Here is a 71,795-nt window from a genome sequence, read left to right on the forward strand (position 1 = left end):
ATATTTATCCATATCCCAGAAATAAATCTGATGTAACCTGTGTGAGAAATAGTATTGGCCATTTGGTTTTGAATGGGCCTAATGTACCTTACTTGAGGCCCACTAATATCATCAGTAATAGTGCTACTCAGAGTTCTGGGTCTGCACTTTTCATGTGGTAGGTGCTAGCTCTATGTGGCTACTGAGCACTTGAAATGTGGCTAACATCACTGAGCAGTTGAATTTTTATTTAATTAAATTTAAATTTAAATAGCCTATGTGGCCAGTAGCTACTGTATTTGACAGAGCATATCTAAGTGGTTTAGTTTTCATTCTCCCAAGATTCTGTATGACTCACAGATTGAAGTACATTGAAATTATCTTCATACATTTGGTTATGTGGGTCTTAGACATTATAAAATACAGCAGGCCCAAGAAAATTTAATCTGCCTCCAGTGCAGGAGACCCAGGTTTGATCCCTAGATCCCCAGGAGAAGGGAATGGCTATCCACCCACTCCAGTAATCTTGCCTGGAAAATTCCATGGACAGAGGAGTCTGGTGGGCTATAGTCCATGGGTTGCAAAGAGTCATACCCACTTTCACTTTCTTTAACATTATTAATCTAAACATAATTTATCACCTCAAGGTCATTAGTTTTCAAAAACACTCATCTTTGGAGCTATTTCTTATCTATATTACATTGAGACTCTTGATGTCATTTCTGTTTATCTGGTAAACATAAGCAAGCACTTACATCTTCACTTAGCCACAAGAAAGTATTTATTGAATATCCCATTATAAAATACCCTGTTGGTCCTACATAATTATAAAAATACAAAACAGAAGATAAAAACCTTAGAATTCCCACCACCTTTGAATTCTTTACCTATTATTCCTCCCCATAGTGTGTGTAAAGTGATACTTGCCCCCAGTTTCAGTTTTTGTTTCCTTTTACCCTTGGACCCCACTCTCCTCATTATCTCTATCTAAATGAAAATATACATAAAATTTTCACAATTGTTGAATGAAGAATTTTCTAAGCATGACTCAAAGACTTAAGAAAAAAACACAAAGAAGAAATAAAACTTTTCTATGGCAACCACAAACTCACAAGCATGCAAACATGTGTCCATAATCAAATTTAAAGACACCTAAAAAATCTGAGTACATCATGAGAAATGATGGGCTGGAGGAAGTACAAGCTGGAATAAAGATTGCTAGGAGAAAAATAACCTCAGATATGCAGATGATACCACCCTTATGGCAGAAAGTGAAGAGGAACTAAAAAGCCTCTTGATGAAAGTGAAAGAGAAGAGTGAAAAAGTTGGCTTAAAGCTCAACATTCAGAAAATGAAGATCATGGCATCTGGTCCCATCACTTCATGGGAATTAGATGGGGAAACAGTGTCAGACTTTATTTTTTGGGGCTCCAAAACCACTGCAGATGGTGACTGCAGCCATGAAATTAAAAGACGCTTACTCCTTGGAAGGAAAGTTATGACCAACCTAGATAGCATATTGAAAAGCAGAGACATTACTTTGCCAACAAAGGTCCGTCTAGTCAAGGCTATGGTTTTTCCAGTGGTCATGTATGGATGTGAGAGTTGGACTGTGAATAAAGCTTAGCACTGAAGAATTGATGCTTTGGAACTGTGGTGTTGGTGAAGACTCTTGAGAGTCCCTTGGACTGCAAGGAGATCTAACCAGTCCATTCTAAAGGAGATCAGTCTTGAGTGTTCATTGGAAGGACTGATGCTGAAGCTGAAACTCCAATACTTTGGCCACCTCATGCGAAGAGTAGACTCATCTGAAAAGACCCTGATGCTGGGAGGGATTGGGGGCAGGAGGAGAAGGGGACGACAGAGGATGAGATGGCTGGATGGCATCATGGACTTGATCAACATGAGTCTGAGTGAACTTCAGGAGTTGGTGATGGACAGGGAGGCCTGGTGTGCTGTGATTCATGTTGTCGCAAAGAGTGGGACACGACTGAGCAACTGAACTGAAGACATCTGATAGACAAAATATTAGCATGTGTTTATATTTTTCACTTAAAGACCACCAGGAACACACCTAGTTGAACACATTGTGTTTACTACTTGATACAGCAAGGGAGAATGTATACTGTGGGGAACCACAGTGCATCTTAGAGTGAGGGGATAAGAAAGAATGTATTATTGTGGGATATGGGCTTTGGTTGGAGAAAAGAGGGGTTTACTTCAAACTGAGTATTGCCAGGAAGCATAGTCAATTACATGATTGGGTGTCCAATCAATCACATCTATAAGGAGGGCAGACTAGAGCAAGGATAAAGGAGCATTTGCAACCATCAGTCCTGTTACCCAGGATAGGGAGATGTTCAGTACTTTCTGAACTGCACAGCGCCCTGTTTCTCTGTGCTTAAATGAAATTATGTATAGTCTTGTCTTATTTTGTTTCATTTTATTATGATTTCAGTGTATCCTTATTTGATGTTTCTATTTTATAAATGATTTATTCCAAAGAGAACAGCATGACCTAGCTGTGAGCACTGGGCCAGCTTCAAGTAACTCAGGTCTAGCTGTGAGTGTCACACCTGTTCCCTGGGGTCAGGAGGCTGATTTTTCTTCCTTAAATTCAATATTTTAAAATTGCTACATTGAGATTGGAAAATAAAGACGGTAGAAAACAATTTGGCGGAGAAGGCAATGGCACCCACTCCAGTACTCTTGCCTGGAAAATCCCATGGATGGAGGAGCCTGGCGGGCTGCCGTCTATAGGGTCGCACAGAGTCAGACACGACTGAAGTGACTTAGCAGCAGCAGAAAACAATTTGAAAAAGAAGAAATGTAAATACCAAATAAATTATTAATAAATGGGAAAAATGGGAATGTGAAAGGGAAAATGGAAAGAAAAATTAAAATCTGTCAGCTCGGCAAAGATGAAAGGAAAATAAAAACTAGACTTTTCATAGGTCATCTTGGGAAAGTCAAGGTGTAGGGTAGGGAAAACAGATTAGGATTGGCTGGTATGAACAAGTATCACCAGGCTTTGGGTTATAGTAGTGGTCTTTGGTTGTCTGGTACCTGGCCCTGGGATCATTAAGGCAGAGGAATATTGCCTCTTAGGGTACAAAGGCCAGATGGGGGAGGGGGGCGGGGGGGAGGGTGGTTGAGGGGTAAGGGAGGGTGGGCGCGGTGGAGGTCTGGGTTGGTTAGTTTGCATATCAGAGGCTTGCTTCTGTCTGGGCTGTAGTCTGGGAAAGCTGTCTCTCCTTAGTGAGAAAGATTTTGTCATTGGTTTTTAATTATTAATTTTTATCTTTGATTGCACTGGGTCTTTGTCTCTGCGCATGGCGTTTCTCTGCTTGCAGAGAGCAGGGGCGGGGGCAGGGGGGTGGCTCCTTTCTAGCTGCAGCGCACAGGCTTCTCACTGCCATGGCCTCCCTTGTTGCAGAGCACAGAGTCTGGGCCCAGGGGCTTCAGTAGTTACAGCACATGGGATCAGCTGCTCTGAGGTACTTGGAATCCTCCCCAACCAGGGTTGAATCTATGTCCCTGGGTTGAACCTGAATACAAGGGGATTCTTATCCACTGTACCACCAGAGAAGTCCTTCAGCAAAACATTTTTTTTAATCTTCAGAAATATTTAATGACATGGGCAGATGATCAGATATGACATTAAAAGTGTACACTATGAGAGTACATATAATGCAATTTCAGTTTTGTAAAATAAGAAATATGCAAATTTTTACATCAGAAAAGGTTAGTAATATACCAAAATGTTAATAGAGAAAATGTTCTGTTGACAAAAAGACTATGGGATTAAAAAAAAAACACCTCTTCATTTTTATAGTGAATTTATATTCAGTTTATAATCAGAAAAAAATTGCTTTTTTTCCTTTTCTTTCTTTTAATTAGAGGCTAATTACTTTACAATATTGTGATAGTTTTTGCCATACATTGACATGAATCAGCCATGGGTGTACATGTGTTCCCCATCCAGACCCTCCCTCCCACCTCCCTCCCCATCCCATCTCTCAGGGTCATCCCAGTGCACCAGCCCTGAGCACCCTGCCTCATGCATCAAACCTGGACTGGTGATCTATTTCACATATGATAATATACATGTTTCAATGCTATTCTCTCAAATTATCCCACCCTTGCCTTCTCCCACAGAGTCCAAAATTCTGTTCTTTACATCTGTGGCTCTTTTGCCTTCTAGCGAAACATTTTTAAACAACTGAGCTATCAGAGCAAATTTCCCCACATTTTGAACCCAGGAGTTTAAGTATGGGAAGTTCTTTGGCAACTAGCATGTGCTCCCATGTCTTGAGAATGCTGAACTACACGAGTCTTGATGAGACCATGTCTTATTACAGAAGCTGAAGACACACTTTCCTTTTTTGTTGCTGGGCACAGGCAGGCATCCTATTCTGGTGTGCTTATGGCAGATTTTGATTTAGGGGTTAGTTACATGAAGAACTAGGGCCTGTTCTGTCCACTAATTTCCTGAGCCCATTCCTTCCTCAACTCTTCATTCTCACCTCTGTATCCAGGAAAACTTCACCTATCAGTTGAGTCTAGGAATCCACCAAGATAGCTACTGCCAAACACGCCTCTGGCTCCATAAGTAAGTGTTCTTACATCTTCCTCTTCTGTTCCCCCCCAAACTATATCCACTCTCCAATAGCTTGGACTCATGCATGATGTCTTCTGTTTATATCCCGACAATTCAACAATCCTCTCAAGCCCTGCTGACTCCACCTCCTCCCTATCTCACTGCAGCTCCCACCTCTCTGGGGGTCACGTGGACGTGCCTCCAGAATTTGCATGCAGACAGGCACACCCCTCCCTCTTTGCATTCCACATGCTCGTGATGTTTAATTAATTTCCCTTTTTTAAAAGTTAATATTCCTTTTTCTAAAATTAGGCAATTTGTTTTCTACTACTTATATGTAAGATTACTAATTTAACATTAAGCTACATATCTATTTCTACCATCTCAAAACACAGCCGACATTAGACATGACTTCAGAAGCAAGTGACTTCCAAAAACTCATATACACCTGAACCTTATATGGTTTTCCCTCTCACCTTCCCACTGCAAAAATGATCAGAACATGGCAGATAAATAAAGGAATTCTTACACTAGATATCTCAAATCTCATAGTGTATCAAAGGTTAAACAGATATGAACTGCCAAATATTTACTGTTTCCTCAGCTGCTTAGAAGATTTGGAAAAGACCCTGATGCTGCGAAAGATTGAGGGCAGAAGGAGAAATGGGTGACAGAGGAGGAGATGGTTGGATGGCATCATTGACTCAACAGATATGAGTTTGAGCAAACTCCAGGACATGGTGAAGGACAGGGAGGCCTGGCGTGCCGCAGTCCATGGAGTTGCAAAGTGTTGGACATGACTGAGCAACGGAACAACAACAACTGCTTAGAAGGATGGCAGGAAAAATTATGGGACAGAAAAGGTGCTTCTGAAACCAATATGGATGTTGTCATCAGTTGCTATTTGTTGCAGAAGCCAAGATTCTGTAATACAGTCACTCGTTCTCATACATTTGTCTCAGTGGAGGGTGAAGAACCAAATCAAAGGCAACAGGAGAGATAAATTAGTTAACACATTTTAATAAGTACATTAAAGACATTCCAACCATTCCCCTTAGAGAAAGAAGATCAACTATTACCGTCCCCATTTCAGAGAGAAAGCAGCGAGGACAAGAGAGTCATGACTACCATAAGGCTCCAGACATCTGAGAGCAATCAGAAACCCAGCAGGACCATCCAGCTGAGGCAGAGACCTGGGAACGATGAAAAGGAACAAAGGGGAAATGACAAAACCTGGGGCTGTGCCAGGAGGTCTTCTCTCAGGGTCTCAGCATAAGTCTGGATCTCATGCAGTTAAGCCACAGGAAAGGGAAAATTCTCCCAGTGAAGGCAGATGAGAATTCATAGATGGACTCTTGAGTTCTGGCACTGGTAAAGCTTACCTTCCCACCATCATGATCCAGAGCAACTCCAATCTGCCGGGGACAGTGGGACAGGATCTGGAAGGGCCCCGGGCTGCTGCATATAGACACCCCAGCTGAGGACAGCTGCAGAGTCCAGCCCCCTCCTCGGGGTGAAGCTGAGAAATCCCCTTCTCACCACTGACTGTCTTGCCACCCCCACCAGGCAGAATTTTGGCCATATTCCATTTTCCTGAGACCATTCCTCCTCCAGCTCCCCATTCTCCTCTCTTTATCCAGGAGAATGATACCCATCAGTGATGCCTGTAAATCCACCAAGATCGTTACTGCCAAACACGCCTCTGCTTCCAGCCCTGTGTCTCCTTGCGTCTTCTTCCTCCTCCGCTTCCCACCAGATCCTGTCCACTTTCACTTCCCAGTACACTCTGCCCCATGTGAAGCACTTACTGCCCAGCACCCCGGGCTCCAGATCCAATCGCTGACCACGCTGGCATTTGTTCATCCACAAGCCAGTGAACATCATACTCTTCCCATTTGGAGACACTGCGAGGTGGCCACTGGCTGGCTGGGAATTCAGGATGATCCTCACTGTGGGGACAAGGAGACAAAGGTGTGGCCTCACAAAAGATACAAATGAGATTTGTCCCGTAGGTTCTGGGGCCTTCATGACAATGGTGGGAGACTCCTCAGGGGACCAGGACAAAGACTGCTTTTGACCTTGTGTTCAGACTGTTAGCAACTAGAAAGTTTCTAGCAATCTAGAAAGTATAAACACAGATAATTCAAGGCCTCAGGCAGTGCGATGAGACTGGAGAGGAAAAAAAGATAAGAACTGGGATCACTACAGCTGAGCAAATCTGGGAAATATTTATGGTTCTGAACTCAGGATAAAGAATTTGGATACATTAGTCACATGAAGACCTTCCTCTTTAAAACAAATGGGCTGACCAAATGGTAATTTGCAAACTTCAGCCACTATCCAGCCTCTCCAGATACTCACTTGTCTTATATTCCAGACCCCTCATCAATTTTCCTAGAGTAAAAGAACAAAAGGACAGTGAGCAATTCTTGTTTTTTTTTTTCTTTAGCCATACTGCTTGGCTTTCGGGAAGACCAGGGATTGAACCCAGGTCGACGGCAGTGAAAGCACAGAGTCTACCCACTGGACCACCAGGGAATTCTTGACAGGAAGCAGCTCTGGCACCACAGCTTCTCGGTCAGATTCTCTTATGGTATCTCATATAACTTCAGCAATGAACAGGGGATCATGAAAGTTCAAGTAAAACAGAGGAATTAATTCAGGAGACACCCACAGCTGTCCAGTCTAAACAGGTTCATGTGAATATCCATGGCAACATGTGCTGAACCCTGTTTTTAAACTAAATCCTAAAGTTTTAGTCCTAAACCACACTATTTCTCTCCACTCTCAAAGAAACCTCTTTAGAGTCATTCTCTCACTCTTTAATTTTATTTCAATTGTGGTTAAAACACATAACATTTACTGTCTTTACCATTTTTAAGTGTATAGTTCATTAATGTTAAATATATCTAAATTGTTGTGCAACCAGTTTCCAGAACTTTTGCATTTTTTAAAACTTAAACTCTATACTCGTTAAACAGCAGCTCCTCATTTCCCCCTCCTCTCTAACCTGGCAACCGCTAATCCACTTTCTGTTCCTATGGATTTGACTACCTTAGAGACCTCATATACATGGAATCACATAGTACTTGTGTCTTTGTGACTGGCTCATTTCACTTAGCATTTTGTCCTTGAGGTTCATCCATGTTAAGAGTATGTGTCACAGTTTCCTTCCTTTTTTAGGCTGCTGCTGCTGCTGCTGCCAAGTCACTTCAGTCATGTCCGACTCTGTGCGACCCCATAGATGGCAGCCCACTAGGCTCCTCTGTCTCTGGGATTCTCCAGGCAAGAATACTGGGGTGGGTTGCCATTTTTAGGCTGGATAGTATTCAATTGTCTGCCTATGCCACATTTCATTTCTGCATTCATCCAGTGATGAACATTTGGGTTGCTTCTACTTCTGTCCATTGTGAATAATGTTGCTATGAACATGAGAGTGCACATATCTCTTTGAGGGCCTGCTTTTAATTCTTTGGGAAGTGGGAATGCTAGATCATATGGTAATTATGTGTTTAAAATTTTGTGGAAATGCCATACTGTTTTCCATAGCCTCCCAATCTTCTTTTACCTCATTGTTAGATATGAAATATATTTCTACAAACTCAGAACTATTAACTATGATTCTACATTATGGAACAGTCTTAGACTATCACATGGAAGCCTCCATGGTTTGGACTTAGATTTCCTCCCCAGTGTCCCTGCCTGGTATGAATGACATGCAGGAACTCTGAGAAGGTGCAGCCACGATCAAAACTTAAAAATACATTACAGAGAAAGAAAGGAGGTTTTTCTAGGCTCAGAACTCCCTCCTTTACCATGGAATCCTCTGAGTCCTTCCTCTAAAGAAAGAAGTTTATCTGAAAATTCTTCCGTCCATTTTCTGATTGCAGGATTGATAGGCTTTTCAATCCAGAACTTCTTCTGGGGGTATCTAGAGATAATGAAGTCACAGTAAGCACTCCTGAGAGAAAGGCATGGTTTCCCACCATCAGAGTATACGCATGCGAACAAATACCAATAATGGACCAAAGAGGCAGATAGTAAAAGCTGCTTTTCCAAGTGGCTGGTTTCGACATCAGAGTCAGAGAGAAGAATATAGAGATCTGAAGAAAAGGCCATGATCCAAGGATTCTCTATCCACCAACATGTCATTTATGGTGGTTTAGTTGCTAAGTTGTGTCTGACTATTGAGACCCCATGGACCGCAACCTGCCAGGCTCCTCTGTCCATGGGATTCTCCAGGCAAGAATACTGGAGTGGGTTGCCATTCCCTTTTCCAGGGCATCTTCCCAACCCAGGGATCAACCTGCAGACTTTTTTTTACCACTGAGCCACCGGGGAAACCTAAAATCCTAGAGCTATACCTGACCAGGGACTTAAAAAGATTAAAAGTCTGATGTTTGACCTACCAACTGAGCTATCCGGGCCCTCTTAAGTATCAAAACAAGATAACTTAAATAACAAAATTACTAAGGAAAACCTCATGGAGATATATCAATCCTATTCCAAGAACACAAAGAATGTACCTTATTTTCAAGTGCATAGAACTGTCCAAAAATTTAAAACACACAATACAGAAAGCCTTGATAAAGTCCAAAAAGTAGAAATGGCAACACACTTGTCTGATCACAAAATATAAAAACTATGAAACACAAAGCTATTAGGAAAAAAGAAAACACAGCACCATTGACAGATGTCCTCTTTTATAAATAAATCTTATATTAAATAGCAAATGAAATTTAAAATTTTAAAATATCTAGAAAACAATAAAAAATACTATGGACTAGAAATTATAGCATATGACAAAAACAAGGCTCATGAATATATACATCCAAAATATAAAATATTAAAAATAGAAAAAAGAGAAAGGCAAGTAAAGAAGGCAAAAATAGATATAAACAAAACATATTCATATATAAACAATAAAATGTAAGGATATTATTTGTCAAATATTGCAAATACTTTTAAAATTATAAATGAAAGTGGTGGTTTTCCAGGAGCTATAAATACTAAATTAAATAGTGTCAATTAAATACCAATTAAAAAGTGTCAGATGAATTTATTTTAAAAGAAAACAAAATTTTATGTTGCTTATAAGAGATACATAAAAATAACAGCCCAGATAGGTTGAGAGTTAAAGAATAAAAAGTTTAATAGTATGAAAACACTAATCAAAAGAAAACTAGAATAACTACTGATATCAGACAACATACTCTAGGGCAAGAAGTCTTACACATTCTGTATCACCCTCATTTCTTATATAATCCCTCATCTCCGACAGTCTCTGTCTGGTCTCCCCAGCCAGAATCTGGCAGCCTATCTCCTTTCCCCACCTGGTAACTGGTCCATGGTAAATGCTCAGATTATACCAACAGTCCTGGTGTCTCTGGAATGAACTCTGTATTCTCAAAATACTTGGCTTTTATCTCTGTTCAAAGCTTCTGCATATCATTACAGGTATGGTTTTTGAAAACTGTCAGTGTTTAATGCCTAACACACTGGCTGAGAACCACTGCCAAAGAAAGTGTTATCCCTGTGACTCATATAAGTGTCTTCTTCTTATGAGCCAGCAGAGAGCAGGAAACCATCACTAACAAGCATGGAGGGCAATCTGATGAAGAAACGTGCTCTACAAAATGTGAGGGAGTGCAGCCAGGAGAGGCGGCTGGGAACCAAACAGGAATAAAAAGAACGAAAGGACACTGGGTCTTAGGAACAAATGTGTATTTTAAACTTTTTCAAATACCCTGCCACAATCTCCTCCATTTCAACTCTCCCTATCCTCTTACCATCCTAAGTTCCAAGACAATAATTTTTCTAGGACATTCCATGGAATACCTTTCATATTACACTTTCTAGAAGAACCTCTCTTCTTCCAAATAACCTCTTTCAGCCCTTGCCAAATTTCAATAAGTTACAGTGACAGAAAGAAAAAGGAACACCTGAGTGGTTAAAAATATAAGGCAAGCAGCACTTACCTGCTTGTTCTGTCACTTGGGTCCTAGAAAGGAAGAGAAGACACGCTGTCATGGAAATAAGGTTCCCAGGAGCTGACGCCGTTCCTTATGATGAGCTCGCTGGGAATGGGTACACAATAGGACTGAACAGAGAATTTTCTGGTGGGCTTGGACCTGTGCTATTCTCCACTGTGGTATCAGTTTATGGGGACACGTTTCCCCTTCCTTTCCTCCATTTGAGTCTAGAATATCCTCTCCAGGAAAACTTGCTTGATCTGTTGACTTCTATTGTCTATCAGATTAAGACTGAAATCTCAGAATGCCTTTGAAGGCCTCTACTCAGCTGGCTCCATCTTACCTAGCGCATCTTCCCTTTAACTTCTTCCTCACTTAAGCTGACTCCTCCAGAAAGGGAGTCCCTTTCACTCTATGTACCTTCCTATCTTCCAAACGCTCTTCCTCAGCACCTGCAGGCTTCCCAGGTGGCTCAGTGGTAAAGAATCCTCCTGTCAGTGCAAGAGCCACAGGAGACTCAGGTTCAATCCCTGGGTCAGGAAGATCCCCTGGAGGAGGAAATGGCTAACCCACTCCAGTATTTTTGCCTGGAAAATCCCATGGACAGAGGAGCCTGTGGGCTACAGTCCGTGGGGTCGCAAAGAGTCGGACAGGACTGACAGGCACGCTGCACCTACACCCACCTTTTTAATTATCACACTCATTAAGTTTATCATCACATTCATGTGTTTCATTTTAACCAATGCACCTCCACAAATGGAATGTTCAACTCCTCTTTCCTGCCAACACAAATCTTTACATTTTCCCCAAGGCTACCATTAAGAGCTGCTTCGTCCATGAAACCGTCCCTGACTAGCCTTTTCCAGAATTCCTGTGGCTTCCAGTCTGACCATAAGATTTAACACTCAATTATTTCTTATAATTATAAATGTACATGTATGGATATGAGAGTTGGACCATAAAGAAAGCAGAGCATCGAAGAATTGATGCTTTGAACTGTGATGTTAAAGAAGACTCTTGAGAGTCCCTTGGACTGCAAGGAGATCAAACTAGTTAATCCTAAAGGAAATCAGTCCTGAATATTCATTGGAAGGACTGATGCTGAAGCTGAAGTTCTAATACTCTGGGCACCTGATGTGAAGAACCAACTCATTGGAAAAGACCCTGAAGCTGGGAAAGAATGAGGGCAGGAGAAGGGGACGACAGAGGAGATGATTGGATGGCATGACCAACTCAATGGACGTGAGTTTGAACAAGCTCCAGGAGTTGGTGATGGACAGGGAAGCCTGGTGTGCTGCAGTCCATGGGGTTGCAAAGAGTCACCACGACTAAGAGACTGAACTGAATTGACTGACAGATCTTACTATCTCAGTGTAACATCTGTGCATATCACAGTCTCCCGCCCACTGTGATTTGGGACTTACAACCTATTGGTTTGCTAATTAACCTGTCAAGAACTCAACAAATGAGAACAAAACCTTGTCTCTCCTGACTCCCGGTCCAAATCTCCTGGTAATGGCGCAAGAGGTACAATTTAACTGATCCCTCACCTGCAAAAGTTCAAGTGCTGGCTGCCGAGCCTTCTTCTCTAACTAAAAAATCAGGGTCTCCAGCCGGATGACCTCCTCAGAGCCCTTGGAGACATGGCTGTTCCTCCCTTCAGTGAGCTGTTGCTCCATTTCCTCCAGCCACTCCAACAGGTACTGCTCCCTTTCTCTCAGGAACTGATGGCCCTGCTCAAACACTGATGCTATGCTTTGGTTGTGGCTCTGGAATTTTGCCTACAGTAAAGGCAGAAAGACAAAGAGGATTTCTCCTGAGAGGCTGGAAAACACCAGAATGTTTGTCTGAGGATAAGTTCAGAACTAGAATCCCTTCTATCACATCCACTTTATCCTCATCCCTCGTTATCCCCCCTCCCCTCAAGATATATACACACACACACAAACACACACACAGTTCTCTCTCTCTCTCTCCCACCCAGCACAGGTACACAGAACATTCACTCGAAACTTCTTGTACCAGCAGGGCCTGAATCTCATCTTTTCCTGTAGACTGAAAATTCTGAATCCTGTCCCTGTCTCCCTTCAGAATCTTCAGATGGTTTAGAATTTTACCCTATGGGTGGGGAAAAAAACATGAATAATCTCAAGATGAAGATGAAAATGCCCTCAATAAGAAAAGACACCTGCAAAATGATTTCAGAGTGAAATCAGATATGTAGTATTTTAAGATAACTAGGTTGGAATAGTTTTCATCCTAGTTAATGAAGAAGAAACAAAGTGAGTGCTATGTTAGCTTAGAGTAGCTTCTCAGAAGTGAGATAAAATGCATGTTAAACTTATACTGTACTGTATGTCAATTATATCTCAATAAAACTGGGAGAAAATAAGTGAGATAAAATAAAATTTATTATCATTACAACTACTAAGACTTATAGTGTAGTTTTTATATTTACACTGTTTCTTTCCACCAAAAATATGGATACTTTATATTAAAATTAACTGATAACATAGAAATAAAAAAGAAAAGCAACACAAACTAATGAAAGAAAATATATATCACTCCAAATCACTGAGTGAATGACTAAATTGATTTTAAGATTTTGTTAACCAAAGACAAAAGGGAAATAGTGATTCATGTAATCCTTTATCAGACAGGAGGAAAAATACTAGTATATCAGAAAAAATAATATTTTCCCTGAAATTAAATTCTGAAAGGAAATTCATATAAGATGCAATATTCTCAAAAATATTTTTATAATACAGATGAAGCACACACTTTGAAGCTAAGTATCAAGACAGCTATCAAGAGCACTGGTATTCCATCCACACTGCTGGTTGAGGCTTGATCAGATGTTTCAGAAACTAAAACATCAAGGCAGTGGGACAGACTTGCTATTATGAAAGATATAAAAACAAACCAGTTTATTATTCAGATTAGAAGAATACATGTTGCCAACAACTTACCATGCTCCAGAATTTGAACCTTCCCCTTACAATTGTTAGAATGGCTATTATTTTAAAAAAATGAAAGATAACAAGTATTGGTGAAGATGTGAAGAAAAGGAAACCCTGGTACACTATTAATGAGAATGGAAAGTGGCACAGTCATGGAAAACACAACAGATGCTTCTCAAAAAACTAAAAATAGAACTACCATATGATCCAGCAGTCCTATTTCTAGGTATTTATCAAAAGGAACTGAGATCAGGATCTCGAAGAGACATCTGCACTCCCAGGTTTATTGCAGCATTATCCTCAACAGCCAAGCTGTGGAAACAACCTAATGTCCAAGGGATGAATGGATAAAGACACTGTGGTATACACATACAATGGAATCTTACTCAGCCTTAAAAAAAGAAGAAAATCCTGCCATTTGCAACCACACGGAAGGACCTGGAGGATATTATGCAAAGTGAAATAAGCCAGGCACAAAAGACAAACACCATATCATCTCACTTGTATGAGGAATCCAAAACTCGCAGAAGCAGAGTAGAATGGTGGTGCAGCTGAGTGCAGCTGGTGGTGCAGTAGAACGGCGGTGCAGCTGGAGGGGCGTGTAACGGGGAGGCGATGGTCAAAGGGGAAAAGTTTCAGTGATGCAAGATAAGTAAGTTCTGAAGATCTATTCTATATCACAGTGCTTACAGATAACAATACTGTGTTGTATAGTTAAAATTTGCTAACAGGACAGATCTTACACTAAGTGTTCTCTCTCTCACACACACAGTAAGACAATAATAATAATAAATCGGGTGGGAGGAAACTTTGGGAGGTGATGAATATGTCTCTGGCCTTGATGGTAGTGATATACTTATCCCCAAACTTAAGCTGCATACAGTAAATATATGGACAGCTTTTTATGTGTCAATTATACCTCAGTAAAGTGTTTATTAAAAAAATTTTGGACCTTATCCTGAAGGTACAATAGAACTTTTTTGGCTCTCAGAACAGAGCTGGGGTCCAGCAAGCTTCTTACCTGATAAGGCTGCGCAGCCTTCTCCAGCAGAACCGCAGCCTGGTGCCTGTGCTCCCGGGACTCCCGACACGTGACACACAGTATCCGCTGGTCATCCTTGCAGTAGTAATGCAGCTTCTCCAAATGCTGCCCACACAGCTGCTCCTCTCTCTGCGCGAGTGGTCGGTCCTCCCTGGGTCGTCTCTCCTCATCTGCTTTCATCCTCCAGATGTTCTCCACTATGCTGGCCATCTGCCACACGTGGCAGATATTCTCTTTCTTAAAGGCTGTCTTGCAGAGAGAACAATATAATGGCTGCTGAGCAGATTCACAGACCTTAATGATGCGGTGAGAGCAGGAGACGTGACCACAGTCGATGGTAACGGGCTCTTTCAAGTAGTCAAGACAGAGCACAGCACCTCGTCCTCCAGTTTCCTCAGAGGAGAGGCAGCGGCCTTGACTGCAGCGCTGAAACCCTGCAGAGCGCTCCTTCTCAAAACAAAGAATGACCTTCTAAGAGGATACGAAGGAAAAACAGAAACTGTGAATTTTTTCAACATTAAAATGGAACTCATGAGAAAATAGTTTTTATGGTCAAACTGTTCCCAACCTTTTCCCTCCAAACCCAAAGTTCCTTCCAGATCACTATTCAGAATAGGTGCCAGCCTGCAAAGCTACCCTGATATTAGTTTCAGGCAGTCAGCTTTTCTGTAAACATTCTAGAAGATTATAGTATTGGGAAAGTAAATACCCAATAAAGTCTAAGGAATTTCCCTCACTCTAAGTAGATTCACTGTAGTGAAAATATTTGCTGTAAATGATTCAATAGTAAAAAACAGGAATTACAAAAATTTAGGGCTTAGGTCCAGTGGTGAAGAATTTGCAGTCCTACTGCAGAGGGCATGGGTTTGTTCCATGATTGGGGAACTAAGATCCCACATGCCACACGGTGTGGCCAAAAAAATTATAATTATAAAAACTTTAGGGCTATATTTTAAAACTCATCTGAGAACATGAGACTTAGATTATTAGAAACCATTAGGTTCAACCATAGGTCTTTTATTCATATGCTGCCTTGTAAACCTCATTATGATTTAAACTAATGGTTTTCAAACATTTCTGGAAACATCACAGTTAGAAATGCATTCATATCCCAGTCTAGCAAATTAACACATGCACATGCGTATGCACACACATACTAAAACACGAGTTTTGTTCTATATCATTTACTGACTTTTAAAACTGCAGTCCATTTTTAAAATGCTGGTTATAACCCATAAAATTGATGCCATGATATAAGCTATTGCAATCGATAATTTGAAAATCTCTGATTTAAGCCACACCAACTTTATCACTAACCCTGACCTCTACCCAGAAATGCAGTATCTAGGGAGCCACAGAAGTCTATTGCGTCACCACTTGCAGCTTAAATTCACATCTCCAATTGCATTATTTTCCTCATTGTTCTTATTCCTTGGTAAGAGCTACCAACAACTACCCCATTACCCAAGCTAAAACCTAGGCGTTATTTTAGACACCTCATTCTTTCTCTACCACCTCCCATATCTGGTCACTGAATTAATAGAATATCTGACATAAAAATTTCACTGCATGGCCTTAACAGCAGAATGCAGATGACAGGAAAAAAAAAAAGTCAATGAACTTGAAGAAGGTGCAATAAAAATTTTATATCTTATTAATAGAATTTTTTTCTAAAAAGCAGAAACTCAGTAGCATATGAAATATCAAAAGGTCTAACATTCATGTCATTAGGGTACCAGGAAAAGAAATTGGTAAAGGAAAAAACAGAGAAAAAGTTAACTGAACACTTCTCAAGTATGTATGGCAAAAGACACAGATTTACAGATTCAAGAAGCTCAGCAAATGCCAAAAAGAATAACTTAAAGAAAAACCACCCCAAATACACCATCATCAAACTGCTGTAAAGCAAAGAGGAAGAAAAAATTCTTGAAAGCAATCAGAAAAAAATAACATCACAATGAGGGGAAGGATGAGTCAGATGCTGGCACATTTCTTGTTAGAAACCATAGAGGTCAACAGACAGTGGGAGAAACATCTGGCAAGTGCTGTGAAAAGTCCTGTCAATCCAGGGTTCTACAGCAGTAAAATATCCTTCAGAAATGAAAGCAAAATATAAATATTTTCAGATGAAAGAAAACTGAGAAAATGTTATCACCAGTAAACCTGCCCTAAAAGAACTGCTAATGCAAGTTCTTCAGGCTAATGTGAAATTCCACAGGGACATTCGGAACTTCAGGAATAACAAGAGAACAGAAGAAAGGGCAACAGAAATGGTAAACATTTGGATAAATACAGTAGCTTATTTTACACCTCACAAGTTCTTTAAGATATGTAGGACAGTTGGAAGCAAAAATTGTAACATCATTAGAGAGATTATGTAGATGTAATACATAAGACAATTATAGGGAAAGTGATCTATATGGTTGTAAGGCTTCTTTTAGGTTGTAAGGCTTCTTCAACATTTTATTTGAAGTTGCAAACTTTTAACTCTGCTTAGCTTTTTAACTCTAAGGTCTGTATATTGTAACCCAGAGACCAACACCGAAAAATACTATGAAGAGATATAGTCAAAAGCTAACAGGTAATTAACTTGGAATATTTAAAAGTATTAGAAATAAGTGAAGAGAAGGCAAGAAAAATGAAATAGAAGTGTAAAAAAATAGGGTACAAAAAAAATAATAGAATAGTGGACCCAAGTTCAACAATGTTAATAATTACATTAAATATGAACAGTCTAGACACACCTACTAAACGAGATTGTCAAAATGGTTTATAAGAAAGACAAAACTATGTTCTATCTCCAAATAGAAAGTTAAATGTAGTAATATAGATCTCTAAATATCTATATTATTGTTAGATACTAAATATAATAATATAGATCTTTAAAAGTAAAAGAATTGAAAAAAGTGTACCATCTAGCAAACTCTAATCAAAATAAAGCTGGAGTAGCTATGTTAATATTAAATAAAGTAGACTTCAGAACAGGCTATGTTACAAGGGATAAATAAGACTATTACATAATGATAAAGGGGTTATTTCTTCAAGAAAATATGCTAATCACAAACGTGTGTGCAACAGCACCACCAAAAGAGACAAAATCTGAATTGTTGGTGTTCCAGAAGGAGAAGAGAGGGAGACTGAGGCAGAAAAACTATTTGAAGAAACAAGGTCTGAAATAAACAAATGGGACCTAATTAAACTTAAAAGCTTTTGCACAATGAAGGAAACTATAAGCAAGGTGAAAAGACAGCCTTCTGAATGGGAGAAAATAATAGCAAATAAAGCAACTGACAAATAATTAATCTCAAAAATATACAAGCAGTTCCTGCAGCTCAATTCCAGAAAGATAAATGACCCAATCAAAAAATGGACCAAAGAACTAAATAGACATTTCTCCAAAGAAGACATACAGATGGCTAACAAACACATGAAAAGATGCTCAACATCACTCATTATCAGAGAAATGCAAATCAAAACCACAATGAGGTACCATCTCACGCTGGTCAGAATGGCTGCTATCAAAAAGTCTACAAACAATAAATGCTGGAGAGGGTGCAGAGAAAAGGGAGCCCTCTTACACTGTTGGTGGGAATGCAAACTGGTACAGCCACTATGGAGAACAGTGTGGAGGTTCCTTAAAAAACTGGAAATAGAACTGCCATGTGACCCAGCAATCCCACTGCTGGGCATATACACCGAGGAAACCAGAATTGAAAGAGACTTATGTATCCCAATGTTCATCACAGCACTGTTTACAATAGCCAGGACATGGAAGCAACCTAGATGTCCATTGGCAGATGAATGGGTAAGAAAGCTGTGGTACATATACACAATGGAATATTACTCAGCTAGTAAAAAGAATGCATTTGAATCAGTTCTAATGAGGTGGATGAAACTGGAGCCTATTATACAGAGTGAAGTAAGTCAGAAAGAAAAACACCAATACAGTATATTAACGCATATATATGGAATTTAGAAAGATGGTAACGATGACCCTATATACAAGACAGCAAAAGAGACACAGATGTAAAGAACAGACTTTTGGACTCTGTGGGAGAAGGCGAGGGTGGGATGATTTGAGAGAATAGCACTGAAACATGTATATTATCATATGTGAAATAGATCGCCAGTCTAGGTTCAATGCATGAGACAGGGAGCTCAGGGCCAGTGCGCTGGGATGACCCCGAGGGATGTGATGGGGAGGGAGATGGGAGAAGGGTTCAGGATGGGAAACACATGTACACCCATGGCTGATTCACGTGAATGTATGGCAAAAACCACTATAATATTGTAAAGTAATTAGCCTCCAATTAAAATAAATAAATTATTTTTAAAAAATTAAAAAAATAAAGAAAGAAACAAAGGCTAAAACTTTCCCAACCTGGGAGAAATTTGCGTATTCAAGTTCATAAAGCTATTAGATCACCCTATTACTTCAGTCTGAAATGATCTCCAAGATACATTATAATAAAACTGCCAAAAATGTAAGACAAGGACAGAATCCTAAAATCAGCAAGAAAAAAGAAGACTGTAAACTACAAAGCTGCTCCTATTAGGCTAGCAGTAGATTTCTTAGCAGAAATTCTATAGGCCAGAAAAGAGTTGGATGATATATTCAAGAATTAGATGTCAATTACATATTGAGAAGTCTCTATCTGACAAAGTTGTCCTTTATTAAGAAGAAACAAAGACTTTGGGCTTCCCTGGTAGTGCAGCAGTAAAGAATCTGTCTGCAATGCAGGAGATGTGAGTTTGATCCCTGGGTCAGAAAGATCCTCTGGAGAAGAAAATGGTACTCCATTCCAGTATTCTTGCCCAGAAAATCCCACAGACAGAGGAGCCTGGCAGGCTACAGTCCATGGGCCGCTAAGAGTTGGACATGACTTAGCAACTAAACAACAACAAAAACTTTACCAGATGGTTTGACAGAAAACAACAAAATTCTGTAAAGCAATTATCCTTCAATAAAAAAATAAAAAATAAGTAAAAACATAATTTACAACAAAAAGGAAAAAAAAGACTTTACCAGATGGGATTTCTCTGATGGTCCAGTGGTTAAGAATCCACCTGCCAATGCAGGGAACATGGGTTCAGTCCCTGGTCCAGGAAGATCTCTCATGCTGTGGAGCAACTAAGCCTGTGGGCCATAACTACTGAGCCCACATGCCACAGCAAGAGAAACCACTGCAATGAGAAGCCTGCACACTTCAACCAAGAGGAGCTCCTGCTGACTGCAACTAGAGAACGCCCAAACACAGCAATGAAGACCCAGTGCAGCCCAATAAATAAACAATATAATCACACGAAATGTTTACAAAACACCATTTAAAAAAGAAAGACTTCACCAGACAAACAAAAACTGAGGGAGTTTCTCACCGCTAGACTTTCCTTCCCTTGTAGCTCAGTCAGTAAAGAATTTGCCTGCAGTGCAGGAGACCCGGGTTCGATCCCTGGGTTGGGAAGATCCCCTGGAGAAGGAAATGGCAACCCACTCCAGTATCCTTGCCTGGAAAATCTCATGGACAGAGGAACCTGGTGGATTGCAGTCCATGGGGTTGCAAAGAGTCGGGCACGACTGAGCGACTAACACAACACAGACCTTCCTTACGGGAAATGCTAGAAGGAGTTCTTCAAGTTGAAATGAAAAGATGCTTATCAGTAATATGAAAACATACAAATACATAGAACACATAGGTAAAGAGTGAATAAATAGTCAAATTCAGAAAACTCTCATACTGTAATATGCTAGTGTGTTGGCCACTTAACTATAGCATAAAGGTTAAATGACAAGAACATTAAAAATAACTACACAGTTACTATAATTTCTTAATAAATACACAATACCAAAAGAGGTAAAATGCCGGGGTCCAGCCCCGGTGGATCCAGGGTAATTCGAAGGTGGGGACAGAGTCGGCGTTCTGGAAAAAACTTATTTAATTACAGATATAGAGGGAGATTAGAAACAGATAGTGTAGTAGGAGAATTAATGGAGAAAAGAGGCTGAATAACTGGTTTACGTGGAATACTAATCACCACCTACGTAGACCACAGGCATCTTTCCATTCTCCCGAAGGAGAGGAGGCACTGAGGCCTCCCCAGTCCAATCTCAGAAGCTCAGGCAGAATTAGCAGGCTTGGTGAGTACCCACATTTCAGATGGGAATTCAGCCAGGAAAGGGGGGAGCAAGAAAGAAACGACACGGGGGAATCAGTCTTTCCAGAAACTGATCCGATTTCTTTATTTTTCAGGTTTGTTTATATACCTTTTTGTTATACATAGGGATGAATACAGAGTCATGCGGGGGTCAGCAGACCTGACCCTTGTCACAACAAGGTGCTTCATATAAAATTATACAAAGGTCTTATGAGTTTCATCATCTTCTAGCCATGAGACCTGCTGACATTTTATGGCCCTTTCTGATACCGGTCAGTTAACCAGAAAACTTATTTTTCCAGGGGTGATTTTTTTTTCTTAAATCAGGCACCACCCTCCAAATAAAGTTGCATTCCTATAGAGTGAGGGTGTAGTGAGTTACAATCAAGAAAGGAATTTACTTAACCTAAAGTTTAACATGATTAATCTTAAAGGTTAATACTTATTTCTCCTATATGCTAGTTATATTCATTATAAGGGCAGGAATATGGAGATTTAGCAGCAAATATTGGCTCAACAAATGTAAACCCTTCACCAATGTTCCCCTTAAGATCTTTTTTGTCTTAAGATAGTGATAAAGTTACATTTTTACATAGCATAGTGATTTATAACAAAGTACAGTGATCTATAACAAAAGAGAAAATTCATTAACTCAAAAAGTCTAGTATTGCTAACATCAAAAAACTACCATATTTCCTATTCTATATTCCAAATACATTGATTAATACAGTCCCAGGTGCCTAAGGATATGGAGGCCTGATGGCAATCATTGACTCATCAATGAAAAAAGCCCTACGCTAATACTCCAAACTCTCTGTGCTGTTTATGGTTGAGAGGTTGTCACATGAGCTAGTCTGTCAGCAGAGAGGTTTGACCTGAGACATCCTTGTCACACCCAGGGCAGGGAATTAGCAGTAATTATTGGCACGACAAATGAAAAAACCCTTCACCAATATAATTCCTAATCAACCCACTAATACTATACTAATGATCTTCTAACTTCTCAAAAGAGTCTGTATTTAGAAAGTTTTAAAACATCCCGTGCCTCTCACAGTTGGGAGGCTGTAAACAATCACATGCGGCTGGACGAGCCTGATCAGGCAGGTCAGAGAACCTTCAGAGTTCATAAGGTGAAACACTCTTGTCACACCCAGGAATTTTTATTAACTGGAGCTGCAAGTTAACTCCTTCTCCGGAAGAAATGGTTATGGGGGAGAGCCCCCCGTAAAGTACTCTGGTTTTGGGGGTAGATGCTCAGGAACAGGGGTTTCCTGAGGCTTGATCACGCCTTTGCGTATGCCAAGCTTCCTTCCTCATGACCTTTGCCATGGGCGGAGTTCCTCACGCTGGGTCCCAACAGTAAAATTTGACATTAAAAGTGTAAATAGGTGAGAAGTAAAAGAGTAGAGTTTTTGCATGTTAGTGAAATTAAGTTGCTCTCAGTATAAAATAGACTGATAACATCTACAAGAGGTTTTATGTAAGCCTTGAGGTAACCATAAAGCACAAAAACTTACAGTAGATTCACAAAAGATAAAGAGAAGAAAATCAGAGCATACCACCACAGAAAATACCAATTCACAAAGGGAGGCAGCAAGGAAAAAAGGAACTGCAAAACATCCAGAAAGCAATCAATAAGATGGTATCAGTAAGTCCTTACATATCAATAATTACCCTAAAGGTAAACATATAGAATTCTTCAGTCAAAATGTACTGGATGGATTAAAAAAATTCAACTATAAGCTGCCTGCAAGATACTCACTTTCAGCTGTAAGTTCACTCATAGGCTTAAAGTAAAGGGGTGGAGAAAAAATAGTCCATGCAAGTAGAGAACAAAAGACAGTGAAGGCAGCTTTACTTGTATCGGAGAAAACAGACTTTAAGCTGAAAACAATAATAGATAAAGAAGGTCATTATATAATAATAAAGGGGTCAATTCATCAAGTGAGTGAAAATTGCTCAGTTGTGTCTCTTTGCAATCCCATGGATTACATAGTCCATGGAATTCTCCAGGCCCAGAATACTGGAGTGGGTAGCCTTTCCCTTCTCCAGAGGATTGTCCCAACCCAGGTCTCCCATATTGCAGGCAGATTCTTTACCAGCTGAGCCACAAGGGAAGCCCAAGAATACTGGAGTGGGTGGCCCATCCCTTCTCCAGAGGATCTTCCCAACGTAGGAATAGAACCAGGGTCTCCTGCATTGCAGGCAGATTCTTTACCAACTGAGCTATCAGGGAAGCCCAATTCATCAAGAGAATACAGCAATTATAAATGTATAAGCACCCAACATCAAAGCACCTAAATGTGTTAAGCTAACAGGTCTGAAGGGAGAAATAGACAACAATAAAATAGTGGCAAGGGACTTCAATATTCAAGCAATGAACAGATCATCCATCTAGACAGAAAATCAGAAACATTGGACTTCAACCATACTTTAGTCTAAATGGACGTAACAGACATGCAGTAGCGGCAGAATATACTTTTTTTTGGTTGCCATGCTGTATAATACATCCCAAGAACTTACATATAACTGGAAGTTTGCACCTTTTGACTACCTTCATGCATTTTGCCCACCCTACTCTCACCTCTGAGAACCACCAATCTGTTCTCAGTATCTATGAGCTTGGTTTATTAGATTTCTCAAACAAGCAAAAATAGAACTACCAATAGATCCAGCAATCCAACTTCTGGGTACATATTCAAAGGAAATAAAAACAGGATATCAAAGAGCTATCTGCACTCCCATGTTTTTGCAGTATTATTCCCAATAGGCAAGATATGGAAACAACCTAAGTGTCCCTCTATGAATGAATGGATAGAGAAGGTGTGATATATATATATTAATGGGTGTATGTGCTCAGTTGCTCAGTCATGTCTGACTCTTGATGACCCATGGACTGTAGCCCACCAGGCTCCTCTGTCCATAGAATTTCCTAGGCAAGAATACTGGAGTGGGTTTTTCATTTCCTCCTTTAGGGGATCTTCCCAGCCCAGGGATCAAACCCACTTCTGTGTCTCCTGCATGGGCAGGCAGATTCTTTACCACTGAGCCACCTGAGAAGCCCTCCATATATTAATATAAAATTTTGTTGTTGTTTAGTAGCTAAGTCATGTCTGACACTATTGTGACCCCCATGGACTATAGCCCACCAGGCTCCTCTGTCCATGGGATTTTCCCAGGCAAGAATACTGCAGTGGGTTGCTACTCCCTTCTCCAGGGAATCTGCTTACAGGTGAGTTCTTTACCACTGAGTCACCAGGGAAGCCCTAATAAACAGTATAATATATCTAATAGGATATTATTCAGCCATGAGAAAGAAGGAAATCCTGCCATTTGTGACAACTTGGATGGACCTTGAGGGCACTACGTTAAGTGAAATAATTCAGACAGAGAATGGCAAATACTATATCACTTATGTGGAATCTAAAAAACACAACTCACAGAAATAGAGTATAGAATTGAGGTTACTAGGGGCTAGGAGAGTGGGGAGATCAGAAAGATGTTGGTCAGAGGGTACAAACTTCCAGTTAGAAGATGAACAAGTTCTGGGAGCCTAATGCACTGCATTGTGATCACAGGTAACAGTACTGTACTAAGAGAGTAGATCTTAAATCTCACCACAAAAAATAAACAGTAATTATGTGACGCAGTGGTGGTGCTAGCTAACAATGATGGTAATCATATTGTAATATGTTTCAAATCAGCACGCTGTACACTTTAAACTTGTGCAACTCTTTGTTTGTGCAACTCAATCATGTGCAACTCTTTGTGAACCCATGGACTGTAGCCTGCCAGGCTCCTCTGTCTATAGAATTTTCCAGGCAATGATACTAGAGTGGGTTGCCTTTTCCTACTCCAGGGGATCTTCCCAACCCAGGGATCTAACCTGTGTCTCTTGCATTGGCAGGCAGATTCTTTACCACTGTGCTGCCAGGGAAACCACTTTAAATTTATGTATCAATTATAGCTCAATAAAGTCTGGGAGTGGGGCGGGGGGGAGGGCGGAGAAGAAAATGCCAAAGATCCTACAAAAACGAAGCAGAATAAATGAGTTTTACAAAGTCACTATTTTAAAAATTGTTTGTTAATATACACAAATAAATGGACTAGTGAAGATTGACAATTTTTTAAAAGTGCATTAACAACAATACCATAAAACATGAAATAAATACAAATCTTACAAAATATGTGTAAGATCTTTATGCCATAAGCTAATAAATTACAAAAAACATGAAAGAAATCTAGGTAAATGGTGAAATACACATATTAATAGGATAGATAGGCTCAGTATTCTTAAGATGCCATGTTAAACCGTGGAAAAGCCAAGGGGGCACCACTGTAAAGCTGTTCTTAGGGCATCAGTTGGCCTTAAGCCAGCCATGAAGCTCTCCTCCAGCACCACCATCATTCCCATACTGGGGGATAATAATAATAACCCGTACATCCCAGAGGACTGCAGAAAGGATTCAATGAGGTCAGGTAAATAAATAAAAATCACTCTGGAGCGCAAAATACCCTACAGAATGCTGGTTCTCTCTCCTCTGCAGTGCCCCCAACCAGCACAGCACCTGGCCCACCCCGCGCTCACTTGGGCCGCCTGCCACTAGGCAATCACGGACAAGACCTCAGTAACTGGGCTCTGCTGGAGCCTCTGCGACCACTGCCAGGCCCTTCCAGGAAACCCCAGCCTTGCCAGCGCCTCCGGGACCCCAGCCCCTCAGTCTCGCCTCTCGGACCGTCCGGAAAGGCCTCCACTGGGCAGACCACAAGGTGTAAGGGTTCCTCAGGGACCCCAGTGTTTGCGGACTTGCCTCTCACACCCAGGTCAGCTGGGGAAAAGGAAAACCCAGAGACACCAGGGGGATTCACTGGCTACGAATGCTTTTAAAATAAGTTGTTTGTACCGTGCTGTGATCTTCAACAGTCCTGTGAGGCAGGGCTCAAAGACACTGGTAGGCCTATTTTGCGAATTAGTCAGAAGAACAAAAGTAATGCAGCGGAGACCAACTGGCCAAGATGGCAGCCCTCACGTCTACCAAGTCCCAGTGGGCTACCTCGGGTGAGCCCTGTGGTCGCCTGGCAACGCGGGACCCCCTTGCTCCCAGGCAGGCCTCCGGTTTCCTGGACCTAAAAGTGAAGATCTTTCCCTTTGTACTGCGGAGGTAGGTGCGGGGGGCGCCCGAGGCGGGGTTCATCCATCCAGAGGCAGGTGCTTCTTGCGTTTTCACCATTCATTTACCTTTGCCCCTTTGAAAATCCCAGCATTTTGAAGAGCTCATGGACCACTGGAGTCCCACCAATCTGGACAGCCATACCCATATCCCAGAATTCGATATTTTTCCCTGAAGTCTTAGTGCCTTCATATGATGCCAGGCACCCCATTATTTTTTACCTCAGACTAAGCATGCATGTTGGTGATGGACAGGGAGGCCTGGCGTGCTGCAATTCATGGGGTCACAAAGAGTTGAACACGACTGAGTGACTGAACTGAACTGAACTGAAGCATGCATGTTGGCAAAGTGCAGTGTCCCCTATAACCAACTAATCCTGTCTTGTCACATATAACCTCCCTAATCGAATTCAGATTTGTGAGGACAAATATGAATCCCAAAACCAAATAGGGGCACAAAAGATAAAAAAGATCAGAGTAGTCATGAAGAAACATTTTTGCATGAAACTTACATCTCTACTACTTTTAGACCAGACAGCCTAATCAAGTTCTGTGAAGCCAGCATTATCCTGCCACCAAAGCCAGATAAAGACTTGACTGCTTATATTCCTCTGCATTTTCTTGGATTAGAGAAGTGGCCCACTCTTCCCTGTTATGGGCTGTCCTCCTGGTGGTGGGTTGAATGGTAGCCACCACCCCCCCCCGCCCCCCAAAAAAGACATGCCTACATTTGAATCCCCAGAACCCGTGAAGTTTAACTCATTTGGAAAAAACATCTTAAGATGAGACCATCCTGGACTACTAGGGTGGACCCTAAATCCAATCCAAATGTCCTTGTAAGAGAAACACAGAGAAAAGGAAGAGGCAATGTGAAGACAGAGGCAGAGCTTCAGGTGACTCAGTCACTATTCAAGAAACACCTAGAATCAATAGAAGCTGGAATATACAAGGAACAAACTCCCTCCTAGAGCTTCTGGTTAAGGCTGGGTGGGCCTCATGTGAAGATAAAACCCGGGGTTCTGTGTCTTCCTTAGGAGCCATTTAAATACAGCCCAAAGAGACATTCCACAATCCAGAAAGGATAAACTGTTAGCCCTACAGACTCCAACTGAAAAAAAAAAAAGTGCCCTCACCCTCCTCCCAGTATCTGATTAACCTGTTTAGATATTGGGGTAGCACATTTCTACCAAATTCTCAGATAAATAACAAAGTTTGAAGGGGACTCTGGTATTAATAACAAGAAGTTGCAAAAGCAACAGTAAAGGAGTGCTGAAACTTCCCTGGCAGTCCAGTGGCTAAGACTCTGCACTCCCAGTGCAGAGGGCCCAGGTTTGATCCCTGGTCTGGGAACTATAGACCCCTTATGCTGTTACTAAAGATGCTGTGTGCCACAATGAAGATTGAAGATCCTGCATTCTGCTTCTAAGACCCAGGGTAGCCAAATAAATAAATATATATTAAAAAATTAAAAAGTCCTGCCATTGGTCTCCCTGCCCTGTTCAGGCCTCACAGAATGTTGGGCACCTGTAACCAACCTCCCCAGAGTCTCTGGCAGTGAGATTCTTCCAGCACCTGCCAGCACCCAGCCTTTGGACCTCATGAACTTTCTCCCTGTGGAGCAGGACAGGCCTTTGCACAGCAGCTGCCAGCTGTCCATGGGCCACAAGGAAGGCTGATCCTCTGGTCAAAGAGAAAGTTGTCCCTCTCCAACTTGGCATTCTCATCCTGCCATGTCTTAGTTCTACTGTGGTGGGACTATAGACTTTTTTATTTTTAAATCTTCCTATAGTTTATTCATTTTCTTTGTTTGAAAATTTTGAATAGCAAGGGACTCACATGATTCTAAGATCTGATGGTACACATATAAAACCACAGAAATAACAGGGTTTATGAGGAAAATAGGGTTTTGCCAAACAGCTCAGAATCTCCACAGTAACAAAACAATCCATAACAATCCAAATAAAAACACTAGCATTATTTTTTAAAAACTCGTTAAACAGCTAATAGACAAAGGTTATAATATGAGGTAAAGGACTTTACCATTATTGAAAACAAAAAGGGGTAAAGCTACTTTGACTAGGTGAGGAAAGATGGAAGCTGGTGGTTTATGGAAACAAAGCAGGGGGTCATCACCAACAGCAGCTGCAGGATAAGCAGCTGAGACTGCATAAAAAGCAGGTGCCGATGCTGGTGGCTTTGGCTCATTGTTTGTGGTTGTTTCTTTTGCACTAGCATTTCTGGGCTGTCTTACTACCTTTTTTCATTTAGAATCAGCTTACAGAGTTCCAAATACAATCTTCTCCCACAAAGCACAGACTACACACCACAAGCATCTTTTTCTATCACTACAAATGCATCTCAGCAGAAGACACCTAGTAAAGCTCTTGTAAGGCAGCCTGATGACATTTTTATCCTGTGCTTTTGAGGAGCACATCAGCAAAAAAAAGTTGTTGCCGCTCCTGTGTAGAATCAGACTGCAGCAGCACCTTACTAGTCTTGTCCTCAACAAATTCTTGAAGATGAGGATAATTATTTCATAAGCACTACAAGACAGACAGTGAGTCCAACTAAGTGGAGAGGAAGGAGATGCCATGATGAACGGCATCATCTAAGCATCATATTCCCTCAGCTTGTTCGGCTCTATCGCATTTGGAACTTTGCATTCAGCTGCTGCTACTCAGCGCAAAACATTCACGTACTGGGACAGATACACGCGACAATGCAGATTCCACATTATGCTGACACCATTCCCTTGTTTATTTGCCTGAAGAAGCACTCTGCCACAGTAGAGACACTGAAGAGTCTTGCTTACAATCCCGCCCACCATCTATCCAGTTCAAGCCTCAATCCCAAACAGGGAACCACCTTCTTTAGTTTCTTGTGTACTTTCTTGCTATGAAAATATCAAGAGATTCTTGGTTCCCATCTCTCTGTTTTGTTTTTTTTTTTTAACACAAAGATAACCTATTCTACACAGTTTTTCACCTTATTCTTTCCACTTGCAATATATCTTTGAGATCTTACCAAAAGTACACAGAGAACTCCTGCACTGTGATTGGTTTTTCACTGCATAGTATTCCTGTGTGTGTGCGTGTGTGCATAAAATTTTAGCCAGTCTAAAACTGATGGATGCATGGATTATTCCCAATCTTTTGTTAAGACAAACTGCAATGAACAAAATTATATTATGTTTTGCATGTATACAAGCATATCTGTAGAATGAATTCCAAGAAATGGAACTGTGGAATTGCAGGGTTTAAGGGTATATACATTTACAGTTTTGACATGTGCTGTCAATTGTTTTTCTAAATGTTTGTCCTAAGTTGGATTCTACAAGCAATAAATGAAAGGAGGGCTTGTGTCTTCACAGCCTTGCCAATCAAGTACATGCCAAACTTTTCAATTTTTGCCATTCTGACAGGAGCAAAAAAAAAAAAAAATTCCTTGTATAGTTATTTTATTTGCTTCTTCTTCATTATGAGTTAGGTTGAGCATTTTTTCCATCTTTCAGGCTATTTTGTTATCCCTTGCTGTGTGAACTGTCCATAGGGCTCTTTTTCAACACGTAGCAAAACAAATATTTAGTTTATATTTCGTCCATTGTTTGTCTTCCCCCAATTGAATGCTAGCTCCCCTGAAATTTTTGTCTGTCTTGTTCTGCTGGAGCCCCAGCATCTATGAAAGGACTTAGCACAAAGTAGGTGCTCAAGAACTAAATGGATAACTAAATAACTAAATGGATAAATAGCATACGATTAGAGCTGGCAGTGGGGCAAGGAAGAGCTATGCAATAGATGGTCCTGGGATAACCAGATACCATCAAGGAAAGAGAGAAACAAATCCATATCTTGCTCCAAACATAAAAATGAATTAATCCAGATATATTAAATGCTTAAATTTGAAAGACAAAACTTTTAAATTTTCTAAAATAATACTGGAGATTATTTTTGTGATCTCAGGATAGGAAAGAATTTATTAAACTAGACACAGAGTCTACAACATAAAGACCGATAAATTTGGCTACTTTAGAATGAAGAACTTCTCTTCGTCAAAAAAAATCAAGACAAGCCAGAAACTCTGAGAAGGTACGTGTAACACAGGAAGCCAAAATCGTTTTCCTGCAATGACTCTCTACTGCCCTCTAGTGCCAAAGCTCTCTGCCTGCTGGCAAAGGGAAAATATTTAAAGGGCTCAGGTGCATTTTTGGAGCTGAGAAACAATAAATTCATAACAAATCCCATGGGGAAGGAGTGATGAGCATGACAATACCTGAACCTTTCATCAAACTTGCCATCATTCAAAGTGGGGTGGCGGTCATATACGTCTTTGTGTGCGGCAGTAGGTACAGGAGCACTTATGAAATATTTCTTGCCTTAATAAATGGGACCCAAATCTGATAGAACTTCTAGATCTAAGAATGAGCTACAAGAAATACAAAAGACAGAGATACAAGTTAATGGACATTATGAGGAATCCAGATAAGTCCAGACTGGAACATTTTACAGGATAAATGAACTGGTTTCTTCAGCAAATTAATAGTATGAAGCTAAAGGGAGGGTGGATTGCTATAAATAAGAGGAGAATTAAAAGACATAATAATAAAACACAATGTATTGTCAGAGTATGATTTTTAGAAACTTAATGATCCTATACACATATCAAGTGAGCGTTTATCAAGGAAGGATAAAGGGAACCAGTAAAAAAGAATTACTGCAAAAAGAATTCAAAAGACTCAATATACGTGGGCACTGGACATACATCTTTTACATCTCTACTGACCAATATTCATTTACATTGCTATTGACCAAGAAGCATTTGCATCTGTGTCATTTTTCCATAAATTCACATCTACCCTTAAAGAGTACACTAAATACTCTCAAATAACAAGTCACAGTAAAGCTACACTAGAGAATGAGATCATTCTTCCATGGGCCTGTTGGAAAACACTCCAGTGTTACACAGAAAGGACACACACAGTCATCGGTTTGTCTATGTCCAAGTTTGGGATTTTTTTTCCTTAATAGTATGGACTTTGTTTGCATCTAGATTCCTACAACTCAATTGCCAAAAAACACCTTTGAGAAAATCAAGGAGTTTAAATATGGTCAAGTAAAGTAAAACATGTCTATAATTTGCTTTAAAATATTTGAGTTAAAAAAGAAAGTAGGGGGAAGGAATAGATAAAATAAACTAACATGTTGATAATTGTTGAAGCCAAGTGGTTCATGATATTTCCTCTATTTTTATGTAGGTTTGAAAAATTCCATAATACGTTCAAAAAATATGTCATGATAGTATTCTACTTCACACTGTGAGGAAACTGCATCCTCACCACATAAGGTTTAGAATTCTTAATTATAAAGTTAAAAGTTGAATTTCTCATTGTTTACTAAACAGCATATTTTTACTAACTTTTGAACAAAAAGATGTTTATATAAACATGCCTAAAATATAAATATAAATGGAATATAAAGTATTTTAAACAACTACTCAAGTCAAATAAGAGATTGGCTCAGTCTACTCCTTCTTTCTGTTCAAAACCCAGCAGTTAATGCTGTTAGCATTCAAGATGCCTTTTTTTCCTTTGAAAAGAGACAGTGACGCCTGTGGTTTTTTAGCCTGTAGCCAGGTCTTAGTACAAAAGCAGTCAGTTGTTAGCACATATTTATTTCTTTATTTGTTAAACCTTTGCTAGAAAACAGACATCTAGGCTTAAAGCCCTGTTTAGTTGACATAACTTTTAGCTTTTCCTTTAGTTACATCATTTATTCATGATATGTCATAGACCTGATAACAAGGTATCCTTCATACAAAAGGTTCAAATTCTTTGCCTCTTAACCAATGGGAGCTTCATATTTTTAAGTATTCTGGTTTAGAGGCCTCTTTCCAAGCACTCTAATATTCTTAAGGCCTTGAGATTTCTGAAAGCCATATTTTAACTCAGTAAATACTGTAAATAGTAGGAACATATCTACTAAATTATCTTGCTTAAGACTCTCATTTCAAATGCAAATAGTGATATCCTTTGCACTAGTCAATGCTTATTGCTTCACAGGCTTTATAGGTTATCTCATTTAACCCTCACAATGAGTCTATGAAGTGGATATAATTATATCTACTTTTCAGAGAAAGAATCTATTGCACATAGAGGCTGAGCAACTTCAAGAATCATGAAAAAAGGGGTAGAGAGGAGGATTTCTGCTCATGCAGAGACTTGACTTGAAAGCCAAACTCCTAACCAGCCCCATATGATGCTTTGGTCTCAGGTGGTATGGCTGGAGAGCTGGAGGAGGGAATTTTGGCTCTGCCTTCAGACACTCGAGGGGCAGTGAGTTTGAGCAGCCAGCAGCTATAGGGGCAGTTATCTCTGTGTGCTGCTTCAAAACAACCATTGACTGTAAAGCAAGCCTTGGAGGGACTTCCCCGGTGATGCAGTGTCTAAAACTCCACGTTTCCAATGTAGGGGGCCCAGGTTCCATCCCTGGCTGGGGAACAAGATCCCACATGGTGCAACTAAGAGTTTGCATCTCAAAACTAAGGATCCCATGCAAATAAGCAAATTAATTAATTAATAAAAGCAAGTCTTGGAGTCACCATTACCCTTACTTGATCTTGAGTAGCTACATCAACCAAGGTGTAGTGTGGTGAGAGGGGGGGAATGTGTAAGCGACACTGCGGCCAAGCAGAGCCACAGGGCTTTAGAAAGCTTCCAGAAATGCCCAAGCAGAGCCCATTCATTCACCATGTGTAGGGAACACAGATGATGTCTCCACCCTCATGGCTTACATTGGTGGGTCAGGGGTGAGTGATAAAGAAATGAACAAGGTGCTTTCCAATGATGACAAATGTACAAAGAAAGTGAAACAGAATGCTGTGTCATGACCTGATTTAGACTGGGTGATGGAGGAAAGCCTTATGGAGATGCCAGCTGAGCAGAGACATGACTGACAGGAAGCTGGCAGCCATGCCAGGGGCTATGGCAGAGAGTTTCAAGTCTAGAGAGGCTGCAGCACAGGGACTTAGGGAGAAACGGCAAGAGGGAAGTCAGAGAGAGGAGCAGGCCGGTTGTGTCAGCCCCCCAGGCCCTGCAGAGGCCTTCCTGTCTCTCTAGGCTGGCTGGGAAGATGAGGAGGATTTTAAGCAGGAGAAAGGACCTCTGTGGCTGGAGGATGCACAGAATGGCCTGTGGGTGGGGCAAATACCTCCTCGAGGCAGAAAGTGAAAGTGAAGTCGCTCAGTCCTGTCCGACTCTTTGCGACCCCATGGACTGTAGCCTACCAGGTTCCTCCGTCCATGGGATTTTCCAGGCAAGAATACTGGGATGGGTTGCCATTTCCTTCTCCAGGGGATCTTCGCAACCCAGGGATTGAACCCAGGTCTCCCGCATTGTAGGCAGGCGCTTTACCCTCTGAGCAGCCAGGGAAGTTCTAGAGACAGGGAGAGGACAAATTAGTAGCATGAAATCATTTAAGGAACGTTTTAAACGTGTCTTCCAAAACACTAACCAAAAGAGTAGGTAGTTGGAGGGCCTATGTGCTGACCGCGGTGACTGTTCCGCCAGCCCAGGGGAGATTGTGCCTGGGACACTGCATAGGAGTCGCTGCACAGCAGCGGCCCGGACTCTGGGGCTGGTCAGCTTCCCTGCCTGGCGGCGGGGTGGACTTGCATGAGCTTCTAGGAAATCTCCCCACCAAGGATCCTGGGACCCTGAATGCCCGTCCGTTTTTCAGGCTCTGTGGTTTCTGAATCCAGCACCAAAGAGGGAAACAGCTCAGGCCCCTAAGCTCTTGGAATCTCAGTTTTCCCTTCTGTCAAATGGGGACAAAAATGCCTGCCTGATTTAAAGATAGTTCATATAAAAGCGTCTTACTCCTCATAGACACCTGGGACTATCCGTTTGCTAAGATCCTGCCTGGTGCAGGAAGCAAACGTAGGCCAGGTTGGGTCAGGGAAGTGCAGTTGCTCAGTCGTGTACAACTCTTTCTGATTCCATTGATTGTAGTTTACCAGGGGATCGAACCCAGATCTCCCGCATTGCGGGCAGACACTTTACCCTCTGAGCCACCCAGGAAGCTTTAGGGTCAGGAAGTCCTATTTAATGTTGAGCACCTGGCAAACGAAACTTGTATGCCAAACGCCCTCCCGGTGGGGCGGGAATCGGGAGGCGGGGAGGGTTTCATCCATTGCAGAGTCCTACAAAGGGGTCTCATGAGGCCTTAAGTTTCGCTTCCTTCCACACTGCAGGGCAGGTGCGCGCACCACGAGCCAAACTCAATACAGCAGCCGTTAAACCTAGGCTCCGCACCATTTCAGTTTCGGTTTCTCTGCCCCTGCTGCCCCACCCCCCGCGACGGCCCGGGGATTTGCCCAGTGATCAGTGACGTAAGGGAAATAAGGCTCCCATTGGGAGGCGGCGTTCAGCAGCGACCAATCCGGGTGCCGGTCCGGGGGGGAAAAATCTCGGTGGAGGGCTCCGGAAAGCCGGGAGATTACCAGGCGGGAACGCGCGGTTGCTCAGGGTGCAGGCGGAGGAGCTCGACCCGGAACTGACCGCTGCGAGAAAGATCGACCCTAGCTCGGGATTCGCGGCCCGGAGCTGGGGACCGGTGAGTAGGGGGTGCCCGGTGAGAAATGTTGCACACATGCGCCCCGGGGTCCGAGCGGCCGGATGCAGCCGCGCGGGCAGAATGGGGCCGGGCCGCCTGGCGCGCTCGGGAGAAGGGTGAAGTTCGCGCCGTCCTCCCTGCCGGCCTAATCCTCCTGCTTGCTTGGGCCTCCATTCGCTCTCTCCTCGTGGGTCTTCCTCGCTTTCGCGTGTTCAGCCCGGGCACCCATCCATTCTTGTCTCCAGAGCCAGAAGTAATGGGGTCCAGATGACGGTCTCGTTGCTTGGAGCCGTGTAAACTGCCAGTCTGGCCCCAGGACCAAAGTCATGGTGTTTTTTGTTTTGCTTTTTTAATTGGTCAGAATAAACCGGTTTAGCCACGTATACCTGGAGCTTTGCATTCACGCCTTCCTCTGGCCCATTAGTAATTGAGCATTTTCCCTGCTGCTTTTCACCCTTAGAAAGTGTGTAAATTCATCTTTGTGGAGCAAATGAGAAGCAAACACCTCCAAATTCTCAGTACATTCCAGAGTCTGGCACTACGACGGTTTGTGTGCGCTTCCTGAGAATGATACTGGTTCATTCAACAACAAATATCAGTGTCAGGGACCCTGAGCTAAAAATCATGATTCTTAGAGTTACTCCTGCCCCGAGTTTAAAAGCATCAACTTTTAAAAAAATTGACTTTATTTTGTACCTCAAATTGCAATTCCGTTTTTTTTTTAATAGACTGTTTTTTAGAACAGTTTTAGATTTACAGAAAAATTGGGAAGCTAATACAGAGTTCCCAGTACCCCCAAACCTTTCCCCCATTCATTTATTAACATCTTACATTAATATGGAACATTTCTTAACGATTAGTGAACCTGTACTGATACATTATCATTGGCCGACATACATACTGAATTCACATTTTTATAGTTTTTACCTAAGTACTTTTTTTGTCTCATGATTCTACCCAAGTTACCATATTCCAATTAGTTCTCATTATGCTCCCCTTGGCTGTGGCAGTTTCTCAAAGTTTTTTTATCATCTTGAGAGTTTGGAGGAATACTCCTTATATATACCATATTATGTTACATTATAGGCTGCCCCTGATACTGGCTTACGGGTTGTTGGGAGGAAGACCACAGAGGTGGATTGCCATTTTCATCACTTCGCATCAAGGGAACATGCTTTATGACTTGGTGCTGGTCTTAATTACTTGGCTGAGGTAGTGCTTGTCAGGCTTCTGCATTGTAAGCTTTCTCCTTCCCACTCCCCCACTCCTCCCTGCCATACTGTACTCTTTGGAAAGTAGTCAGACCCTGTGCAGAGGAGTGGGGAGTGTGTTCCACCCTCCTTATGGGCAACTCTGTACCTGTGTTATTTGCAATTCTTCTGCATGAGAGATTTGTCTCTTTTGCCTTATTTATTAAGCTATTCATTTATTTGTATCAGTGTGGACTCATGGATATTTATTTTATACTCGGGGTTATAATTCAGTACTACTTCGTTTTGTTGCAACTTTAGCCACTGGGAGCTCTTTTTGGTTGGCTTCTCTGCTCCTTTCTAGGATGTATTTTTGTAGCGTATTTTGCTGTTGAGAACACTTCACTTGTGTGACCTCACTTGAAGTCAGTTGGCAAACTTGACATTATTCTTTCTTGTTAAGCGGTAAGGAAACTGAGGAGCAGAAAGTGGCTTCTTAGATGTCACTTCCCCCAAAGGGAGGAGGGAGTGACAGGCTGGGCTCAGACTGTTGGAGAAGACCTTATGACTGCTAGTGGAGAGCCCATAGTTGGAATCGAGGCTTCTTGGGGTGACTTCAGACTAGGCTCTGAATAGAAAAAGACATGGAGAATGGGAAGAAATTAATTTTGGAAAACAAAGGCTTATTGGCTGGCATCCAGGATGAAGGACTCTGCCTGCAATGCGGGAGACCCAATTCGATCCCTGGGTCAGGAAGATCCCTTGGAAAAGGAAATGGCAACCATGGCAACCCACTCCAGTATTCTTGCCTAGATAATTCCATGGACAGAGGAACCTGATGGGCTACAGTCCAGGGGGTAGCAAAGAATTGGACACTACTGAGCAACTAACACTCACTCACTCACTCAGAGTGAGTTCAAATTTGCCAGGTTGGTAGAAGTGACCCTCCCCACCCCCCCACTCCCAAACTATATGCGTGAAGAGAGGAAATCTGGGCAGTGTTTGTGGCCAGGAGTGTCTAATTGGAGGGGAGCCCTTGGAGCCTCCTGCTGAAATGAGATTGCAAAGTGGGAAGAGGAGTGTGTTGATGGGAGAATGAAGAAGATATGGGACTCTGGAATCATAGGATAACATTTAGCTTCACAAACTTTGTGTTTGATATTGAAGATATGGAAAGATCAGTGAGACGTGACCCTTGGATTCACATCCTGGTTGGGAGAAAGATGGGTAAAATATCAGTTAGGAAGCAGTGTGACTGCAGCTATAATAACAGCATCTGTAGGAGCTTCCTGAGGGAGGGAATTCATTCATCTCAGAGGTGGGATGGTCACCAGAAGGACCACAGATACTGGGGCATATCTAATTCAGGCTTTCAAGGATGAGCTGGAGCTGACAAACTCATGTACAGAAGCATGGGGTGGGAGTGGGGGTGGTGAAGAAGGGGCTGTCTTTCTGGCTCACTGTCTCTAACATTAGGCTGAAGCAGGATTCAGGGCTGGTTGTTAAGTGGGGCCCAGATTCTAGGGGGCCTGCGTGTCCTGCAGTACAGCTTTGACCTCAGGAGTTTTGAAGCAGGAGGGTGACAGGATGAATTGTACATGTTGGATGACCCTGGCAGTACTTTATACAAGATAAGCACTACATTTCATCAAATCTAAGATGTCATCCATTATTTTGTTTCACATAGAAAAAAATCTTTGCCAGTTATATTATGGTATGTCATTGACCACATTTGAAAGATGCAAACATGTGATGACATAGGTGTCTCAACTTTGACGTAAAGTAGTAACTCCCTAGCTGGTGGCTTAGGGCCCTCCTGCCTCTGGAGGTTGAATAAGACTGTCTCCATCTCACTAACCCATAGTTGTTGATTTCACTGACTCCATTTATGATCTTGAAAAAACTAAGTTTGTTAAACTGACGTTTTCCTGCCTAATAGCCAGTTGTCAAAACAAAAGAAACCAATTTGGTGACTCTTGATCTCAGCAGTGACTTTATGTTGCACAGTAAAAATGCTGGTGTCTCCAGTCCTACCTGGTTGGGTGGAATCACAGCCAGCTTCCCGTTTATTGAAGGGACAGAGGACCTGTCCTCCCTGAGCAGAGGTGCATGGCCTCTGGCAGAAGGTAGTTCATGAAATGACTTCCTCAGGTTTCAGAATTCTCATTTGGGTAAAGGGAGTAGGGTGGACCATGTCATTGTGAGGACTTTTTCTGGCTCTTATTTCTATGGTTCTGCCCTTCCGAGAGCCAGGAATAGCAAGGAGAGTGATAGTTTTACCCCTTACTGAGGAAACCTGTTGAGATCATCAGGCTATGTTGAAGGCACAAGTGATAGAGGGGGCAGAGTCACAGGGGAGCGTGATAAGCTAGGGAGGGGTTTGCGGGAGGGTCAGTTTTGCGTTGGCTCGAAAGGGCTGGCTATGAGGTGTGAGTAGGTGTTCAGGTACACCCACTCTTGTACAGGAACCACACTGCCTGTCGAGTATGAGGAGAGTGTGCTTTTACTCAGCATCAGCAGTAACACGTGCCCCTTGACTTCTGTCAGCACACTCCTGTTTACAAAGCCCTTCCATTGAGATGACCTCATCAGCGCCTCCTGACAAAGGAGCTGGTATTAGGGCCAGTTTTGCAGTTTGCCTGGGCGAACAAGAGAGTGGAGTGGACTGGGCCGAGGCGTCAGCACCAGACACTGCATACTTGCCACGTGCTGTTGGGCAGGTTGCTTCCCTCCGTGAACCTCAGTTTCCTGAGAAGAGTATCCTGAGCGTTAAATAACGTGAGGTGTGTAAATGGCCAGTAAGGTGGGTCCTACAGAAATACTGTCACCAAGACGTTGTCAGTCACCAGGCTGTTGAACCCAAACCCGAATCTGGATTTAACCCAAGATTTACACCTTGGATCTTACATGTGTTCAGCAATGCCAGAGTAAGCTGTCTTCAATATTTGTTATGCATTTGCGATGGAGCCTATATAATGAAGCAATGGGATTGAACATAGAAATGTACCGTGTTTCTTTTATTTCAGCAGACTGTCAAACAAATGCATGTGCAATTAGCATTGCCTTCCGGTCCTCTGAATCTGATCGTTTGTTCAGCACCTGTGTCTTGAGCTTCCACAAGTGTCAGACACAAACATCTCTCTATTATGATTTTCAGGGTCTTTGGTAGTTACAGATCCTTGTACAGATGACTTTAAGACGGATGGAAAATTCTAGCCCCTCACCTCAGAATTTTTCTGCCTTTTATTTTTTCTTGTTGAACTATTTAAAAGCAAGTTGTACTGGTGTTACATATATATATGCATGAGTGCTCACTCACCCAGTCATGTCCAATTCTTTGTGACCCCATGGATTGATTGTAGGCCACTAGGCTCCTCTGTCCATGGAATTTTTCAGGCAAGAATACTGAAGTGGCTTGCCGTTTCCTACTCCAGGGGATCTTCCTCACCCAGGGATCGAACCCGCGTCTCTTATGTCTCCTGTATCGGCAAAGTTCTTGGCGGGTTCTTTACCACTGGCAACACCTGGAAAGCCCCTGTGCAGTCCTAAATCCTGCAGCATGCATAGCCTAAAAATACGGACGTTCCCATACATAACTTGAATAAATGCCATTAAAAATCAATAATAATTTTTCAATATGATCTGATACCCAGTCTTTAGTCAAGTTTCTCCTAATTGTCCCCAAATTATTTTATAACTTTTTTTAAAAGCCCAGATCCAATCAAAGTATTTGCATTTGGTTGTTATTTCCCTTTAGTCTGTTTATATCAAGAACAATCCTGCTTTAGTTTTCACAGCTTGACTTTTTAGAAGACCATGCCAGTTGTCTTGGGGGAATGTCTCATGTTCTCGATTTATCTGATTATTTCCTGATGATGTCGTTTATAGCTCATCTCTGTCCCTTGTATTCTTGCTAAACTGAAAGTTAGGACGAAAGATTTGATTCATTGTCGTCAAACATTTTTGGCAGGACTGCTGCAAAGGTGACATTTTCAATTCGTGTGGCACCACATTGAGAAACATATGCCAGTCTGTCCCATATGCTGGATTTGGTCACTGGCTGAAGCCATCACCAGATCCCCCTTATCAAGGTACGTTAGGGAGTAACCCACTGGGTGGTACCTTGGCACCATGGAACCGTCCTCTCCCCTAGTACCTTTCATCTCATGGTTTTAGCGTCAGATGATGATCCTTGTCTTATATAGTGGGGGTTCCAAGATGATGTTTTTCTAATTCTGTTATCCCTCCTACACTTTTTCACTGGTGTTCTTCCATAATCCCTGGACAGGTTTGTTTGTCTAGTACATATGTGATCATTCATATAATGTTGGGGGTTTAAAGATGCATCAAAGTCCAGCATGGAGCCTGGGTTAAGAACCCCTGCTCCAAGTGATGAGGGTATCAGGTTTTGTGTGGACTGGGAGCCATAGCTAAGCTCTTCATAGTCATTTGCAACAGAATTAATTTCCCAACCCTCAAGATAAACACATGCCATCCCCCATTACAACAAAATAAACAAATAACCTCAACCTTTGAACTTTAAAGCCCCTAGCAAAGTGATTGGTGAAGGGCTCCAGTGCCCACAGGAATCACCACACTGCCGCCCACCGGTCCCAACCTTGTGTTGGGACAACAGAGGATGAGATGGCTGGATGGCATCACCAACTTGATGGATGTGAGTTTGAGCAAGCCCCAGGAGTTGGTGATGGACAGGGAAGCCTGGCATGCTGCAGTCCATGAGGTCGCAGAGAGTCAGACATGACTGAGCAACTGAACTGAACCTTGTGTTACATTTCCGAGTGCTGGGTTAGGCTCACTTCCTCAACAGACAAACCAGGGAGTTGCACCAGGCAATTCCTAGACTTTTTACCATCCTTATTAACATACTAAAAAGTTTATTACATGCATTTACCAGTTAAACTCTTTATAATCATTTCATTTGAGCTTTGTAGGTACAGGTCTTTTCCACACCCGTTACATCTCTTAAAGTCACGCATCTCTAAATCTGTTGGAGCTTCTGGTTGGAGTTCATTGTCAGTAGTAAAATAATGCCTTATATTTGTACAGTACTTTTCACTTTAGAAAGCACTTTTTATATATTGCTGCGTTAGATCCTCAAGAAATAGACTTTGTATTCCTGTGTTGTTTTCTCTTTGGGGCTTTATTTCTAGCTCATTCATGTCAGTACGTGAAAGAAATTGAAGGCCACTGAACTCTGTTGTAATGGACTTTCACATACATAATAAGTAATCAGATTGATTTGCCTGTGGTTCCAAGGGCTTCATTCCAGCCTGGCAGTTACCTGTGTGCCCTGTCTGCTGGCTGTCTTCCCAGAGACTGCTCCGGTGGCCTACCATGGGTCTCTCCGTGAGACTTTAACTTGGAGCCCATGTGTCACCGTGGCATTTCATCCTTACTTCCTCTCTTGCTGCCACTTTAAATTTCCAGTCTTGCTTTACTTGTGCTTTGAATACTCACTGGATTTGGGAGCCAAGGGTTCTGGATTCTCTTCTAGATTCCCCCTCAATATCATGCTTATGCCTAACACTTCTAGCATAATTCTTTTACTCAATCCATGTAGGAACCCCTTGAAGGTAAGTATGACTCTCCCCATTTTATGGATGGATAAACTGAGGCTCAGAGTACTTAAATGAGTTTTCTCTTGTCACACAGTGTAAGGGCAGGAGGCAGCTGTTGGTTTAGGTGTGCTGAGGCTCCTAACCTCAGACAGGAGGTGCGCCAAGGCTGCAGAGGTAAACAGAACTAAAGTCCTCTGTGCTCAACTTATGTGCTCTCTCTGAGGGCCACGCTGGTTTCAGTCACCTGTGTTAGCAGTAGAGCAGCCAGGCCAGCTGCGTGGAGGGGCACAGCTGAGAACGAGTCCACTGTGGCCCGGCAGTGCTCTACCAGCAGACTGAGTCTAGGTAGGGACCACCTCTCTGGGGCAAGTGAACCCAGTCAACTCACACAGCCCAAGGAAACATCTATAAAGGAGGACACCGGAACTCAACCTCCTGATGCTCCTTGAGTCTTGGTAAAGAACCTCAGTGCACTTAGTCTTTGCAACCTGAAGTCTGCAGGGCAAACAGAGGAGTCTCTTGACTCTGTCAAGGCCCCTCATGAACAGTTGTGCAGGCTATGTGCAGCAAAGTCAGGGAGCACTGTGCACATAGTAGGTGTTGTGGATTTGTATATTATGACAGTTCAGCAGGTAGTTTTCTGGGGTCTGTTTCTCATAATCGCTACATTAGAGCAATTTTCCAGCAGATGGAAGGACAGGGTCTGGAGGTAGGAGTGTGTTCCCAAGAGTACGGCATGGGCTGGTACCTGCGCTGCTTTCCCTTCTTCCAGGCTACACACTCTGGGCCTCAGTTTCCTCATCTGTAAAATGAGGGCGTTGGGCTTGAGGATCAGTAAGGTCCTTTCCCTCTGATTCTGGGGGAGCCTCATAGGAGCTGCGATTGACTGGTCGGTTGCTTGGGCACGCAGCCCCATGTGTGGCTGCCACTCCCGCCCCTCTGCTGGGCCTGCTGTTGACTCCATGTCTGGTCCCCAAGGAGGAGAAGTCCCAGCCGGTGAACAGGGGCCCCTCTGAGCTCGGGATACCATGGCCGCGTCGGCACCGCTGCGGAGTCTGGAAGAGGAGGTGACCTGCTCCATCTGCCTCGATTACCTGCGGGACCCAGTGACCATTGACTGTGGCCACGTCTTCTGCCGCAGCTGTACCGCTGACATCCTCCCCGTCTCAGGGGGCCGCCCCGCCTGCCCCCTGTGCAAGAAGCCTTTTAAGAAGGAGAATATCCGGCCGGTGTGGCAGCTGGCCAGCCTGGTGGAGAACATTGAGCGGCTGAAGGTGGGCGGGGGCCGGCAGCCGGGGGAGGCGGCCCAGGAGCAGGCGGACGCGAGGCTGTGCGAGCGGCACCGGGAGAAGCTGCATTACTTCTGCGAGGACGACGGCAAGCTGCTGTGCGTCATGTGCCGGGAGTCCCGCGAGCACAGGCCGCACTCGGCCGTCCTGGTGGAGAAGGCGGCCCAGCCCCACAGGGTAAGCCCTCCGCTCCCCCGCAGGGAGGGAAGCTCTGCTCGGCGCCCACCCGCAGGCGAGGCCTGGCGCAGGCCCCTCAGAAGGCTTCTCGCTGGCCAGGGACTCAGCCCGAGCCCACCCTCCTGCCTCAGCCCAGAGCATCCCCACTGCTTGTCTTTCTGCAGGAAAAAATCCTGAACCACCTGAGTATCCTAAGGAGAGACAGAGACAAAATTCAGGGCTTTCAGGCCAAGGGCGAAGCTGATATCCTGGCTGCGCTGGTAAGTGAGGCTGTCGAGGGAGAGAGAGCCCTGAGGCAGGTGATGGGTGGTGCAGAGCAGGAGCTCTTGAGCTTGTAGAGACAGAGCTGGGCGGCTGCTGGCTCCCTGGGAGAGGAGCCCCGACCGCACTGGCAGTGGGAGACCTGGGTTTTGGCCCAGGCCCTGCCAGTCTGAGGTCTGCAGGCTTGGCCTGCTTCCTCATCTCACAAGTGAAGGGGTTGCCTGGATGTCGGCTAAGGTCCTTCTTCTGTGATTCACCTCAGCTGCAGGACCTGTTTGCTCAGCAGAGTCAGGGTGTGAGGAACTGAGGAAGGCCTGGCTTCATGCTTCCTTTCAAAGAGTGGGAGAGAGACATGATTCCTGCGAGTGAGGGGAGCCAGAGGGTTTGGAAAGCGGGAACTGGCTCCAAGAGGAGAACTGAGAGGGGTGGGCTTGGCCGGGCCTGGCCAGCTGTGAGGACGCTGTGTGTAGGGAGTCCGTGGTTGCCTGTAGTTAGGAAACAGAGACAGCGCATAGAGTGCTTGGTTAGAGAGGCGATCAGGAAGGGAAAAAACTGATAAAGATTCCAGTTGTCTGGGGCAAAGTCTGTTGGGGAAGCGGACACTGGAGGGTGGAGGGATGTTGGGGCCAGTCCATGCGGTGAGCATGTGGGCCCTGGGAGAGGGACGGTGAGGCAGGACATGGCCCAACCCGAGCAGTGCCTCCAGGCGCCCTGTGTGCGAGGATGCTGACCAGGTCCCAGCCTGGACTCAGCAGGGAGATTGGGAGACAAGAAAGGACGTGGTCCCGGTCGTAGACCTTCCAGAGTTTCACTGAGGAAAGAGGAGATAGTTCTGTGTGGCAAGGATAGTATGCACGTATTTTACATATACTGGGGAGGATGCTGAAGAGAGGGTTAGTCAGGCTTGAATAAAATTAATCAAGGGAAACGTCCTGGAAGAGGCAGCACACACCGGTTGGAAACCGTTGGCTCATAGTGTTCCTCAGAGGGCCCCGGAACATACTGGTTTACCTAGAGCAGCTGATGGCAGGCACTCATGCTTCCAGTCCCGTGAGGGGACTGACCTGGCTGACTTACCTTGTCTTCCCTGAGGAAAGGAGGTTGCCCCAGGAAGGCTCCAAGCCCCTTCCAGCCCGGACACTGTAGAACTCATGAATGGGGTCAGCGAGGGCGAAGAGCCAGTGTGTGCACCCCACGCCGGATCCCGGAGGGGCCTTCCCCTCCGGGGCGGAGGTGCCACCCCCTTCTCCCCCTTCCCACCCTGCAGAAGAAGCTCCAGGACCAGAGGCAGTGCATCGTGGCTGAGTTTGAGCAGGGCCACCAGTTCCTGAGGGAGCGGGAGCAGCACCTGCTGGGCCAGCTGGCGAAGCTGGAGCAGGAGCTCACAGAGGGCAGGGAGAAGTTCAAGACCAGGGGCGTCGGGGAGCTTGCCCGGCTGGCACAGGTCATCTCCGAGCTGGAGGGCAAGGTGCAGCAGCCGGCTGCGGAGCTCATGCAGGTGAGAGACCTCCCCGGGGCAGGGAGCCGGGAGACCAGGACGGCGGGCATGGCCCTGCCTCTCCCTCAGGGGACCTTGGAGAGTCTTTTCTTCCCGGGGCCTCCGTGTTCTCATCTGAAGCATGGAGACGATGCTCCTTATCCCCACCACTCACTGCAGCAATTGCATGAGCGTAAAATGAGACCGTTGGCACGGTGTCCCTTCAAAAAGTAAACTTTCTACGAGCAAGAGTTTACAGTCTTGAGAAGTGCTGTAGAAATGGAAGAGAAGCTTATTAGTATTTTCATTACTATCCTCCATTCTCATTACTGCCGGCACGAGCCTGTCTTCCAAAGTCACTGGCAGATACTGGTCTGGGGAGGCTTTTTATGGTTCTGGAGATGAAGAAGCCTGTGGGGTCGGGGGTGGCTGAGGGATGGCTGAAGGGCGGCTTCTCTTAAGAACCCAGAGGATCTGGAGGAGATGGGCAGCTGGGGAAGAGAGTCAGAAGACAGAGGTTTTCTCTGAGCCTGTGGCATCAGCCTCAGAGAATCGGGTGGCAAGCAGGCAGGGTGCCTCTGGAGCACCTGCTGGAGGAGGCAGCTTTGATGCTGAAAAAGGGAGGGTCATGGATTGGAACCATGGATGGTTGCTAAGTTGAAATGACACCACAACCCCTTCTACTGGGAGCTTCCCAAAGGAGTCATACTGCCTTCAACAGGGCTTTGAACTGCATTTGGGTGGAGCATGTGTGATCCCTCAGCCTCCCGCCCCACAGGCCAGGAGAAGGCCTATATAATGAGCTCCTCCACTTGCATGGTGGGGGGGTGGCTGGGACCACCCAGGACGTCTAGGGAAACGTTGGCCCTGGCCCATGGCAGGGCAAATCGGTTGCGGGACGTCGGGGCAGATGGTGAGGCCCCCAGGTAGGTGTGCCGCACAGGTGGCCTCTGCCTGCCTCTCTGTCATTGTGGATTCTGACTCAAGCATTGGGAACTCTTCCGCTCCAGCCCTCAGTGATGAAGTCTCAGAGCACCAGAGGGTGGAGATCAGGGCAGATGGGGCAGATCAGGAAGTGAGTCAGAGCTCCAGCCCGGGCGTCCTGACTCCCAGGCCTCCGGCCTCTTGCTCTTCTTTTCTCTCACTTTGTCCAGAATGTCTGTCTGGCTCCTTCCTTTCCTCCTCTGTCATTCTGTTCCCTCAGGTTTGTCTCTCTGACTAGGTCACTTGCTGTCTCCCCTCTCCCTCCCTCTCTCCCCTTCAGGGGTGCACATCCTTCCTCTCCCCACAGCCGCCAGCCCCTGCCACCGTGTGGGTGGGCACTTGTTGTGGAACAGAGAGGGGCACAGCTAGGGTGCTGGGGGGCCGGGGATCCGGTTGCATCTGCCCAGAGGGGAGCTTCTCCCCAGTCTGCCTGGAAGAGCTTCGTGGACCGACAGAGGCCCAGCCTTCAGAGCCTCTGAGACCACTCAGATAGAGGGCACCCCTGGGGCTGGATGGGAGGAGAGAGGGAGAGAAAGTGGGTGTCTGCTGGAGGTCAGCGCGGGAGTGTGGCGCTGGTGGGTTTTGTCGGTGTCTGTTTGGGTCGGCCTTTGCTGAAGGGAATTGGACAGCTAACTCCTCTTCTGCCGCTAGTATTTCTCCAGAGATTGACTGTCAGTGGACAGTAAGGATGAGGCCCTACTAAGATGGGGCTCCTGATCCAAAATGTGGTAGAGAAATACAAGTGAGGGACAAGCAGCAGGACAGGAGATAAATACAAGGCCTTTTGACAGAGGTGATAGAACAGGAAAGATCTCTTGAGCAGCGCTGTCAGGAGGAGGTTTAAGGGAGCTAGGGGAGTGGGGAGCACCTGGAGGGTACCAGGAACCAGCTCCTTGGTTCAGCCCGGGGTGGGCCTTGCAGGGTTGAGTGGCAATTGGCGACTCTGCCTTCCACTGTTGGGCACCATCCACACCCATGAAGAACCTTCAGATTCTTACTACCCAGCACTGCTGTGATTCCTGCCCCAGGCGTGCTGCTCTGACTGCCTCTTTCACCACAGCCCCAGGAGCTGGAGGTGGTGGGGGAGGCCTCCGGGAGCCGTGAGCACGTTGCTTCCCTGTGGAGCCCCGGGTGTGAGGCTGCAGGTCATCTCGGGACTCCCAGGCCTCCCCTTGTGCAGCCTTTGGGAGTAGGGTTCCTGCACTGGTGCTCTGGGTCCCGTCCTCTCTGGGCAGCTCACAGCCTGCTCTTAGATGAGCCTCAGTCTCTCTCTGAGACTGCAGTAGTAACTCCCGTGTCCCGCCATCCACCCTCTTAGCTCCCTAATCTTGCCCACCTCCTGCCCATTTATTTGCCTTTTTATGCCACGTATCCCTTGTGGCTTAGCTGGTAAAGAATCCTCCTGTAATGTGGGAGGCCTGCGTTTGATCCCTGGGTTGGGAAGATCCCCTGGAGAAGGGAAAGACTACCCACTCCAGTATTCTGGTCTGGAGAATTCCACAGGCGGTATAGTTCATGGGGTCGCAAAGAGTTGGACACGACTGAGTGACTTGTACTTTCCTGGCAGAGTTGCTGGCATATACTGTCTCAGATTTATCACCACTCTGGAACTGGCTTGGACTTGTTTTGAGGGGCCGAGTGGAAGGGCAACAAGTTGCTTCACGGTGGCACACCGATGTAGCTCTCACCCGTTTGATGGCCTCTTGGGAGCAAGACCCCAAGTTCTTCCTGAGAATTTGCTGAAACAGTCCGCTGTAGGCACAATTCAGTGATTTCCTTTGTTTCCCAGATTTCACTCTCAGAGGTCACTCTGCCCCCACCCTTACCCAGTCCCCGTCCAGGCTCCTCTCTTCCTATAGCACTCATCACTTAATGGCATCATCTAATGGATTCGTTAGGTTGATTCTTTGCTCTCTGCTTCCCCCTGTTAAGAGATTTGTGTCTCTTTTTTTTTTCTTCTTGCTCTATCCCCACTTCTGTAGTGGCACCTGACACACAGGAAGCACTTAATATTTGTGGAATATGTGAAAGGAAAGCAAAAATTAATACAAAGTGTTTTGGAGGCTTTAGACTCACAAAAAGGAAATGACCAGCCTCTCACAAGAACCCCCTCCCCATTCTACCATGTCCCATCACTCAGGCAGCACCATTCTCCATCCTGCACAGACTGGCCTGTCCTTAGTTGTCCCTTCCCAGAATGCCCAGTCTGCCCCACACCTGGCATGTGCTGCCTCCCAGGCCACACTGCACTGCCCTAGTCAGCGCATCGTTACTCTTCCCGGTCCACAAAACAGTCTCCAGACTGCCCCCCATGTTGGCATTGCTTCTCTTAATCCATTCTGTACAGGATGGCCAAGAGCTTGATCACTTAGGATACCAAACAAGTTATTTCTCTACCAGTGACAGTTCAGACACGAGGGGTCTAGAGCTGTCAGGGCAGCTGTCCATGTGGTCAGCCAGGGAGCTGGTTACTTCCATCTGGTGGCTTCCGTAACCTCAAGGGATCTTGTCCTTAGCTGTGTAGCCAAAGTTGGCCTCACCCTTGTTTCCAAAACTGAACCAAGCAAAAAGAGGAAGAAGAATGGATTTTTTTTTTTAAGGACACAACCCCAAAATTATAGCCATTGCTTCCTTTTACATCCCATTGGCTAGAACTTAGTCACATGACCATACCTGGTTGCAAAGGGATCTGGGAAATGTAGTCTTTGGTAATGCTCTGCCCAGCTGTTATTTCACAGATTCTATTACTACAAGGAAGAAAGGAGAATGGATTGTAGAGGGTTCTTAGCAGTCTCAGCCACGGTGAAGCAGATCACATACAATCACTGCCCTATTTGAAGCTCTGATGGCTTTCTTCTGAATGTGGCACAGAGTTTGAACTCCTTACTGTGCCTGCCCAGCCCTGCATGATTCGGCCCCTGCCACCTTTGCCGAGCCCGTTCTCACCCTGCTTTCCTCCCACTCTTCACCTGGCCAGTACCTTCTCCTTCACATCTGAGCACCGTGTCATCCTCTCAGAGAAGCTGGCTCAGTCATCCCCTGGCCCCCCTCCATTCGCTCTGTCACTGTGATTATTTTGTTTGTTTTCTTTTTGTTTTATCCTTTGCTGCCGCTAAAATGTCAGCCTCATAAGGAAAAAACCGTATTTGTTCATTGATGCAGCCTGGTCTCTAATAGTGTTGATACATATGAACGAAGTGTTTAATTCACACTGATGCTTGTGCTTTCTTCCCTTCCAGGACACCAGAGACTTCTTAAACAGGTAACAGAGTTTCGTTTTCACAGTGCACCTCATTCCCTTGTGCCCATGTCCCTTCCCTTGTTGCTTGGCCCGAATTAGTAGCATGTGATATGGGGTCAGAGGTACCCCCATCCCAGGGTTCATCACAATGACCTTGTCTCCTGGAATCAAGTACACATCCTTGAGAAGTTCTCTGTATAGTCTCCACTCCTGGGACCACTAGCCACGTCTGTGACGGGACGGGATGGTGCAAGTACACACCTTGGTAGAAAAAAGGGCTCTGGATGTTGAGTCTGCTGGTGGTCGTGAGTCCTGGCTCAGCCTTGGACTGAGTACCTTTGAGGGCCTGTTTCTCTGTTACCTGGGATAATCATACCTTTCCCTCCTCCTTCATAAATTGTCACAAGGATTGAGAGAAATGAAAGAGGAGCTAAGTAACAGGCTTGTCTGTCATCTTCCCAGGTATCCACGGAAGAAGTTCTGGATTGGGAAACCCATCGCTCGAGTAGTTAAAAAAAAGACAGGAGAGTTCTCAGATAAACTTCAATCTCTGCAGCGAGGCCTGCGAGAATTCCAGGGTAAGGGTTGGGGAGTGTCTGTGGTGGGATCAGGATTGGGTGCTGCTTTGAGAAAAGGGTACCTGGCTCCTTATTGTGAGTCTCTGACCTGATTCCTCTGAGGTCTCCTGGGATTTTCTTTCTCTGTCTTCTTCACGGATGGACCCTTGGCACAAAATTAGTACTGATAAATACTGTGAGAAATAGGCTGCTAGGTTTGCTGAGCTCAAGGGTCATTGCTGTCCATTTTTCCTCCCCAGGGAAGCTGCTGAGAGACTTAGAATATAAGACCGGTGAGTATCCAAAGGGTTGTTCTCAGACAAAGAGTGCTCTCACCACCGCGTCCTGCTGCCCCCGCCCACCCGCCCTCCCATCCAGCAGGGCGGTCTCCCAGCCGCACATCTGCAGCCCCGCCTTGTATTTTCTAACCCGTCTGCTGCTCTTCAGGCGGGAGGAGAGGCCTCCACTTGATAGTCTGGCCCCTCCTGCCCCAAGGTTGGTTATTTTGTCCTCGGAGGTCCTGCCACCAGGCCTTTGACTGAGTCGCTGTGACTGACTTCTCATCTGCCTGATCACGTGGCTCCTGTATTCGGAGCAAACTGCCGTGGCTTTGTAAGACCAGCGACCTCTCTGCCCCAGGCCCCACCGTGTGCTCCCTCTGGCCCTGCCTTCACTGCAGACGCACGAGGGGCCTGCTCACACTGCCGCAGGTGTGGCACATACCCCTTGGAGCATGCAGCGTGGCAGCCCTGCCGTGGAGACTGGGGTCCCCTCCCGGCCGGCTGGTGACACCGTTGCTTCTTCCTCTGTCCCCACAGTGAGCGTCACCCTTGACCCACAGTCGGCCAGCGGGTACCTGCAGCTGTCGGAGGACTGGAAGTGCGTGACCTACAGCGGCCTGTACCAGGGCGCGTACCTGTACCCCCAGCAGTTTGACTGTGAGCCGGGGGTGCTGGGCAGCAAGGGCTTCACCTGGGGCAAGGTCTACTGGGAGGTGGAGGTGGAGAGGGAGGGCTGGTCCGAGGATGAAGACGAGGGGGCCGAGGCGGAAGAAGGGGAGGAGGAGGAGGAGGAGGAAGAGGAGGCCGGCTACCGGGATGGATACGACGACTGGGAGACGGACGAGGATGAGGAGTCGCTGGGGGATGAAGAGGAGGAAGCGGAGGAGGAGGAGGAGGAGGAGGAAGTTCTGGAAAGCTGCTTGGTGGGGGTGGCCAGAGACTCGGTGAAGCGGAAGGGAGACCTCTCCCTGCGGCCGGAGGACGGAGTGTGGGCGCTGCGCCTCTCCTCCGCCGGCGTCTGGGCCAACACCAGCCCCGAGGCTGAGCTCTTCCCAGCGCTGCGGCCCCGGAGAGTGGGCATCGCCCTGGATTACGAAGGGGGCACCGTGACGTTCACCAACGCGGAGTCACAAGAACTCATCTACACCTTCACTGCCACCTTCACCCGGCGCCTGCTCCCCTTCCTGTGGCTCAAGTGGCCGGGAACACGCCTCCTGCTGAGACCCTGAGCCCCAGCTCCCGGCCCACACCCGCCGACGCTTCTCTTCTCTGGAATCCTCGGCTCTGTGACAGGAGAGGCGGTGTCTGGCCAGAGCACCTGGAGTAGGCGAGGGAAGGGGCCGCGTGTCCGCTGCCGTTCCCTCCCCGTGGCTGTGGTCCCTTCGGGTCCTCTTTCAGTGCTCTGGGGCCCTTCTCCCTGCCCCTGGGGTTCCTGTGCTGACCTCTGACCCTGAAGTCCACGAGGGCCCCTCCCTCCTCCTCCCCACTGCCTTTGACCCAGCTCTGCCCTCCCTCGCCGCAAATGGCATCCCGTACCAGCTGTTCTTGGGAAAGACCAGTTGACTGTTACCCCTAGGCCATTTTACGGCCCTCCAACCCCATGGCTTCCCCTTTGCCCAAATCCCCTTCTGCTGCCTGCCTCCGCAGCACTTTGAGTACGCGTACCACCACCGCAACTCGCAGTTAAATGTACATGAAAATGTCCCAGGTCAGTTAAGCCACCTGGAGTGCAAGTAGAAAGCATCTCCTTGGAAGGTACAGGGCAGAGTCCATGCTTCTCTGAGACCAGGGCCGAGGTTTCCATCACTAGGAGGCGGGGCTCCCTGAAGCCACCTGTGGTCTCCGGAACGAATCTAGATACATACGTCTTTGGGGTAACAGTTGTGGTCGGTGGTCAGTAAATTACCTCTGTGAGTTGGTCCTTGTGAGGAGAGTCTCTGAAAGAATCCAGAATATCCTGCTCTTGGTCAGTTCATATAGAAGCACCGAGGCAAGTATTCAGTCAGACAAAACCTCCCCTGCCTTGGAGGCCCTGGTGGGTGCTACAGCGGGGTATTAAGCTTCTGTCACTAGCTTTCCTCGACATCCAGATTTTCCTAGGAGTGAGGCTGTGAGAAGGGCAGAAAGGGTCCCCCACAACCCTCCAGGTCTGCCTGTCAAGAGAGGGATCAGAGCATATCCTCGTTGCCCATGGGCCCAGCCCCCAGTCCCAGCCTCTGTCCAGGCTCCGCTCAGGCCCACAGTTTAGCACAAGCTCGTGCTCCAGCCGGATTACCTCGCAGCCTTTATACGTATCCATTCCAGGCATTCTGCCAGTCTCCCGCTGACTAATTTTAACCCCTCCCCTGCTCTAGGAGACTGTTCCCAGCTGCTGTGGATCTCGGGGTCTCTTAGCTGCCTCGTTGTCTGAAGTTGCGCTCTTTGTGTATTTCACATGCTGCCTGAGTCACGTGTACATTCTGGTTCTGCCTCTGGTTTTGTGAGCTCATCGAGGACGGATGCCATGTCTTCTACTTCTCCTGTATTCTCCATGACACCTAGTTCAGTGCTGCGCACAGAGTAGGTGCTCAATAAAAACTTGTTGAATGAACAGCCTGGATTCATATATATTTAATTGTGACTCAGATATCACCAGACCTTCACAGTCTGTGGCCACGCAAAGGTTCCACTGATAACAGTAGGCCAGGGTTTTTCTACAGTGCCCCTTCTGGGTCCTTTAAAACTCTGCAGCTTTGCTCACTGCCCTCAGCCTGCACACACATGCTGTCATTGCTGGAAGTCCCCAAAGAAGATCTTCACCTGGGACACAGACCAGCCAATGCCAAGGTTCCAGCTTGTTCTTCCTCTCCTGCAGTGGTGACCTGGTGCTGAGATCCAGCTTCTGTAGAGCAGGGGCTCCCATGAGAAGGGTGATGTCCAGTACAGCACCCCCACAATCCTTCCCTGAAAAATAAGAGTGCCCCAACGGAGATATAATCTACAGAGCCAATTCTCCCTCCTGACATTCAGTTGTTTCACCATTTCTTGTCTGTTCTTTTTTGATTTTTTTAAAATTGTCATCTTTAAGGTAGGAAAGGGAGGATTACAGAAAGTACCTCTAAGATTATACTAAATGGCAAAGACCATATTTTTTCCTTGAACTCATGTGTGGACTCATTAATGTTTTTCATTTTTAAAAGAATTTATTTTTTCTTTCTAAATACATATATGCAAAATGTCTTGATTACTAGAAATGTTATGCATTTTAAAAGAATTTATTTTTTCTTTCTAAATACATATATGTAAAATGTGTTGATTACTAGAAATGTTATGCATTAATTATAGTAAAGTCTTAATTCACATTGGAATCTTGAGAGAATGTTAGTTTCAGGTGTGCAGTAAAGTGATTCATTTCAGTTCAGTTTAGTTGCTCAGTTGTGTCCAACTCTTTGTGACCCCATGGATCACAGCACTCCAGGCCTCCCTGTCCATCACCAAGTCCCAGAGTTTACTCAAACGCATGTGTGTTGAATCGGTGATGCCATCCAACCACCTCATCCTCTGTTGTCCCCTTCTCCTGCCCTCAACGTCTTTCCCAGCATCAGGCTCTTTTCAGGGTCAGTCAGCTCTTCACATCAGGTGGCCAAAGTATTTGTTTCAGCTTCAACATCAGTTCTTCCAATGAACACCCAGGACTGATCTCCTTTACAATGGACCGGTTGGATCTCCTTGCAGTCCAAGGGACTCTCAAGTCTTCTCCAACACCACAGTTCAAAAGCATCAATTCTTCAGTGCCCAGCTTTCACATCCATACATGACTACTGGAAAAACCATAGCCTTGACTAGACGGACCTTTGTTGACCAAGTAATACCTCTGCTTTTTAATGTGCTGTCTAGGTTGGTCATAACTCTCCTTCCAAGGAATAAGCGTTTTTTAATTTCATGGCTGCAGTCACCATCAGTGATTTTGGAGCCCCCCAAAATAAAGTTAGCCACTGTTTCCCCATCTATTTCCCATGAAGTGATGGGACTAGATGCCATGATCTTAGTTTTCTAAATGTTGAGCTTTAAGCCAACTTTTTCACTCTCCTCTTTCACTTTCCTCAGGAGGCTCTTTAGTTCTTCACTTTCTGCCATAAGGGTGGTGTCATCTGCATATCTGAGGTTATTGATATTTCTCCTGGCAATCTTGATTCCAGCTTGTGCTTCTTCCAGCCCAGTGTTTCTCACGAAAGTGATTCAGTTATACATAAATTTGTTTTTCAGATTACTTCCCCATGTTATTACAGAATATTGAGTAGAGTTTTCTGTGCTATACAGTAGGTCCTTGTTGATTATCTAATTTTTTTAATTAAAAAATTTTTTTTGGCCACACCATGCAGCATGGGGATCCTAGTTCCTCAACCAGGGATCAAACGTGCAGCCCCTACATTGGAAGCACAGAGTCTTAACTACTGGAACTCCAGGGAAGTCCCAGTTATCTATTTTATATATAGTATCGTGTATATGGGAGAAGGCAATGGCACCCTACTCCAGTACTCTTGCCTGGAAAATCCCATGGACGGAGGAGCCTGGTAGGCTGCTAAGAGTGGGGTCGCTAAGAGTCGGACACAACTGAGCTACTTCACTTTCATTTTTCACTATCATGCACTGGAGAAGGAAATGGCAACCCACTCCAGTATTCTTGCCTGGAGAATCCAGGGACAGGGGAGCCTGGTGGGCTGCTCTCTATGGGGTTGCACAGAGTCGGACACGACTGAAGCGACTTAGCAGCAACTTAGCAGCAGCAGCGTGTATATGTTAATCCCAAACTCCCTAATTTATCCATCCCCATCCCTTCTTTAATAACCATAAGGTTGTTTTCAAAGACTATAAGTCTGCCTTTGTAAATAAGTTCATTTGTATCATCTTATATGCAGGTCAGGAAGCAACAGTTAGAACTGGACATGGAACAACAGACTGGTTCCAAATAGGAAAAGGCTGTATATTGTCACCCTGCTTATTTAACTTCTATGCAGAGTACATCATGAGAAATGCTGGGCTGAAAGAAGCACCTTCTGGAATCAAGATTACCAGGAGAAATATCAGTAACCTCAGATATGCAGATGACACCACCCTTATGGCAGAAAGTGAAGAGGAACTGAAAAGCCTCTTGATTAAAGTGAAAGAGGAGAGTGAAAAAGTTGGCTTAAGGCTCAACATTCAGAAAATGAAGATCAATCATGGCATCTGGTCCCATCACTTCATGGGAAATAGATGGGGAAACAGTGGAAACAGTGTCAGACTTTATTTTTGGGGGCTCTAAAATCACTGCAGATGATGATTGCAGCCATGAAATTAAAAGACGCTTATTCCTTTGAAGGGAAGTTATGACCAACCTAGACAGCACATTAAGAAGCAGAGACATTACTTTGCCAACAAAGGTCCGTCTAGTCAAGGCTATGGTTTTTCCGGTAGTCATGTATGGGTGTGAGAGTTGAACTATAAAGAAAGCTGAGCACCAAAGAATTGATGCTTTTGAACTGTGGTGTCAGAGAAGACTCTTGAGAGTCCCTTGGACTGCAAGGAGATCCAACCAGTCCATTCTAAAGGAGATCAGTCCTGGGAGTTCATTGGAAGGACTGATGCTAAAGCTGAAAGTCCAATACTTTGGCCACCTGATGCAAAGAGCTGACTCATCTGAAAAAACCCTGATGCTGGGAGAGATTAGGGGCAGGAGGAGAAGGGGACGACAGGATGAGATGGCTGGATGGCATCACCGACTTGATGGACATGAGTTTGAGTAAACTCTGGGAGTTGGTGATGGATAGGGAGGCCTTGTGTGCTGTGATTCATGGGGTCGCAAAGAGTCGGACACAACTGAGCAACTGAACTGAACTGAAATCACATACAAATGATATGATATGTGTCTTCTCTGATTACTAGCATATCCTTGAAAATTTAAATTAATTTTGTTGGTTAATATGAACTGTCCCCTAAAATACACTACTAATCCTTTATTTATAAAGTGATTTCATCATTCTCAAAATGCCTTTTATCCTCTCTTAAAAAGAGCTTTTATACAATGAGAGGCTTTTGAAACTTTCTAAAGTGATTACTATATAAAAGCTAATACTTTCTCAATTTCTCTCCTCCCGGAACTCTTGTAACTTGTCGACATCTCTGGGAGGAGAGAAAAGAGGAATTGAGAGAAGTAATATTTTAAGAGACATGAAGTGTGAGTTTTCCACAACCTAAAAGTTGAGAGTTACATTTTATTCTATGGGAATTTTTAGGACTCCAAGTCCGGGAGACAGGATCTCAGGTAACCCTGAGAAGACTGCTCCAGAGAGGCGAGGAGAAGAGCCAGTTTATATAGATAAGTTTTATAACAAAGGGCAAGTAGTCTGAACATCAAAAGATTATTGTTAATGAAAGAAAACCAGATGTCCCAAGTTAAAGAATTTAGCACTTTTCTGAAGTAAAGAAAGATGCAAGAGTCTAGACTCACTGAAATCATTCTTTTGATAGACACCTCAGCTGTCTGGGGCCATTATCCCATTTTCACATCCTAAGCTTCCTTTCCTCAGGGCTCACTTGAGGGAGCGACTGTAGTCTGATTGCTGCTAGACAGCAGGTATTCTTCCTGAGTTCCTTTAGGGCTCACCAGCTCACATCTGAGGGCTGTAGTCACTGGTGACTGTGACATTCTTATCTACTGATATGACAGGAAATATTCCATTTCTCACAGCCACCAGGGATTTAAAGAGCAAAATGAAAATTCTTTGAGCATGTCAGTGTACTCATCTATTTTCTTGTGAAACTGAAAGAACAGTTCTAACCGACCACTTAACTCACATTCAACTGGAAGAAATGTTATTTTTGTTTTTTTAACACAATGGTTAGCTTACAATATGGTGAAGCTCAGGATGAGTTCTACTCATTAGGTGTAAATTTAAGATGAAAATTTCAAAAACTCCCATAGCAATTCCACAGTGCCCCTATGATCATGGTGTGTGCTCCAGGTAGGAGAGAAGGGGGCCTTCGAGGAACACAGCCCCGATAGCTCTTGACTTCCTTAGGGGGGAGAAAAGCTTTGTTTGTTTTTTTTTTCCAACAGGTCTCATTTATTGGAGGAAATACCTATTTTCTCAGTGCTTAAATTTTCTTTATTTCAATTACCTTATCTGTAAAATGGACATCAGATTGTGGCTGAAGATAGAAGCCTGGATTTGATCATCCCTTGAGGTTCTTCCCAGCTCCAAGATTTTAAGTCATTGTTAGCAGCAGCAGGGCTTCCCCAGCCAATGCAGGAGATGTTAGAATCCCTGGGGTTGGGGAGATCCCCTGGAGTAGGAAATAGCAACCCACTCCAGTATTCCTGCCTGGAAAACCCCACAGACAGAGGAGACTGGCGGGCTACAGTCCACGGGGTTGCCGAGTTGGACATGACTGAGCACACACAGCAGCGTTGTTGACACTTACACTGCGCCAGGCAATGTGCCCAGCACCTTTACATGTATTGATTTCTGATGATAATCCTAAAGTGGATTTGAGGTAGGAGATAGATGGGCTTCAAGCTAGGTATTTACAACTGGCCACCTGTTCACACCTGGGGTGAGAAGAAGATGAGTCCCAGGCTGTCCATTCATCAGCAGCCCCCTGTTTACAAATCCTGAAGCACTTCTGTTTCAAATGGGCACTAGGACTGTATAGTAACTGAACTCCTGTCTATATTTTGAGATCTATGTTGTGGTCTCTGCGGGGGTTGGAAAAGAATTTCCAGACGTGAGGCACAATGAGAGGAGAATAAAGTTTACTAGAGTGGGAGAGGCTGTTAGAACAGCAGGCCGGCTCAAAGGAGAGCTAACACTTTCAAAGACTTGCAGTCAATTTTTATAGCCTCAAGACAGAAAATTTTAGGTGATTGGTTAGGATGCTATAGGGTGGATAGTAGCATGGGTATTTTACATAATATGGGGTCAGGGAACTGGCTGGTTTTGATCGGGAGGCTCATGGCAACTATTGCTTTGGGGCTTGGTCAGTTCCAGAGATTTTTATCCTGTGACCTTGGTGCAGCGTTCCACAAGCTACCCCTCAATATAAAAACCAGCAACAGGGCCTTCCCTGGTGGCTGTGGTAAGGAATCCGCCCGTCAAGGCAGGAAACGTGGGTTCAATCCCCGGTCTGCAAAGACCCCACATCCCATGGGGCAACTAAGCTCGTGCACCACAACTATTGAGCCTGTGCTCTGGAGCCCAGAAGCCGCAACAACTGAAGCCCACACTCCCTGGAGCCCGTGCTCCACAGGAAGAGAAGCCACCGCAACGAGAAGCCTGTGTATTGCAACTAAAGAGTAGCCCTCACTGGCCCAACCAGGGGATCCATCTTAACTGAAAGATGCGTGAATATCCAGGGGAGGGTCCATAGGCAAATTAACCATGGGGTCAAAAAAATATAGTTGGCCAAAAGAAGACAAATACATGGAAGGCTGCCCCCTAATAAGAGATTTAAATTCCTAAAGGTGTGTGTCTCTCTCTGAGTTCGCCTATCTTTCTACAATATAATTTTCTTTTTGATAAACTTTCTACTTAACTCTTTACCTTCTGCCTCCTCACCTGCATTTGTTTTTGACAAAGCAGGCAAGGACTAGAGACTCACACCATAACTGCTGACCTCTGTGGTCCAGTGGTAAGGACTCCTGGTCCAGGGAACAAAGGTCTTCCAGCTACTGCTCGTTGCTGCTTGCCATTGCCTACATCTGAAATCAGGTTCTTGTTCCCAGTTTTCAGACCAGGAGTCTACAAGCTCAAGGAGATAAAGTAAACCTCCCTGAGGTCACACAACTAAAACCTGAGTCAGGATCTGAATTGGGGTGTCCCTGTTTCTAGAACCCATGGTTTTCACTGAGCACAAAGGTATGAGGTCATTGCTTTCCCAAGAGACCTAGAAGGAAGAATCTGAAATCTGTCCCCATTCCTATGAGAAACAAGGGGTAGAATCAGCACTCACTCTTCACTCCCTCAGATTGGCAGCTCCCTGGGGATAAGAGGTAGGTCACGAAGTCTCGGAAGGGGTCCCATTGCTCTTTAGGCCCTGGGCAAATCAGTTGATTTTTCCAAGGTTGAAGTCATTGGCCACATGACAGGCCATTGAATCCGAGAGACGAGGTGTTGAGGCAAAGAAGAAACTTTAATCCGGGGGCTGGCAGACCAAGAAGAGGGCAGGCTAGTGCCTCAAAATAACCATCTTATTGGAGTCTGGATGCCATGTGCTTATACAGATCAGAGAGGAACTAAAGAGGCAGAATAGAGAGGGAGATGCAGCGGGGAAGTAAAGTGAAACGGTCTTCAGTCTTGCAATGTTGTAGCCACGCGTTCCGGGAAACAAACTCACTCAGAAGGACAGTGCAGATAGTGGAGTGCAGTTTATTACACCGGTGGGCCCAAGGCAGATTCTCCTCTTAGCCAAGGACCCCGACCAGTTTTTGTGAAAACCTTATATACCCTAAGTGTATGTGCTTAAACCCACCTCCCCAAATTCTCTGAAACTAGTCTGAACAAAGGAAAAGAAAGATACAATCAAAGTTAACCCGTGATTCATATACCTTAAGCCTAGATGGTTAACAGTGGACAATTATCAATAGACCTGTGGTCATACCCCAATAAGCAAAATAGAATTTATGATTCTATTCAGTTACACAGATAATTAGGGTATTCTTTTAAGTAATGGAGAGTCTAGGTACGAGCCTTGGGGCTCTTCCAACCTGGGGGTCTGATTCTCCAATTGGTATGTCATTTCCATAGATAATGGGCATATAGCTCAAAGTCCACAGTCTGGCCCAAGATGGAGTCCTGCTTTCAAGATGGAGCCTGTTCTGTCTGTTTCCTCCTTCAATGCTATTTCCAGGTAGATAGTGTCAGAACTGAGCCAACTTGTAGAACACCCAGCTGGTGTTCAGAGAATTGTTGATGTGTTGAAACCCCTGCTGCTACTTCACATTGCAATAAGGTTCCAGAATCATATTATATTGTTAATCCATTTTTAAATAAAATCTTTTTCACTTAAAGAGACTAAGATTCAGAGGCCTTAAGCAACTTGTGTCTGGCAGAATGAGAGTTTGGACTCTCTTAATAATGAAGCCAAAGGGCTGTGAACTGTACCAGGGACCTGGCTACAATGATTGGCCCTGAGATGGCTATCTTATTATTGTAGGAAGGCGGGGGGTGGGGTGGGGCCCTCCAGGGCCCCAAGAGCGGGCTCTTGTCTAACACTAGGAAAAGAATTGTCCGAGGAGACATGTGCTGACAAAGCAAGAGACTTTATTGGAAGAAGGCGCCCGGGCAGAGAGCACTAGGGTAAGGGAACCCAGGAGAACTGCTCTGCCATGTGGCTCGCAGTCTCGGACTTTATGGTGATGAGATTAGTTTCTGGGTTGTCTTTGGCTGATCATTACGACTCAGAGTCCTTCCTGGTGGTGCACACATCTCTCAGTCAAGATGGATGCTAGCGAGAGGAATTCTGGAAATGGATGGACATGCGGCGTCTCCTTTTGACCTTTCCTGAACTCTTCCGGTTGGTGGTGGCTAATTAATTCCGTATTCCTTACCAGGACCTCCTGTTGTAAAACAACTCGTGCGAATGGTTATTGCAGAGTCTGGCCAGGGTGGGTGGTTTTAGTCAGCGTGCTTCCCCTAACATTATCAAGGGTCATCCAGACACTCTCCAGTGACCTGCAATCTGGCACAAAAATCAGCACTGAGCCAATCAAAAAGCCTTTCTCTGGAATTTGGAGTTTGAATAGCTCAGGTAGGACCTGAAGAGTAAGAGTTGTGATCTTGTGGTGATGAAAAAGACCTTAAAAACATAAATCGCGAAGTGAAAATTTATGAAATGTATTACCAAAACTCAAGATTTTAACCTAATGAATAACATCAGTATCAGCGCTAATGAGTCAGTTTCAACTCTAAAATGAGCAGGAGATGAATGTCTCAAATATGCAAGGAATTCCTGGAAATCAACAGAAGAAAGATGGAAAACTGAAAAATGAGTAGAATACCTGAGAGAAAATTCCAGAAGAGATAGGCACCCTCACATGCAGTCAGAAAATGAGAAAAAAAAAAAAAAAAAAGTGAGAGATCACTTTACAGTCAGAAGATTTTCAGAAATTAGCACGTTTGATAGCACATGTTTTTAGGGTGAGGATGGGGGAGCAAGAATCTCAGAGCTCCTCCGGTGGAAGTGTAAACGGGTATGTTACCAAATTGAAGCTTCGTCTGCTTGCCTCAAGACAGGCCAATAATCGGGCGATGATGTGTTGAGGCAAGGAATATCAACTTTATTGGAAAGCTGGGTGTCCCAGAAGGTTAATGTCTTAGAGTACCATCTTATCAGGGTCTGGACACCAGTCTCTTTTATAGAACAGAGCTGGAAGAGGTGAGGAAATAAAGTATAAAGGCCATAAGTCTTACAAAATATCTCCTGGCCAGACCAGCATCAAGGAGGGAATGTGTTGATTTCTTCTTTTCTGCAACCATTCACAGTTGGGCAGGGTCTGAATGTCTCCCTGAGAGCTGAACAAAGGCACTTTAGGTTAACGTTCAGGCAGAAGGGCTGGGTTTCCCAAAACAGGCCATTATGTATGTTTACAGCTATAGACAGCGTTCTTTTAGTGATTATAATAACAAAAGCAATGGAGAACGAAGGTTAAAGTGAAAAGGAGCAGATCCAACATGGAGTCAGATTTTGTTCTTCCCTGTAACAGATATAGTTCTAGGGAGCAATTTGGTGGTGCTTAAGAAATTAAGTGTGCAAATAGAGGCCATCCTCTTCTAGGCTGTATCTGAGGCCTCTTACATAGGGAGGAGTATTAGGCTGTTCATCCCAGTGTTGCTTCCCCACCCTCCTCCACACTGTGGCATGTGGGCTCTTGGTTCCCTGACCAGTGATCTATGGAAGCACGGAGACTGAACCTCTGGACCACCAGGGAAGTTCATCACACGTTGCTTATTGTCGAAGGCAGATGGAGGTAACCCAGAAACCCTTTGCCAAAATAAAATATGATAAAATATGGTACTGTGTAATGTAGAATACTATTCTGCAATTAGAATCTATAAACTAGATGTATAAACAACAACATGATTAAACTTTAAAAATAATAGTACTGGGTTTTAAAAAGTAAGAAACAGATCTAGTATAGTACTATTAATATATTCAAAGATTCTTCTGTATCCAAGGATACATGGAAAACATTAGAGAGTAACTGCCTGCAGGGGTGAGGACAATGTGAGAATGGAGTTACAGGAGAAAATATAAATAAAACAAGAAGACCTTGCATGGGCTGATGATTATGTTCCTAGAATGAAGGAATATGATTGCATTAACTCTGCACTGAAAGCCAGAAAAAAGGAAAGGACTGAAATGAGCAGGAAAATAAAGGACAGGAGTAAGGACAGCAAGCCCCACTGGTAGGCTCAAAAATGGGCCCCGCATGGAGACCAAGGCAAGAATCAGAGACAATGCATTGCCATGGCTCCTGTTCCCATCACAACCAGCCCAGCGTATCACCATTCTTGGGCTTCATGTTCCCTATAATCACCTCTCTAGTTCACTAAGGCACCTTGAGTGTACGTAATCCAGCAGCCTGGCAACCCTTTTGTGGGATATCTTTGTCTCTCTCTCTCTCTTTTTTTTTTCTTTAGCCCAATCTCTCAATTATCCCATGCCACCCTCTGCCCCCTTGGTATCCATACATTTGTTCTCTAGGTCTGTGTCTCTATTTCTGCTTTGCAGATTAGGTCATCTCTACCCCTTTTCTAGATTCCACATGTAAGTGTAAATATACAGTATTTGTTTTTCTGATCTACTTCACTCTGTATGACAGTCTCTAGGTCCATTCATATTTCTGCAAACTACACAATTTCGTTCCTTTTTATGGTCGAGTGATATTCCATTGAATATATGTACTGCATCTTCAGAATGACCATCATCAAAAAAAAAAATCTACAGGAAATGAATGCTGGAGAAGGGGTGGAGAAAGGGAACGCTTGTACACTGTTGGTGGGAATGTAAATTGATACAGCCATTATGGAGAAGAGTATGGAGTTTCCTTTAAGAACTAAAAATAGAACTACCATATAATCCAGCAATCCTACTCCTGGGCATATACCCAGGAAAGAAAATCACAGTTCAAAAAGATACATGCACCCCAATGTTCATTGCAGCACTATTTACCACAGCCGGAACATGGAGGCAACCTAAACATCCATCAACAGAGGAATGCGTAAGGAAGTTGTGAGATCTCTTTTTGCCTCCTGCCCAGTAGGGGACTGGCTTCCCAGGTGCTAGTGGTAAAGAATCCACCTGCCAACGCAGGAGATGTGAGATGCAGGTTCGATCCCTGGGTTAGGAAGATGCCCTGGAGTAGGAAATGGCAACCTGCTCCAATAATTTTGCCTGGAAAATTCCATGGACAGAGAAGCCTGGTGGACTACAGTCCACGGACTCGCAATGAGTCGAACATGACAGAGTGACTGAGCACACTCTCAGCAGTGGAAAGACCTCAACACTCTCTTGTTCCCAGAAAACTGCAGTGCTAACAGAAATATCGAGATCAATGGAGATTGTGCCAAAGATCCCATAGAGGAGATAAAGGATGGCTTTACAGCACAAACACTGCAACACAGATATTCTCCAACTTTCCAGTGGGGCCACCAAATGGATTATTTTCCTCTGCCTTTTCTCCAGACAGCTCCGAGTCCTCATCCTTGGGTCTTATGTACACCTAAGCCTTTGCTTCAGGCTTCTGAATCTTTTCTTCAGGGCAATTTTATTTTGGCACAGAGCCTCCACATGTGCATATCCACAGCCCTCTGTCCACCAAGTCCAGTTCAGTTCAGTTGCTCAGTCGTGTCTGACTCTGCAACCCCATGAACTGCAGCATGCCAGGCCTCCCTGTCCATCACCAACTCCCGGAGTCTGCTCAGACTTATGTCTATCGAGTCAGTGATGCCATCCAGCCATCTCATCCTCTGTCGTTCCCTTCTCTTCCTTCCCCCAATCCCTCCCAGCATCAGGGTCTTTTCCAATAAGTCAACTCTTCGCATGAGGTGGCCATAGTACTGGAGTTTCAGCTTCAGCATCATTCCTTCCAAAGAAATCCCAGGGCTGATCTCCTTTAGAATGGACTGGTTGGATCTCCTTGCAGTCCAAGGGACTTTCAAGAATCTTCTCCAACACCACAGTTCAAAAGCATCAATTCTTCGGCACTCAGCTTTCTTCACAGTTCAACTCTCACATTCATACATGACCACTGGAAAAACCATAGCCTTGACTAGACGGACCTTTGTTGGCAAAGTAATGTCTCTGCTTTTTAATATGCTATCTAGGTTGGTCATAACTTTCCTTCCAAGGAATAAGCGTCTTTTAATTTCATGGCTGCAATCACCATCTGCAGTGATTTTGGAGCCCAAAAAAATAAAGTCTGACACTGTTTCCACTGTTTCTCCATCTATTTCCCATGAAGTGATGGGACCGGATGCCATGATCTTCGTTTTCTGAGTGCTGAGCTTTAAGCCAACTTTTTCACTCTCCTCTTTCACTTTCATCAAGACGCTTTTTAGTTCCTCTTCACTTCTGCCATAAGGGTGGTGTCATCTGCATATCTGAGGTTATTGGTATTTCTCCCAGCAATCTTGATTCCAGCTTGTGCTTCTTCCAGCCCAGCATTTCTCACGATGTACTCTGCATAGAAGTTAAATAAGCAGGGTGACGATATACAGCCTTGACGTACTCCTTTTCCTATTTGGAACCAGTCTGTTGTTCCATGTCCAGTTCTAACTGTTGCTTCCTGACCTGCATACAGGTTTCTCAAGAGGCAGGTCAGGTGGTCTGGTATTCCCATCTCTTTCAGAATTTTCCACAGTTTATTGTGATCCACACAGTTAAAGCCTTTGGCATAGTCAATAAAATAGAAATAGATGTTTTTCTGGAACTCTCTTGCTTTTTCCATGATCCAGCGGATGTTGGCAATTTGATCTCTGGTTCGTTGCCTTTTCTAAAACCAGCTTGAACATCTGGAAGTTCTGGTCCACCCTAAAATGGGAAGTACTAGAGGCTTGGAAATACAGTCTAAGGTGCTCATTTGTTTCTTTTCTGTTTCATACTCAACCAAAAATAGTCTTGTCTGTCTAAAACAGTAGTTCAGGACGGAGGAAGAGAAGCAAAGCCCCATCGACCTGTCTGGAAAGTCTGAGCTTCTTCGTCGGGTCACCAGCCTGAGGCACTGAGGACCAGGAACTGAGGATTCCACTTCCCACAAAGACCAGCTGAGAAGTCTGTCAGACAGTTCCTTTAACTTGTGCCAGTTTTCTCAGCCATGGGGTGAGAAAAACAAAGTAAGTCCTCTGTATTTCACAGGTTTGCCAAAATGTTCAAAGGAAGATATGTATTTTTGAAAAATAGCTTTTGATTTGGGTAATATTTGACAAATGTTACAATGAGGCATGTGTTGCATATCATTTTTCTTTGAGAGGGGCATTGCAAAGAGTATTTATGGAATAATCTCATAAGTTCATTGAAAAAAAGGTTAAATAGACTTGTCTACAAAACTGGCAGTATACACAAAATGTTTAACCAGAGTTTTATGAGATGTAATAAGAGAAAGTAAGGAGAGTGGGACTTTTCACTCTCTGAAAATGTTTAAATCTTTTAAAAACCAGGAGTATATATTGATACTGCTTTTATAATAAACATTAGGTAATACGACTGAAGCAGAAATTGCTAGACAGTATAAGACTTTGAGACTTCAATTCATTTTTATTAAATTCAATTTTTCTCTTCTTAAGTAAGCCTCTCACTCAATTTCCAGGCATTCAGAGGAATGCTTCCCTGGTCTGGAGGGTCATAAAACATTCAGACCCAGGACAAGACAATCATTAACTGCTGTCCAGTTTATCAAGAAGAAAAACTCCAGGTAGACAATTAGCTACAATTAGCTCCCAAACAGACATCTAGCCCCTAACTAATGATCTGGGGTCTTGAGAAAGGGTCAAGGGATGGCATCGCAATGTCTGGAGAAACTGAGAAACTGGGGGATCCAAGAAAACCATAAATTGACAAACTGGACATTGAGACATTTAAACTAGTTGGTCAAAAATGGCATGTATTAAAGTCATGAGCCAACCAAACAGGTACAGGTCAATACTAGTAGAGATACAAAACTCCTGTAATCCCTGCCTTTTGGGGGCTCTTCACCCCTCTCAGTGTCTATACTGAGGGCTCTGTATCTCTATCTTCTAGAATAAACTTTGCCTGTGTGAGCGTTGGCGAGTTAGCAGAATTCATTCCTCGGCTCTGTGAACAGAACTCAGCTTTCACGTTTCACTACTACTAGTACTAGGTTGGACTATCAAACAATTTGATTTTTTTCTGTGTTAGACACAGAGTGGCTCTGCCTGTGACGACAGAAGAGCCTCAGATTCGCTTCTTTTGTATCAAGGACTTATATTAATCTACTGAAACTGGCGGTAATTATTTACAGTGCAATGATTCATATTACAGTTTTGGAATGCAGTTCACATAGGGTACAAGCACTTGGAGTATCTTGAAAACATCTGACCCCATAGTTCAGGAACAGGGCTCATAGGATACAAAAAGTAATCTTGTACAAAGATTTCTACTAGAGAGACCCTCATAGGGGAAGAAGGTAGATTTTTTTTTCCCAGGGTTGGGGTGGGAGGATGGGAATGTAAGTGTTAAACTTGAAAGGAAAGAGAGCTAGAATCAGAGAGTATAGTGGAGGTAGTGATGGTGGTGGTGTGTGAATCATCGTCATTTTTACAGAGATTCATACTTTGTGAACTTACTTGAATGTGTAGTCAGATTCTGTGTCCAATAACAACAGTAACAATAATAAATGTTTAAGAAGTGAGTTGGAACTGAACACAAGCCACCTCTTATTGAACAGTGGGGTCTGGCTAGCCTACCCTCAGGCGAGTCCTGAGTGAAAGGGGCAGGATATGTGTTGGTCACAGAGATTCCACTGGCCTTTCTGTCCACCCCATCAGCACCGATTAGACACACCGGACGCAGGAGTCTGGGTGGGTTGCACACTTTGTTAGGACATACTCTACAAGAGAAAGGACCAGAAATAAAAGGGACCTGGTCCACTTGGGGCTGGATAAAGAGACTGTAGGATCAGAGAGGCAGAAGCATCTCCATGTGTATGTCCAAATAAAAACAGTCAACCGGATACATTAGTGCAAGTTCCACACAGTTTTGGCTTTTCCCATGACGGTTATTTTGAAACTTAAAAAAATTTTATTTTAGTTTTTTTTTCACCCCCCAAAACCCACTGACTACTCCACTTGGCTGCCCTGGTAGCAATCTGCCTATCTCTGGTTCTCCCCTCGGGGGTGCACAGAAGGCAGGAGCGTCAGCGGGGTGACCAGGGACTTCTGGGAGTTGAAAGACATACGATAAATAAAATGAAAAAAATTACAAAACTATAGGGACTCGGAGATCCCGTGTCCTAACGAATCGTCTAGGGGTCGGCGCTGGATCCCCGGGCGCCGCACTGCCCACTGGACGGCCTGCTTCAGCCTTTCAAGGTAAGGCAGGAACCCTTTTTCCAGACAGCGAAGAAGGGAAAGACTTTGCCGGAGAAGGAGGCGGTGAAGGTGAAGATGGGCGCCTGGGTGTCGGCGTCCAGCAGGGCCACGCGCCCCGCCTCGTAGTCCAGGGCGACGCCCACGTGGCGCGGGATGTCGCTCAGCGGCAGGTCGGTCCCCGGCGAGGTGCTGGCCCAGCACTGCTCGTGGGAGAGGACCACCGCCCAGACGCCCTCCTCGGCGCTCAGGCCCTGCTCCCCCTTCCTTCTCACCTCCTCCCCGACCACCCCCACCGTGCATCCGCCGCCGTCCCCCAGCTGCACCTCCACCAGCCAGCGATGGCGCCCCGAGGAGAAGCCGGGGGACCCCAGCACCACCGGGAGACCCTCGAAGCGCAGGGGGTTGTCCGGCAGGTGCTGCTTCTGCCGGGTGTACCTCACAGACTTCCTGTCCTCGGAGAGGACCAGGCTCCGGCTGGCGGTCTGAGGGTCCAGAGTGACGACCTCTGTTAGGAGAAAGGCGTGCACATCAGAACTGGCGGCTCCAAAAATACCCCTAGAGCTAGCGCTGTGAGTGGGAGGCACAAAGAGCATCGGCCTCGGGCAGCCTGTCATTGTCCCGCTTCTCAGAACCTCAGTTTTGTTCCAGGAGGCAGAGGATGACATCTATACCTGACCAGCAAGGGGTGCTGCAAGGCTTTGCTTCTCAAAGCGGGGTCCATGAATCAGGACCATCACTTGCCTGGGAGTTTGTTAGAAATGCAGAATCTTGGGCCCTAAGCCAGACCCACTGCATCCGAATCTGCATTTTAGTAAGACCCCCCAGTTGAGTTTTCTGCAAGTTAAATTTGAGAAGCAGAATAAGGTGATGCTTTTGGAAATAGTTTCTAAATTAAACACCAATTTAAAAGTCATGTCTGACTCTTCGTGACCCCGTGGATTGTAGCCCACCAGGCTCCTCTGTCCATGGAATTCTCCAGGCAAGAATCCTGGAGTGGGTTGCCATTCCTTTCTCCGGGGGATCGTCCCATCTGAGGGATGGAACCCAGGTCTCCTGAATTGCAGGAGAATTCTTTGCCATCTGAATCACCAGGGAAGCTTAAAATTAAATGCTATTTAAAGAACTGTTATAATATTTGTCCAGGTCAATAAAGAGTCTAGTACAAGTTTTGGCAAAAAAGACCAAGCATTTGATAAGTATTTTAAATAAATAATATGTATGTGCCATCTAACATTAACTGAGTACTTACTATGTGCCAGATATTATACTAAGTTTTTTCATACATGAATTCATTTACCCTCAACTACTTATGGGATGGGTACTATTATATTTTCTATTTTACAGATAAAACTGTGGGACAAAGAGGCTTAATGACTTGCCAGTGTCTCATAACTAGCAAAAGCTAGAACAGAGAAGCCAAACAACCAGGCTCTAGAGTTTAATTGCTCTGTCCTTCTGTCTTGGAGTGAATGGATGAATGCACAAAGGGATAAATGAAACAATGGCTCCCAAAGCCCCCAAGTGTTTACCTGATTCTGTTTCCAGATGATGCACCAGATTTTCTGAGAGAAGCAAAAATAGAAAGATCTGTGACTTATTCTTATAAGCCTTATTATTATCAGATTTATAGGACTTATTAGCTCTTATTTCAAATAAATAAGGGCAGTGTGTCCTGGGAACAATGTGAGGACAGGGACAGAAGAAAGGGGGCTTCTGCTGTGAGAGAGATGATGTCCTCACCTTCCTGACTCTGCAGTGCCCATCCTTGGGGAGAGGAGATGCTCCAAGGAGTGGTCTTTCTGGGCAGAGTAGGATCACTAACGGAAGGCTTAAGGGATGGGAGACGTCTTGAGCCAGGTTGGGAAGGTGAAGATGGAGCTTCATGGAAGGCAGATGGGAAACTGATGGGAATGGGGGAAGTTGCTCTCCCCTTTCTTACCAGAGAACGCCCTCATCATCTCTGGGAGGGTGAGTATTTTCCTGTGGAGATCGCGGATCTTTTTGACAAGGTCAGGAGAAATGGGTTCTGGACTCACAAAAGTCTTCATCTCACACCTGCAGACAAGTTGGTAACCAGTTAGGTTCTAATTCCAAAAATAAGGTTTGGGTCATCCAGACCCAATGAGGCTACAATCATCCTCAAGAATCTTGGCATCTGTGGTGAATTAGATTGAGTGACATCTCTTATCTTTGCTGGAAATGTGGAGTTACTAAACCAAGAAGTGTTTCAGCTAGACCTAAGAGGAACTAATGGTAACCACTCCTCAGGAATTAGATACAGGTGCTTTAAGAGAATGTACCCCTGGGGACCAAAAGAGATAAGATCACCACCCCTATTAGCCTCTAGAGGGCGGTACAGTGCCATTTGAAAAACAGCCTTAACCGATCTGATTTGCGTGATGTTTGGTACAAAGGAAAAGGGGTTGAAGAGGGATGAAAAAAGGAGTTGAAAGAAATCCTATAGGGCAGCAGCAGCAAGAAAGCCCTCAGTGCTGGTTCCAGCTCAGTCTTTGCTTGTCAATCTCTGTGTGACTGACAAGCACTTCTCCTCTAGGTCTTAGCTTCTTCATCAGACATGAAAACCTCAGAAAAACTCTTCTAGATCTAAATCTCCGACATTCTTTGGAAGTATGTTTAGAGAACTTCCTGATTGGTGGGCACATGAGTTCAGCCCCCCTACACACACAAGGGCAACAATATATGAGAACTCTTCCCTAGTCACTGTGTCTAAGTTGAGTGGGAAAAATGATTGAAAGAATAGACTGGTCTTCCCAAGTTTCGTGCTTCTCATATTCTGTGCTAAATATTTCCCCTTTGACTGACATTTTACATGGTGTTAAATACTGAATCAAACACTAATAATTTCAGGAATTAAATAAGATGTTCCTGGATCAGTTCAACATAATTATTATTTAATTTTTTAAAATTATTACTATTTTGGCCATGCCACATGGCTCGTAGGGTTTTAGTTTCCCTATCAGCCATTGAACCCAGGCCCTAGACAGTGAGAGCATGGAGTTCTATGCCGGGGAATTCCCCATGATTATTTATAACTTCACTTCTAAGGGGGAAGAAAATGTGTCCCCAATACCAGTTTAAAAAGGAGCCTTAGCATACAGACCTGAGTAAATTGGGGCTGTTTATGTGTGAGAGGATGACAGAGTGTGTCTATCGAAGTGCTTTTGCTTCTCTGTGTAACCACATGTGGGTACAAGGTGTAGAACCCTGCACCTTCAGTCCCACAATGCGTGCCTCTCCCCCTTCAGTCTCACTGTCAAGTGCAGAGCAGGGAGAGTGGGGCCTACCTGCTCTGGTTGACTCTGACATCCTACAAAAGAAAAAAAAAAAAGCACTTAGTTTCCATACATCCTTCCCATCAGGGCTTCTGTACATCCTTTCTTCCTTTTCATATCAGCTCAAAACTCTCCCCTCCAGAGAGCTGATCTGTTTAATCACCTACTCATAGACTGTTCATTTACATCATGCCTCCTTACTCATGTGGGACTGTGTTGTCAGTTCATTAGCTGGTCCTCTGTCTCAGCCTCATCCTAGGAGTGTGTTCTGCTTCCAACCATTAGGAGATGGTGGACAGCAGGGACCAGGCCTTGAGTTACCAGCCAGAAGATATGAGACAGAATAACGTAGTGATAATCACAACAGGCACTGTTTTCTGAGTCCTTTCAGTGAGCCAGGGACTATGGTAAGCATTTTGCATGAAATTTTTTTTATGGTCTTTGCAACAACCCCATGAGGGAGGTACTATTATCTCCCCATGTTTAGAGAGGTTATGAGATTTGCCAGTGTCACACAGCCGGCAGAGCTGACACTGCAGCCCAAGACCATCAGACTCCAAAGCCTTTGGCATGACCATCGTATGTGACACGGGAAAGTCATCCAGCCCTTCTGGGACTTCATCTCTGTAACCTCCTTGGGCCAAAGGAACCCAATAACCATCAGTCCCTCTCATTACACATCATCTCCGCTTCCCTTTCCTGTTTCTCTCCAGCATCTTCCAGCCCCCAGCATGGTGTCCCCTTCCTGTGGGCTCCCTCTCCTATCCCATGAGCTGGTGGGGTGTCTCTCACTTGCAGAAGCTCACTTGCTGGCTGCTGACACTTCTCCTCCAGCTCCTTGACCTGGGCTCCCAGCCGGGCCACTTCCTCAGAGAGTTTGGAGAGATACTCGTCCCTCTCCTTCCATATCTGCCGCTCCAGCTCTGTCAGCCTGGCCAGCAGGAGGTGCTGCTGTTTCCCCAGCTCCTGCTGCAGCCTCTCAAAAGCCTCTTCCACCTGCTGCTTCTTGCTTTCAATCTGAGTCTGCAAGGGGTAGAAAGAGAGGCATGGTTAGGGAGAAACTCACAGAGCTGAGTTCCCGGAGCCTCATCTATATCCTTACTGTTGATTAAAAGGGACAGGGAGTAAGTAGTTCCAAGATTCATCCTCCCAAATAATATTATGGTATTAATACAAGTAGGTAGGTGTCAGGATAAACTTACCAAGGATGAGAGTCATGCTCTCATCTCACCTAGAGATTCTAATAATAATGCCCATCATGCTCTCAGAGCCAGGATTTTCAAACATACTTCCACATCTGCAATACCATCCTAACCCTCCCATACCATCTCTAGAGTCAAGTGGAGAGGATCTCTTAGAGAGCAACTGAAGCTAGAGGAGGCTGTGATTAGAGCACAACTTATGAGAAGAGAGGGCT

The 71,795-nt window shown here is 44.6% G+C and overlaps 2 protein-coding genes and 1 pseudogene across 3 annotated transcripts in view; 1 reads left to right on the forward strand and 2 right to left on the reverse strand.

The window, feature by feature from the left end:
- Positions 1–5,838: 5,838 nt before the first annotated feature.
- LOC138097954 (tripartite motif-containing protein 26-like) lies at positions 5,839–26,019 on the reverse strand (annotated as a pseudogene).
- Positions 26,020–34,388: 8,369 nt separating this feature from the next.
- On the forward strand, positions 34,389–52,023 carry LOC138098088 (tripartite motif-containing protein 26). Of its 2 annotated transcripts, none has more exons than XM_068994332.1 (8): positions 34,389–34,482; positions 42,230–42,717; positions 42,882–42,977; positions 44,246–44,476; positions 48,679–48,701; positions 49,143–49,258; positions 49,498–49,530; positions 50,056–52,023. In XM_068994332.1, the coding sequence occupies exons 2-8, from the start codon at positions 42,280–42,282 to the stop codon at positions 50,745–50,747; spliced, it is 1,629 nt and encodes a 542-aa protein (XP_068850433.1). In that variant the 5' UTR covers positions 34,389–34,482; positions 42,230–42,279; the 3' UTR covers positions 50,748–52,023. The 2 variants fall into 2 exon arrangements, with proteins under 2 accessions (XP_068850433.1, XP_068850434.1); XM_068994333.1 differs by lacking the exon at positions 34,389–34,482 and adding an exon at positions 39,702–39,763.
- Positions 52,024–67,072: 15,049 nt separating this feature from the next.
- TRIM15 (tripartite motif containing 15) overlaps positions 67,073–71,795 on the reverse strand; it is a 9,916-nt gene continuing 5,193 nt past the window's right edge. Inside the window, exons 3-7 of the mRNA XM_068960981.1 lie at positions 71,171–71,401; positions 70,391–70,413; positions 69,025–69,140; positions 68,615–68,647; positions 67,073–67,590 (exon numbers count right to left, since the gene is read on the reverse strand). Coding sequence (XP_068817082.1) covers positions 67,073–67,590; positions 68,615–68,647; positions 69,025–69,140; positions 70,391–70,413; positions 71,171–71,401 — 921 coding nt within the window. The remainder of the gene's footprint in view (positions 67,591–68,614; positions 68,648–69,024; positions 69,141–70,390; positions 70,414–71,170; positions 71,402–71,795) is intronic.

The sequence above is a fragment of the Capricornis sumatraensis genome, chromosome 22 (assembly GCF_032405125.1).
Source record: "Capricornis sumatraensis isolate serow.1 chromosome 22, serow.2, whole genome shotgun sequence".
NCBI lineage: Eukaryota > Metazoa > Chordata > Mammalia > Artiodactyla > Bovidae > Capricornis > Capricornis sumatraensis.

Coding starts and splice junctions, on each gene's coding strand:
- LOC138098088 (XM_068994332.1), top strand. CDS start 42,280: ATGGCCGCGTCGGCACCGCTGCGGAGTCTGGAAGAGGAGGTGACCTGC. Junction 44,477..48,678: donor CGGCTGCGGAGCTCATGCAG/GTGAGAGACCTC, acceptor CTTCCCTTCCAG/GACACCAGAGACTTCTTAAA. Junction 48,702..49,142: donor ACCAGAGACTTCTTAAACAG/GTAACAGAGTTT, acceptor TCATCTTCCCAG/GTATCCACGGAAGAAGTTCT.